This window comes from Elephas maximus, chromosome 7 (genome assembly GCF_024166365.1).
Source record: "Elephas maximus indicus isolate mEleMax1 chromosome 7, mEleMax1 primary haplotype, whole genome shotgun sequence".
NCBI lineage: Eukaryota > Metazoa > Chordata > Mammalia > Proboscidea > Elephantidae > Elephas > Elephas maximus.
Window position 1 is genome coordinate 120,847,428 of NC_064825.1, and position 72,089 is coordinate 120,919,516.

Genomic DNA, 72,089 nt, shown 5'->3' on the forward strand with positions numbered 1-72,089 from the left:
GGTATTTCTGTTATAGCACACTAAGAAACTATGATAGTACATGTTATAAAGTCAAGAAAATATATAAACCCAAATTACTAATATAAAGATAGGTGAATCGGTTATCCATGTGTATGTATGTGTGTATATACCAACTTGAAAGTCTTTCTGAAACAAGCAGTACGTAGATAAAACCTTTCTTCCAGTATTATACACACAAATCTCTGCCTATATAATCATATAATGGATATTTATTACACATAACTGGCCTCTTTTATGATACTTCCAAGCATTGTGTAGGAATAGTCATATTTTCTAAAAACCCACAAATATAGGAATTTCCAAGCCAGTTTGATGGCTTATAGGACAATCGTTAATTTTTTACATTGTTCTGTTACCAGTACCAGGAGCTGTTTCAAATGCTTTATGTTTGTTCACTCATTTAATCTTCAACTATAACTTAAAGTGAAGAGATTGGGATTAATTTTGGACAAGAAAAATATCTCTTCCACTGAGATGGGAGAGAAAGATTTTAGGATGGGCGTGGAGGCAGGAAAGGAGCTCTGGTGGAGCAGTGGTTAAGTGCTCGGCTGCTAACAAGAGGTCAGTGGTCTGAACCTATCCAATCTCTCCAAGCGAGAAAGATGTGGCACTCTGCTTCTGCGAAGATTATAGGCTTGGAAACCCTATGGGGCAGTTTTACTCTGTCTTATAGTGTCGCTGTGAGTTGGAATTGACTCGACAGCAGTGGGCTTGGTTTTGGTATTTGGTGGATGTAGGTCTATGTGCATGGGTGTATGGGTGAGTACTCAGGGTTAGGAAAAGGAGCAGGAAGTGGACAGGTTATTTTTGAATATGTATTTCCTTGAAGAAATGGAATGATAAGTGGCCTTTTGGAGGTGAATGAAAGGGAAGAGGTGTGCTGGAAAGATGCCAAGAAAAAAGAAGTGGAGTCCTGTGGAAAATGGTAGGGTTTTAATGATTTCTGATGCTAGTGAAGGAAAAAAACTTGTTGCCATCAAGTCAATTCGGACTCATAGCGACCCTTATAGGACAGAGTAGAACTTCCCCATGGTGTTTCCAAGGAGCAGCTGATGGATTCGAACTGCCAACCTTTCAGTTAGTAGCCATAGCTCTTAACCACTGCACCACCAGTTTCCAGTGAAGAAAGAGTTGACTCAGATTACATAAAAGGATTGCCGGGCATTGCTTAGGGTAACATGCAGATTAAATCCACCGTGTTGGCGTGGTATTCATCCACTTGTATGAGTCCAGCAGCCTGAGAGTAGAAGCAGAAAAGATGAAATGATTTTTCTAGGCTAAAAAACTCAAGCTAAACCCATTCCATTGTTGCTGTTGACTTGATTCCAGCTCAAAGTGACCCTATAGGACAGAATAGAACTTCCCCACGGGTTTCCAAAAAGCAGCTGGTGAATTCGAGTGGCTGGAGGATTCAAACTGCTGACCTTTCGGTTAGTAGCCAAACTTCTTCACCACTGTGCCACCAAGCCTCCTTTTCTAGGCTAGAGCAGCAACAAAGATAAGGGGCAAAATAAGTATATAGGAATGGAAGCCTTTAAACTGACACTGTGGGGTCAAGGAAAGAGAGGGAAGGAAGTGAAACAAATCAGGGACCAGTTGGATGCAGGAGAGAGTGAGAGATGAAAGTGCTTCATGAGGTCAAAGAATAGCAATGGTAATAAACAAGGGAAATGCTTTTAGTAACGAGGAGACTGCAGTCAGAAATTAGATTGCTAGGAGCTAGGATTTCAGAGTTGGCTCCATTCTGAATGTGTGGTTATTGGCTTCAACTCCAAGTCAACAGAGTAGGAGCCGGTAAAGAACTGGAGATTTCAGATCTCACAGGATGTGGCAGGAAAGTCTGTGAGCCAGCTGCCAAAGGCATCAATGAATGGGGAGGAATCTGGCAGAGAGTAAGAGGAAAGGGTAAATCAAGGCATAGTATGGCACTCAAAGAAGGCAGGAATTTTCTATGCATGTGGACAAGTAAAAACTTTAGAAACATGGACTAGGGGCCAAAAGAATGTTGATTCTTTTCTGTACTCACAGTGTTACAATGGACTTCCAGATGGTGGCAGAGAAAGGTACACGCAATACATTCTTTAAATATTTACAGTTCAAGGAAACATTTAGATATCTTACCAGTTTAAGATGATACACACTGGCTTCATTGGTTCCTAAAGCGCTTTCTGGTTCCAAACCAAAAAAACCAAACCCATTGCTGTTGAGTCGATTCCAACTCATAGCGAACTGCTCCCTAGGGTTTCCAAGGAGCAGCTGGTGGATTTTTTGGTTAGCAGCCGTAGCTCTTAACCACTGCAACACCAGGGCTCCCTGCTTCCAGAGACCTACGATTTTATGAGGAATTGTTCTCAACCTTGGGACTTTGGTGAGTGCTCTTTCCAAGGGCGTGCAAGGAAAAACTAAAACAAAAAACTGTGAGTTAACAAAAACAAATTATTTTGAACCAGGGTCCTAATTAATTGAAAGGCTAAGTAAACAACAAAGCTTTAGTTTTAAAACAATTCTGCTTACCTGAAGTTTCTTTGTAGACCTGTATACACACCACCTTCTACAGAAGCTGAAGGTGGCAATCAGGGCCTTCTGTAGCCAGCACCTTAGGCTTATTCACATGGAACTTGAACTGATTCAGGTTGTAGTTCTTTAGCATAAAGATCCAAGAAGCTATGGGTTCCTATTGAATAGACCGAACATTCTGCCCATTGGCATGCTTTGTCGCCAAGAGAAAAACTGGGAATGTATTCCGTATTGGGCAGTTTCTGCGATTATAAGAAATCTCCCATCAAAAGCTTCTGTTTTATACATTAGCATCATAGCTGATTGGTTAATCCAAAGGAAGCAAGGCTATGGAGTTGACAGAAACGGCTCAGCCATGGCACTGTTTAAACAATATCCTTACAGCAAACAAGATTCTTGGGGAATTTGAGGTCACTGCAAAATGCTTTGCCTAACATCATCAAAAATGTACAAATTAGGAGACAGCAAGAATGCCTTGGGGAAGTCTGGAAAGCATGAGAACTGTGCTTCAGACCCCTGGCTCTCTGTGTTGTACGAAGTGCAGGGGCCAAATGGATAGGGAGTGTTTGTAAATGTAAGAAGGGAAAACAGCTCTTGAACAAAAGTTGGCAGGAACTGGGAGAGGAAAAGAGGTAAAAATGGTTTGTCAAAGTGTGTTCCTCACACCATCTATGTCAAGATTAATTGGGCTTGCTCATTAAAAATATGGGAACTTTCCAGATCACTCCAATCAGGGTCTCCCAGAGTGCCTGCGAATCTGTATTTTGTAAAAAGCTACCTAAAAAGAGTTTGATCTACATTAACGTTTTGAAGACATTGAGATAGAGAAAAGGGAAAATGAAGGTTATCAAATTTTTACCCACTTTCTGAAACTGTGTGGAGCAACTTCACAAATTTTAATCATTTATAAAAAGAGAAATGGTAACTCTGGGGGGCACAAATAATTTGTGCTTTACTACTAACACAAGGCACCTGAGAAGAGAAGCCTGGCCAGCTGCTTCTGTAAGGTCACAGGCTTGAAAACACCATGGGGCAATTCTACTCTGCACATAAGGGGTTGCCATGAGTCGGAATCAACTCAACACCAACCAGCAACAACCAAAACAATGGTTGGTGGTTTGTACTCACCCATCAGCATTCCAGGAGAAAAGTCCTGGTGATGTGTTTCTATAAAGATTACAACCAAGAAACCCTATGGAGCAGTTCAACTCTGTCACATGGGGTTGCCATGAGTCCAAATCAACTCGACAGCAGTTTGTTTGTATGAAATGAGAAAGGCAGTAATTATTTTTACATGTGTAAGGAAGATGACCCCACATGTCTGTAAGTTTGTCTTACTGTGGGGGCTTTCATGTTGCATGATCCTGGAAGCTATGTCACGGGTACTCAAATACCAGCAGGGTCACCCATGGTGAACGGGTTTCAGCTGAGCTTCCAGACTAAGGCAAACTAGGAAGAAGGACCGAGGAGTCTACTTCGGAAAAGGATTAGCAAAGGAAAGCCTTGTGAGTATCAGCAGAACATGTTCTGATATATTGAGCCCCTCAGGTTAGAAGGCACTCAAAATACGACTGGGGAAGAGCTGCCTCCTCAAAGTAGAGTTGACCTTAATGACATGGATGGAGTAAAGCTTTCGGGACCTTCATTTGCTGGTGTGGTCTGATGCAAAATGAGAAGACATAGCTGCAAAGATTTCATTTTACTTGGATCCACAATCGACACCCATGGAAACAGCAGTGAAGAAATCAAAAGATGCATTGCATTGGGCAAATCTGCTGCAAAAGACCTCTTTAAAGTGTTGAAAAGCAAAGATGTCGCCTTGAAGACTAAGGTGCGCCTGACGCAAGCCACAGTGTTTTCAGTTTTTTTCATACACATGCAAAAGCTAGACGATAAATAAGGAAGACCAAAGAAGAATTGACGCCTTTGACTTGTGGTGTTGGCGAAGAATATTGAATATGCCATGTAATGCCGAAATAATGAACAAATCTGTCTTGGAAGAAGCACAACCAGAATGCTCCTTAGAAGCAAAGATGCTGAGATTACGTCTCACATACTTTGGACATGTTATCAGGAGGATCAATCCCTGGAGAAGGACATCATGCTTGGTAAAGTAGAGGGTCAGCAAAAAAGAGGAAGGCCCTCCATGAGGTGGATTGACACAGTGGCTGCAACAGTGGGCTCAAGCATAATAATGATTGTGAGGATGGCGCAGGACTGGGCAGTGTTTCATTCTGTTGTACATAGGGTTGCCATGAGTCAGAACTGACTTGACGGCACCTAACAACAACAAGGAAGATGATAAAGAGCCCCGGTGGTGCAAATGGTTAATTGCTTGACTGCTAACAAAATGTTGGTGGTTCAAATCCACCCAGCAGCTCTGCAGGAGAAAGACCGGGCAATCTGCTTCTGTAAAGATTACAACCAAGAAAGCTTTATGGGGCAGTTCCACTCTGTCACATTGGGTGCCTATGTGTTGAAACCGACTCTTTGGCACACAACAACACCACCACCAACAACCAGGAGGATGATGATGAGAGAGCTGAATGTCTTCTCCAAAGGTCATAAAACTAGCCAACAGCAATGCCTAGATCCGAAGCCAAGGACCAGGCTCTTTTAATGACACCATGATTCCTTAGCGAATGATTCTCTATGCTTGGTCAATGGATATCATCTTATAAACTTACTTCATTCACTTTAGATAATGTATCAAAAAGTCACCAATGAGCATTTAGCACCAACTGCGTATGCCCTGGTTGCCCAGTGCTTAAGCGTTTGGCTGCTAACCAAAAGGTCGACAGTTTGAATCCACTAGCCACTTCTTGGAAACCTTATGGGGCGGTTCTACTGTGCCCTATAGGATTGCTATGAGTCAGAATAACTCCATGGCAATGGGTGGTATGGTGATGATAATGTGTGTGCTAGGAGCCCTGGTGACCCTGTGGTTAAGTGCTTGGCTGCTAACCAAAAGGTCAGCTGTTCAAAACCACCAGCCACTCCATGGGAGAAAAATGTGGCAGTCTGCTTATGTAAATATTACAGTCTTGGAAACCCTATGCGGCAGTACTGCTTTGTCCTATAGGGTCGCTATGAGTCGGGATTGACTTGACAGCAATGAGTTTGGGTTTTGGGTATGTTTTAGCAACCCTGTTTTGTAAACCAAAAATGGTTCGCAAGGTCTTATCAAATACACTTTTAAAAATTTGTGATTTCATATGATTAATTTGATGAGAAAGTTTTAATATTAAATTGCATATAGATATCCAATTTAATTCACCCTTCTTTCTAAAAATGTTGGTCTATTTCCTATCAGTTAATGCATATTTTTTATATAGTTGAGATCACACTCTATAAATAGTTGAGGTCAATCAATTTAGTATCCTACCTGAGTATTGCATAATTTCTCAGGTCATTAAAATTCTTTATAAAGATAGTTTGTAGTGGTTGTGTAATTGAGTTGTCCATCTTAAAAAGAATTTTATTACATAACACTTGGACTCTCCTTGAAGTTGCAGACATATAAAATAGGGGGACATAATTGCTAGTGTATGGTTCCTAGATGTACCCATTTCTACCTCCATAGTGCTGTGTGGATGGTCACTTTTCTTTCTAATGGCTTATTCTACCAAGTACGCTCTTCCTTCTCTAAGCAGAATTCCTCTCATGGCTCAGGCCGTTTTGCAATTTGGAGATTTTTGGATCTGTTATATGCAATTTGTCTGCATGGTGCAATGAATTACTTAATATGGCCTTTCTAGTCATGGTCAGTGTGACTCACGCACAGTGATTGAGTGGGCTTATGCAAATAAAGTATATGGAATCTTTGATCATTGTTGGGCTTTTTTGTCAACTTAGTTAGGCCATGATTCCCAGTGTAGTATGGTTGTTCTCCGTTTTACTGTTGTAAATACTAACCTCTACATGTTAATGAGACAGGATTGGTGTAGGGTATCTTAAGTCACAGCTTTGTAGGAGGGCATAACTCAAGTCCCACCCTTACTCAAGTTATGTCCTTCCCTGGAGTGTGGCCAAGGCATATATATGGGTGCCCTGGCATAGCTCTCTTTCTCTGCATCTGTACCTAGTATCTGGTTCATTACTGTCTGACCTCCGGTTCTTGTGACTTGAGATAGAGACCTGCCATCTGCTCTGCTAATTCTGGGATTTGCCAGCCTCCACAGCCTTGTGAGCCGGTGGCCTATCATCTGACCCGATTCTCCTGCTTCTGCAGCTTTGTGAGCCAGCAGCCTATGGTCTGATCAGCCGATTTGGGTTTGTATACCCCTGCAGCCACACAGGTTGGGAGAACCCTACACCTCACCCATAGATTTGGGACTTCCCAGCCTTCACAACCTCATGTGCCATGTCCTTGACACAGTTCTTGAGTTCTGTGAGACACTGCAGTGAATTACAGAACCCAAAGATGGAAGGGAGAGTACTGAGGGAAGAAGGAGTAGTTGATGTTGGAGATGATGGAGTGCTACAGCAATTTGGAAAATTTGGATGTTTGAGACATCTTTGACCTCCCCCTCATAGGAACCAGCTTTGTGCTAATCCTTACAAAATAAATTATTTATTTAATCAGCCTTTTCTAGACATGTAGAAACAGAGGCAATAATAGTTTAAAAAGAGAAAAGGGATATAAATAAGCCAGATGGTAGAGTATAACAAGAGATCTTACCATTGAGGCCATGAAAAAACAAGCATTCTTAATTGCTCTTGAATCAGCTCTGACTCATGGTGACCTTACCGTGTATAACAGAACAAAATGTTGTCCAACCCTGTGACATCCTTATGATTATTGGTATGTTTGAGTCCATTGTTGAGGCTATTGTGTCAATCCACCTCATTGAGGGCTTGCCTCATTTTTTCTGGCCCTTTACTTTACCAAACATGTTGTGTTCTCTAGCAATTGATTTTTTCTGATGATGTGTTCAAAGTAAGCAAGAAGACATCTCACCATCCTCTCTTCTAAGGAACTTTCTGGTTGTGTTTCTTCTAAGACTGATCTGTTCATTTTTCTGGAAGTCCATGATGTATTCTTCAACAGCATCACAGTAGGATCCCTCAAAATTTCAGTGACTTAACACAATAAAACTTTGCATTTTCTCCATATCACAGAGCAATATTAGGTGCCAGGGGGACTCTGTCCCACACATTGCTATTAGGACCCAGACTCAATCTTGTGACTCTACTCTCCTCTAAGACTTCGGAGTTCTCTTTTATAGCTCATGGATGGGGAAAAGGAGCAAGGGCCAGCTATGGAAATGGTGCCATCAGTATAATAAAATCCAGTGACCAGAGCTCAGGCACATGGTCACAATGAGATTAAACACTAGGGTCTAGCTCTGTTCCAAAGAAGAAAGGGAGAATACAGATATTGGTGAGCAACTGCAGAACCTGCTACAAAGAGGTAAAATAGTCCACTATGATAAGGGAGCAAGCTGGAAAACACACAAGGAAGCTTGAAAAAGGAGAAAATGAACATTTTCCAAAACCTAAAATCAGAAAGGCGTTGGTGCATGGATGGAGAGCCAAACACAGGAAAATATGTATTATCTACAACAGACTGATATAGTGCTGGAAGATGAGCCCCCCAGGTTGGAAGGCACTCAAAAGATGACTGGGAAAGACCTGCCTCCTCAAAGTAGAGTCGACCTTAATGACCTGGATGGAGTAAAGCTTTTGGGACCTTCATTTGCTGATGTGGCATGACTCAAAATGGAAAGAAACAGCTGCAAACATCCATTCATAATCGGAACCTGGAAGGTACGAAGTATGAATCTAGGAAAATTGGAAATCATCAAAACTGAAATGGAACACATAAACATCGGTATCCTAGGCATTAGTGAGCTGAAATGGACAGATTTTGGCCATTTTGAATCTGACAATCACATTGTCTTCTATGCTGGGAATGACAACTCGAAGAGAAATGGTGTGTGTTGCATTCATTGTCAAAAAGAACCTTTCAAGATCTATCCTGAAGTACAACGCTATCAGTGATAGGATAATATCCATACGCCTACAAGGAAGACCAGTTAATACGACTATTATTTAAATTTACGCACCAACTACTATGGCCAAAGATGAAGAAACAGAAGATTTTTATCAGCTGCTGCAGTCTGAAATTGATCGCACATGCAATCAAGATGCATTGAAAATAACTGGTGATTGGAATGCGAAAGTCAGAAAGAAAGAAGAAGGATCACTAGTTGGAAAATATGGCCTTGGTGATAGAAACAATGCCGGAGATCGCATGATAGAATTTTGCGAGACGAACGACTTCTTCATCGCAAATACCTTCTTTCACCAACATAAACGGTGACTACACACATGGATCTCGCCAGATGGAAGACACAGAAATCAAATTGACTACATCTGTGGAAAGAGACGATGGAAAAGCTCAATATCATCAGTCAGAACAAGGCCAGGCACCGACTGTGGAATAGACCATCAATTGCTCCTATGCAAGTTCAAGCTGAAACTGAAGAAAATCAGAGCAAGCCCACGAGAGCCAAAATATGACCTTGAGCATATCCCACCTGAATTTAGAGACCATCTGAAGAATAGATTTGACGCATTGAACACTAGTGACCTCAGACCAGACAAGTTGTGGAATGACATCAAGGACATCATCCATGAAGAAAGCAAGAGGTCACTGAAAAGACAGGAAAGAAAGAAAAGGCCAAGATGGATGTCAGAGGAGACTCTGAAATTGCTCTTGAGTGTCGAGCAGCTAAAGCAAAAGGAAGAACTGATGAAGTAAAAGAACTGAACAGAAGATTTCAGAGGGCCTCTTGAGAAGACAAAGTAAAGTATTATAATGACATGTGCAAAGAGCTGGAGATGGAAAACCAAAAGGGAAGAACACACTCGGCATTTCTCAAGCTGAAAGAACTGAAGAAAAAATTCAAGCCTCGAATTGCAATAATGAAGGATTCCGTGGGGAAAATATTAAACAATGCAGGAAGCATCAAAAGAAGATGGAAGGAGTACACAGAGTCATTATACCAAAAAGAATTAGTTGGTATTCAACCATTTCAAGAGGTGGCATATGATCAGGAACCGATGGTACTGAAGGAAGAAGTCCAAGCTGCTCTGAAGGCATTGGCGAAAAACAAGGCTCCAGGAATTGATGGAATATCAATTGAGATGTTTCAACAAACAGATGCAGCGCTGGAGGTGCTCACTGGTCTACGCCAAGAAATATGGAAGACAGCTTCCTGGCCAACTGAGGGGAAGAGATCCATATTTATGCCTATTCCCAAGAAAGGTGATCCAACCGAATGTTGAAATTATAGAACAATATCATTAATATCACACGCGAGGACAATTTTGCTGAAGATCATTCAGAAACGGCTGCAGCAGTATATCAACAGGGAACTGCCAGAACTTCAGGAGAGGATGTGGAACCAGAGATATCTTTGCTGATGTCAGATGGATCCTGGCTGAAAGTAGAGAATACCAGAAGGATGTTTACCTGTGTTTTATTGACTATGCAAAGGCATTCGGCTGTGTGGATCATAACAAACTATGGATAAAACTGCGAAGAATGGGAATTCTAGAACACTTCATTGTGCTCATGAGGAACCTTTACATATATCAGGAGGCAGTTGTTCGGACAGAACAAGGGGATACTGATTGGTTTAAAGTCAGGAAAGGTGTGTGTCAGGGTTGTAGTCTTTCGCCATGCCTATTTAATCTCTATGCTGAACAAATAATACGAGAAGCTGGACTATATGAAGAAGAACAGGGCATCAGGATTGGAGGAAGACTCAATAACAACCTACGTTATGCAGATGACACAACCTTGCTTGCTGAAAGTGAAAAGGATTTGAAGCACTTACTAATGAAGATCAAAGATTACGGCCTTCAGTATGGATTGCACCTCAACATAAAGAAAACAAAACTCCTCACAACTGGACCAATGAGCAACATCATGATAAACGGAGAAAAGTTTGAAGTTGTCAAGGATTTCATTTTACTTGGATCCACAATCAAAAGCCACGGAAGCAGCAGTCAAGAAACCAAAAGATGTATTGCATTGGGCAAATCTGCTGCAAAGGACCTCTTTAAAGTTTTGAAGAGCAAAGATGTCACCCTGAAGATTAAGGTGCGCCTGACCCAAGCCAAGGTATTTTCAATTGCATCATATGCATGTGAAATCTGGACAATGAATAAGGAAGACCGAAGAAGAGTTGGTGCCTTTGAATTGTGGTGTTGGAGAGAATATTGAATATACCATGGACTGCCAAAAGAAGGAACAAATCTGTCTTGGAGGAAGGGCGGCCAGAATGCTCCTTAGAGGCAAGGATGGTGAGACTGCGTCTTACATACTTTGGACATGTTGTCAGGGGGATGAGTCCCTGGAGAAGGACATCATGCCTGGCAGAGTACAGGGTCAGTGGAAAAGAGGAAGGCCCTCAACGAGGTGGATTGACACAGTGGCTGCAGCAGCGAGCTCAAGCATAACAACGATTGTAAGGACGGCTCAGGACCGGGCAGTGTTTCGTTCTGCTGTGCATAGGGTCGCTATGAGTCAGAACCGACTCGACAGCACTTAACAGCAACAACAACATGGACCTGCAATTGGAAGACATTGAGAATGCAACTACCAGAAATTCAAAGATGTCCCCAAGTTGCTTGTCGATAGGTTTTGAATAATAACGGCTGATATTTATTGAGCATTTAACAATGTGGCAGGCACTATCCTAACTGGTTCACATATTTCATTTATGTTAAATGAGGTAAGCATTACAATTATCCACACTTTATAGAAGAGGAGACTGCGATACAGGGAGGTTAAGGACGGCTCAGGACCAGACAGTGTTTCGTTCTGTTGTGCATAGGGTCGCTATGAGTCGGGACTGACTCGATGGCACCTAACGACAACGTAACAACTATCCCCCATTAAGGTTGAGAAGAATTTGTGATAAACAATTGCCCCCAGTAGACCAAATGTACTGTCTACGAAGGTAAAATCACGGAATCATAGCTTTTAATCTTTAAAGTTATCCAGGTTATGGCTTATCTAAGTCAGCTCCAACTCATGGTGACCTTATGTATAATAGAAAGAAATGTTGCCTGGCCCTGCACCATCTTCCTGATCATTAGTAGCTTTGAGCCCATTGTTTTGGCTGTTGTGTCAGACCATCTCATTAACAGTTTCTCTCATTTGTGATGATCCCCTACTTTACCAAATATGATGACCTTTTCTAACAATTGGCCTTTCCTGAGGGCAAGCCAAATTATGCAAGCTGAAATCTCACCATCCTCGCTTCTAAGGAGCGCTCTGGTTGTATTTCTTCTAAGACTGAATTGTTTGTTCTTCTAGCAGTCCACGGTATATTCAATATTCTTCACCAACACCACAGATTGAATGCATCGTTTCTTCTTCTGTCTTCTGTTTTCATTGCCTGGCTTTTGCGTGCCTGTGAGGTAATTGAAAAAACCCTGGCTTGGATCAGGCACACCTTAGTCATCGAAGTGATATCTTTGTTTTTAAATCTTTAAAGAGACCTTTTTCAGCAGATTTACCCACTGCAATATGTCGTTTGATTTCTTGACCTCTGCTTCCATGAATGTTGATTATTGATCCAAGTAGAACGAAATCATCGACAACTTCAATTTCTTCTTCTTATGTACGGTATAATCTAGTAGAGTCTGGGATAATTATTAAGGGGATATAAGGGTGTAACCACAGAGACAAGCATAAGGGGAAAGGAAGGGGTTGTCTTTCAAACTTCTTGGTTTATGGTGTTTTTTTTTTAATCATTCTTTTTATTATGCTTTAGGTGAAGGTTTACAGAGCAAATCAGTTTCTCACTAAACAATTAATACACATATTGTTTTGTGACATTAATTGTCAACACCACAACGTGTCAACACTCTCCTCTTCTCTAACTTGTTTTCCCCATTGCCAGCTTTCCTGTCCCCTCCTGCCTACTGCTCCTTGCCACTGGGCTGGTGTGCCCATTAAGTCTCATTTTCTTTTATGGGCCTGTCTAATCTTTGGCTGAAGACTGAACCTCAGGAGTGACGTCAATACCGAGTTAAAAGGTTGTTCGGGGCCATACTCTTGGGGTTTCTCCAATCTCTTTCAGACTAGTAAGTCTGGTCTTTTTCTGTGAGTTAGAATTGTTCTACATTTTTCTCCAGCTCTGTCCAGGGCCCTCTATTTTGCTGTGGTTTTTTGACTAAGTTGTTAACCCATGACCATGATTTCTGAATGTCACAAAAACCAAGAGTGACAATTATACCAAAGGCTCCCCTAGTGGTATGTGATAAATTTCTTCCTGGAGGCAAGGCTTCCTACTCACTGTGTCTGCATCACTCTCCTCAGCAGAGGGCTGGGCAGACACAAGAGTTGCCTGCCTGAGAAGCTCCTTCCTCCAGGAAGTTTTACTGGCACAGGGACATCACTCTGCAGGCTGTTTTGTGAGACTGAATGACCATGTGTTGCCTTTTGCACAATATGTACACAATGCAGGTGTTCTTTGGAACACTCCTTGATATATTGTGTCCAACGTATTTGTAAGTGAGGAGGAGAGGCGGTGGGGAGGGCAGTGTGTCCCCTTGCTTCCTGCCTGTGCCAGCCACATATACATATTTACCTTCCAGCTTGGTGCTCAATACATGGAATTAACTAAATGATTATTTGTTAATCAGGAAAACTGATACACTCGGTTTTCCCTGCAAAGGGTATTGTAGCCATATGTATAAGGACCATAACAATGTTCATATTCCCCTTTTGGCTCAGCATTTCAATGTCTGGAAATCTATTTATAAGAAATAAATCAGATGAAGAAAACAGTATTCACACTCAGAACATTTTGCTATTGTTGGTTACTGTCTATTGATCTATTCCAACTCATGACAACACCATGTGTTAGGGTACAACTGCTCCATAGTTTTTCCTTGGCTATATTCTTTACGGTGCAGATCGCCAGGCCTTTTCTTTCTTAGTACCGATGGGCAAGTTCAAATGGCTAACCTTTAGGTTATTAGCATAACGCTAGCCATTTAGAGTGCTACTGATTGCGTTGCACCGCTATATCTCCCTTGAGGAGGGAACCTGCTGCGAGGAGTGTAGTTACCTGATAGCTTCCAACTGCTGCACATTTGGGATGGACCAAGTTCACACTGTCCCCATGCTGTTCTTAGCAATGACTGAACATGGAACAGGTACTGGAATGGGACCACCTCTGTCTGAGGCAGGGTGCCTCTTGCAGGCAATCTTTCCTCTGGACTCCCCATCAGTTTGTACAACCAGAAGTACAACCAGAACGTTCCTTAGAAGCAAGGATGGCGAGACTTCATCTCACATACTTTGGCCATGTTATCAGGAAGGATCAGTTCCTGGAGAAGAACATCATTGATGGTAATGAAGAGGGTCATCGAAAAAGAGGAAGACACTCAACAAGATGGAATGACACAGTGGCTGCAACAATGAGCTCAGGCAGAGCAGCCATTGTGAGTATGACGTAGTGTTTCACTTTGTTGTACATAGGGTCGCTATGAGTTGGAACTGACTTGATGGCACCTAACAACAACAACAATAACCCTGTCAGCCTGGCTAAGACTTTCTCTTACCTGCAGCACAGGCTGAAAGGTCTTCCTAACCAATTTTCCTTCCTCCTCTCTCTCCTTTCACAGGTGTAAGACATGCTTTACCAGCTTCCTTCTGCTCCCTCTTCCCTTTTTTCTTCATAGGAATTTCTCCCAGTAAATATCTAGTGCTTATAATCCCATCTTGGTGTCTGCCCAAACTGACACAGTGCTAGGAACAATTGAAATGAGAAAAACATTTTTTTGTTGTTTATTGCTTTTCCCATCTGAAGGTTTTATAGCCATTAACATCATATGCTTGGTAAAGTAGAGGGTCAGCAAAAAAGAGGAAGACCCTCAATGAGATGGATTGACATAGTGGCTCCAACAATGGGCTCAATCATAGCAATGCTCGTGAGGATGGCCCATGAATGTGCAGTGTTTCATTCTATTGTACATAGAGTTCTATGAATCAGAACCTACTCGATGGCACCTAACAACAAAAGCAACAACAACATGACATTGTGGACAGGTGGGGAAGTGTTTATGGCATAGGTCTGAGGATAGAGAAAAGCATATCAACTGATTGTTTTTCTTTAATTTCAACAACATGAAAATGTGGACAAAATTCCCACGTCATAGATGATGTTTTATTTTTTACTTTAGACCACAGTATTTTTTTCCTAATAAATGAGAATATGACCTTTAAGCTTTAACAACCCACAACTCTCTGCACATAAAAATATTAATTGCATTATTTTATATGATTTTAAAAAGTCTAGAACTGACCCAAAATTTATGAAAAAGATGTGTAGTAATGAGATAAGACAGAATATACTAGCATAAAAAAAATAAAACCATTAGTTAAAAGCATGAGTTTAGAGTCAGGCAATTATGGACTTAGATTCAAGGGAATCGCCTTCTGCAATGCACATAAATGTGACGAATTTTAAACGATATGTATAAAACGATAGACCCATGCCGAGTAATATAACTCCCAGAGGGTCACCGCAATATCCAACTCTTGTTGTTCGCTGCCGCAGAGTTGATTACAACTCATGGTGACCTTAAATACAACAGAGCAAAATGTTGCCTGGTCCTGCGTCATCTTCACAATTGCCAGCATGTTCAAGTCCATCATTGTGGCTATTTTGCCAATCCATCCCACTGAGGGTCTCCCATGCCCTCATTGGCCCTCTACTTCACCAAACATGATATTTCCTCTAGTGACCGATCTCACCTGATGATATGTCCAAAGCGAGCAAGTTGGACAATGCTCTACTGTGACCTATATGTGATCTGTAGGACTTTCTTCCAAGTCTGTCTTAGTCTGGAAGCTTGACTGGAAGCTGTTCACCATGGATGACCTTGCTGGTATTTGAAATGCTGTCAGCATGGCTTCCAGTAGCAGAGCAATATGCTAGCAGCTACAGTATAAAAACCTGACAGACGGGTAGTGAGACCTCTTTACTAAAGTTGCTAATTCTTGATTTCTTTATTTTTATTCATTTCTCTTTTAATTCAAGTGTGCCTTCAAGTCACTTTTTCATTTAGAGTTGATAGGCAATGTACTTTCAAAATGTATACACTGCCCAGCATTCATTAGCTGAAGTTATTTTCTTTTATTACAAACCATCTCTGGTGTCCTCTAGACAGCCTAGACAGCACGGTACATGGGGAAGTGGTGAAGGGGTGGTTTGCTGTCTGCCTACTGGACTGCTTATGGTGAGGTTTCCCGGGGTGTCCAATTTAGACCTTCATCTAAGAGAGATGAAAAGTTCTTAAAGGATGTCTTAACCCTTTCTGATGCCTGAGTCCCCTACATATGTGTGGATGGTTGATGTTAATCTGGTACAAAATCCTTCTGGGTCATATTAATACACCATAAACTTGGAACTCTATAACTTGGGTCCAGCCTGTTAACCATTTCTTGCCTTCCTCACACAAACAAACAGAATTGCCATGTTCCAAGTGAAAGAAATCAAACAGTGCGGGGCTCTTTGGGTCATGATGAATAATCCCACTGCTCACTGGCAAGTCCACAGGTTTTTATCACTTACAGTAATCAGGATGAGACAAATGGAGTAGGATTTATCAAATGGAGTAAGTTCTCCCAAAAGACTCTTGTCTAAGGGTGAAATGTTTGGTCACTTCTATGCACAGCCCTCAATGGGTAAGAGAAGAAATAGGAACTTGGGCCTGGGTTTATATAGATAAATGGGACAGTTGTAGTGCTGAACTGCATGGAAGCAAGAGGAAGGAAGGGGAAGGGGAAGGTGCCTTTGTTTAGATACAAATAGCCTAACAATCCCAGGACCAGGAAGATGCCTTTTTTCAGGAGCAAACAGCTCCTGTCACCAGCTTCCCCACTAACTACAAGATTGTGTAGGCTTAAGTAGTTATGGATAGTCATGGAGACAGACAAAGTTACTGTGAGCTCAGAACAGGGAGGAAGACTTCTCTGTCAAGAAGAAACTGGGAGAGAGAGGTGAGACCCAATTCCCAGCCTCCTTATCAGAGAATGCTCTGAGCCCAAGGCTTAGGTAGCCTGGAAACCACCACCATCAAGTTGATTCCAACTCATAGCAACCCCATAGAGTTCCCAAGGTGTATTTCTCTATGGAACCAGACTACCACATCTTTCTCCCATGGAGTCGCTGGTGGTTTTGAACTACCGACCTTTTGGCTAGCAGTCGATCACTTTAACCACTGGGACAACAGGGCTCCTTAGGTAGCCTGGATGGGAATCCTAAAGGCAGGCCACCCTCCCAGTAAGAATCACTACATCATCCTAGTGCAATGCAATAAAAATATCATCAAGTTAGAAAAAGATGTGTCAATAAATGAACATAGTTTATAAATTTCACAGAAGGTATTTATTCGTTGCTATGTCCCAAAGGCATAGAACAATGCCTGGCACATTCTAAGTGATCGATTAATATTTATTATTGTTGTTGAAATGAGGAAAACTGTGGAGAATTTAACAGATTCACATCGGTGCTGCCAGCATGGAGAAACCTAAATCTGGAAATCTAAGTCAAGAGTTATGAGGATGTGAGCCCTTTTGGAACTTGCCATTTCTAGATTTGGGAATTCTCCTCAAGGAAATAAGTTTAAGAAAAAGACTAAAGAAGGAAGAAATGAAAAGGAAAGAAGGAGGGGAGAGAGGAAGGAATGAAGGGAAGCAAGGAGGAAGAAAGGGAGAGATGAAGGAAGGAAAGAGAAAAATGAAGAAAAGGGAAAAAAATGAAAGAATATAAACCTCAGTGTTGACCAACAAGTGAAGTAAATGGTACTATATCAGTGTGATTAAATATTTTGCCACCATCAAAGTGAAAAAGTTACAGAAATTTTAAGGTGTTTCTGTGAAATAACATGGAAAGTCAATTGGAACACAAGTTTCCATTATAACTACAAAAGTGAAATCTATATGCTTAATTAGAGTGGAATTCTAGGGAGTAAGATACACTCTATTATGTCTCTACACCAGTGGTTCTCAAAGGATGTCTCTGGACCAGCAGTATCAGGATCTCTTGGGAACTTGTGAGAAATGCAAATTCTTGGGCCCTACTCCATATCAACTGAAGCAGAAAATCTGGCGATGGGGCCCAGCAATCTGGTTTTAAGAAGCCTGCAGATGATTTTGATGCAGGCTCAAGTCTGAGAACCACAACTCTAAACTGGTAGTTCTCAGCAAGAGGCTATTTTGCCTCCAGGGGACATTTGCGAATGTGTGGAGATATTTTTGGTTGTCAATTCTGGGAGGGAGGATGCAACTGGCATCTAGTGGGTAGAGGCCAGGGATGCTGCTCGTGAAAGTATGTTGCATAAATCCTGGAAATGTGGGGCACTAAACAACGTGGAGGCCACTGAAGGAATGCCGAGTCTGCTTCCTACTAAGGCACCAAATGGACGTCTATGAGCTCCTTGAGGCTAGTGACCGTGGCTGTTCTGTTCGCTATGCATTTCTGCTTCCCCAGAACCCAAATAGCTCTCACTCCTTTACCAGTGGTTACAATTTGCTCTTTTTCTCCATCCACCCACCTGCTCCTCCAGCCACATGCCCAGCCGCACCCCCCAACGTTAACTATGTTCAGGTGCAGCATCACAGCGGCACACAGTTCCACTGGTTCCAGGTACAGGGAAGGATGATATGGTTCAGATTGTGATTCAGTCTTTGTACAGCTTTGTTGCTCTTGTCTGTGTGAGAATAGACGGGGAGGCCAAGTTTGAGAAGAGCCTGGAGATGGTGATAGGCGACATGGGAGGCAAGGCCCTGTTCCCGGTACTCAGGCACGGTACCTCCCATCCTCATCTCGCCAGTCTGATCCACCAAGGACCAGGACACAGGGGTCCCTTTGGGCCCCAAAAGACAATACGTGGGGAAGGTCTGGATACAGCGCTCAATAAATCTCTGGCTGTCCTCATTGCCACCGAAGAGCCAAACTTTATTCACTAAGGCAGCGTGGGTGACATCCAACGATGAGGGCTTAAACAGCTCTTGGTTGCTGTGGAGAGGCCAAGAGAAAAGGAAAGCTCATGAGTATGAATTTTATAAGGAGCCCTGGTAGTGCACTCAGCTGCTAACCAAAAGATTGGTGGTTCAAATTCACTCAACAGCGATTCAGGAAAAAGGCTTGGTGATCTGCTTACGTAAAGATTACAGGCAAGAAAACCCTCTGAGGCAGTTCTCCTCTGTCACATGGGGTCGTTTGAGTCAGAATCGACCCAGCAGCAAACAAGAACGAGAGCAAGCAGAATGTTTTATGCTCCCTATGTGACAAAAGGTTTCTGCTTGACTATTAACCTAAAGGCCAACAATTCAAGCCCTCTCTGAGGCGCCACAGAAGAAAGGATTGGCAACCTGGTTTCATAAAGATTAAAGTCAAGAAAATCCGATGGAGTACAGTTCTACTCTGTAAGACATGGGGTCACCATGAGTTGGAATCCACTTGACGGCAACAGGTTTTATGAAGTTTTACAATTGCTCTTACCGCTATTGTCTTGAGAGACAGAGCAGGCAGAGGAAATAGCAAGTGCAAAGTCCTGGAGTATGGATGAGCGTGTGGTAACAGAAAAGCAGAAAGAAGGCTCGTGTTGTTGGAGGGAATGAGCAGGAAGGACAAGACAGGTTGAAGAGGTAGACAGAGGCCTGATTTGATAGCCTTGAAGCAGAAAGCAGGGAAAGAAGTTGGGGGCTCCTTTAGTAGTGAGAGGTACGTGTAGTGCAGAGTAACTTTTATCACACTCACATGGCCTTGGTTCTGCCACTCACGGGTGATAAGTTCTTTGCATCCAGCAGAGAAGGAACCAGTTTCCTCAGTGTCTCAGGCGCCATATAGAGGATGCACTGTGTGTGCTGGACCTCGAACCGTTTAGTGGCTGCAAGACTTTGTATCGCCTCATTCAGGCTGGGCTGTGAACCTAGACAGGATTATAAGGAGAGATGTAATTGCTCAAGTACATTCTAGGGAGAAGCTCTCCAGTGGAGTAGGAAGTGTCTAGGATTTAAATTCAGAAAAACATGGTTTTGGGGTTGGTGCTGCTGCTGTATGGCTTTAGTATTATGTATTAAGCATTTGTGTCATTTTCCTTGTTTTATACAAGTGGCAACATGCCCAGGGGTTGATTTAGCCACGGTCATGCCATTAATGGCAGCACCAAGACCAGAACCAAGTGTTCCAGTCTGCATAACCATGCAGTTTTGGTAATTAAAAGAGGTGAGTTATAAAGAAAAAGTAGCCAACATCTATGAGCACTTATTCTATTCTCAAAACGGCAAATTGTTGCAGTAATAATCCATAATTTGTCCAAACCTCCTGCTATCCATTTCCTGGGATAGAACCCTAATGCAATGAGGCTTACTGTGGTCACGTGACTTCCTTTCACCAACGGGAGAAAAGTAAATTGGATGTTTGGAGAGGCTTAAAAGTGCTTGCCTGTTGGAGCTTGCCCTCTTTTTCTGCTCTCAGTTACTCTGAAATTCATACCATACAAGTAGGCCTACACTAGCAAACCCTGGTGGCGTAGTGGTTGAGTGCTACAGCTGCTAACCAAAGGGTCGGTGGTTCGAACCCACCAGGTGCTCCTTGGGAACTCTGTGGGGCAGCTCTACTCTGTCCTATAGGGCCAGTATGAATCAGAATAGGCTCCACAACAGTGGGTGGCGGGTACACTAGGATACCTGAGAACCTACATATACTAGCCTACATGGGGCTTTATCACCCTGTCACCACAGCCAACAGCTGGCACTAACTGACAGCCAGAACAATCATTCAAACATGTGAGTGAGGTCACATTATAGCAACCAGCCCATACTCCACCCACCACCTGACCACAACTGCATGAGTAAACCAAGGAATACCAGCCAAAGCCCAGCCTAATCGCTGATTTGCAGAAATTTAAGAATCAGCAATTGTTGATTTAACTTTTGGGGTGGTTTTTCTATGCTGCAAAAGCTAACTGATATATTCAGGTATTGTGCTAAGCTCTTCCTATTCAAGATTTCACTTCACTGAAGTTTTCTTAAAACCAAACAATAGATTAGCTTAACTAGTAAAGAATGTCTGCCTTGTGCTTTTTTTTTTTTAATTTTCATTGTGTGTTAAGTGAGAGTTTACAAACCAAGTCAGTCTCTCATACAAAAACTTATGTACACCTTGTTATGTTCTCCTAGTTTCTCTCCCACTAATGAAACAGCACACTTCTCCCCTCCACTCTCTGTTTTCGTGTCCATTTGGCCAGCTTCTGACTCCCTCTGTCCTCTCATCTCCTCTCCAGACAGGAGCTGCCCACATAGTCTCATATGTCTACTTGATCCAAGAAGCTCACACTTCACCAGTATCATTTTCTATCCCATAGTCTGATCCAATCCCTGTCTGAAGAGTTGGCTAAAGGAATGGTTCCTCTCTTGGGCTAACAGAAGGTCTGTGGACCATGAAATCTGGGGTCCTTCTAGTCTCAGTCAGACCATTAAGTCTGGTCTTTTTACAAGAATTTGAGGTCTGCAGCCCACTACTCTCCTGCTCCCTCAGGGGTTCTCTGTCTTGTTCCCTGTCAGGGCAGCCATCAGTTGTAGCCAGGCACCATCTACTTCTGGTCTCCGGCTGATGTAGTCTCTGATTCATGTGGACATTTCTGCCTCTTGGACTCATAATTACCTTGTGTCTTTGGTGTTCTTTCTCCTTTGCTCCAGGTGGGTTGAGACCCATTGACCCGTCTTAGATGGCTGCTTGCTAGCATTTAAGACCCCAGATGCCACTCTCCAAAGCGAGATGCAGAACGTTTCCTTAATAGATTTTATTATGCAACTTGATTTCAATGTCCCCTGAAACCATGGTCCCCAAACTCCTGCCCCTGCTACATTGGCCTTCAAACTGTTCAGTTTATTCAGGAAACTTCTTTGCTTTTGGTTTAGTCCAGTTGTGCTGACCTCTTCTGTATTATGTGTTGTCTTTCCCTTTCCCTTAAATACTTCTTATCTACTATCTAATTAGTGAAAACCACTCTCCCTCACTCCCTTCCCACACTAAAAAAAACCATCAAATAATATTTTCTTCTCTGTTTAAACTATTTTTTGAGTTTTTGTAATAGTGGTCTCATACAATATTTGCCCTTTTGCAACTGACGAATTTCACTCAGCATAATGCCTTCTAGGTTCCCCATGCTGTAAAATGTTTCACAGATTCATCATTGTTCTTTATTGATGCATAGTATTCCATTGAGTGAATATGCCATAATTTATTTACCCATTTGTCCACTGATGGGCACCTTGGGTGATTCCATCTTTTTTCTATTGTAAACAGTGCTGCAATGAACATGAGTGTGCATATATCTGTTCGTGTAAAGGCTCTTGTTTCTCTAGGATATATTCCAAGGGGTGGGATTGTTGAATTGTAGGGTATTTCTAATTCTAGCTTTTTAAGGAAGCACCAAATTGTTTTCCAAAGTGGTTGTACCATTTTACATTCCCACCAGCAGCATATAAGTTTTCCAATCTTTCCACAACCTCTCCAACATTTATTATTTTGTGTTTTTTGGATTATTGCCAACCTTGTTGGAGTGAGATGGAATCTCATTGTAGTTTTGATTTGCATTTCTCTTTTTTTTTTTTTTAATGGCTAATGCTCGTGAGCATTCCCTCCTGTATCTGTTAGCTACCTGAACGTTCTCTTTAGTGAAGTGCCTGTTCATATCCTTCGCCCATTTTTTAATTTGATTATTTGTCTTTTTCCACTTGAGTTTTTGCTGTATCCTGTAGATTTTAGAGATCAGATGCTGATGGCAAATGTCATAGCGAAAAACTTTTTCCCTGTCTGTAGGTTTTGTAGGTAATCTTTTTACTCTTTTGGTGAAGTCTTTGGATGACCAGGGGTGTTTGATTTTTAGGGGCTCGCAGTCATCTAGTTTCTGTTCTGCATTGTTAGCAATGTTTTCTATAGTGTTTATGCCATGTATTAGGGCTCCTAGCACTGTCCCCATTTTTTCTTCCATGATATTAACCTTTTTAGATTTTGTATTTAGGTCTCTGATCCATTGTTAGTTTTTACACATGGTGTGAGGTATGGGTCTTGTTTCATTTTTTTGCAGATGGCTATTCAGTTATGCCAGCCCCTTTTCTTAAAGAGACTGTCTTTTCCCCATTTAACTGACTTTGTCAAATATCAGCTGCTTATATATGGATGGATCTATGTCTGGATTCTCAATTCTGTTTCATTGGTCTCTGTATCTGTTGTTGTACTAATACGAGGCTGTTTTGACTACTGCAGCAGTATAATAGGTTCTAAAATCAGGTAGAGTGAGGCCTCCCAGTTTGTTCTTCTTTGTCTGTAATTGTTTACTTATCTGGGGCCTCTTTCCCTTCCATAAAAAGTTCGTGATTTGTTTCTCCATCTCATTAAAAAATGTCGTTGGAATTTGGATCAGACTTGCATTGTGTCTATAGATCGCTTTTGGTAGAATGAGCATTTTTAGAATGTTAAGTCTTCCCATCGACGAGCAAGGTGTGTTTTTCCACTTATGTAGGTCTCTTTTGGTTTTTTGCAGTAGTGTCTTGTAGTTTTCATTGTACAGGTCTTTAATGTCTCTGGTAAGATTTATTCCTAAGTATTTTATCTTCTTGGGGGTTACTGTAAATGGTATCGATTCGGTGATTTGCTCCTCGATGTTCTTTTTGTTGGTGTAGAAAATCCAAGAGATTTTCAAATGTTTATACCGTATCTTGATTCTCTGCTGAGCTCTCCTATTGGTTTCAGTAGTTTTCTTGAGGATTATTTAGGGTTTTCTGTCTGTATGATCATGCCATCTGCACATAGAGATACTTTTACTTCTTTCCTACCAATCTGGATGCCCTTTATTTCTTTATCTAGCCTAATTGCTCTGGCTAGGACCTCCAGCAAAATGTTGAATAAAAGTTGTGAGAAAGGGCATCCTTGTCTGATTCCTGATCTCGAGGGGAATGCTTTCAGACTCTCTTCATTTAGGATGATGTTGGCTGTTGGCTTTGTATAAATGCCCTTTATTATGTTGAGGAATTTTCCTTCTATTCCTATTTTGCTGAGACTTTTTACCATGAATGGGTGTTGAACTTTGTCAAATGCCTTTTCTGCATCAATTGATATAATCATGTGGTGCTTCTCTTTTATTTATAGCATGGATCACATTAATTGTTCTTCTAATGTTGAATCATCCCTACATATGAATCTAGCTTGGCCACGGAGAGTTATTTTTTTTTTTTTGATATGTTGTTGAATTCTATTGGCTAGAATTTTGTTGATGATTTTTGCTTCTAAGTTCATGAGCCTTCTTTTTTCCCAATGCCTTCAGAGCAGCTTGGACTTCTTCCTTCAGTACCATTGGTTCCTGATCACATGCATTAGCATTCTGCTTGTACTTCTCCTAAGACAGATTTGTTTGTTCGTTTGGCAGTCCATCGTATACTCAATATTCTTCGCCAACACCACAATTCAAAGGCGTCAACTCTTCTAGAGTCTTCCTTATTCATTTTCCAGCTTTCACATGCATATGATGCAATTGAAAATACCATGGCTTGAGTCAGGTGCACCTTAGCCTTCAAGGTGATATCTTTGCTCTTCAACACTTTATAGAGGTCCTTTGCAGCAGATTTACCCAATGCAATGTGAATCTTGATTTCTTGACTGCTGCTTCCATGGCCGTTGATTGTGGATCCAAGTAAAATGAAATCCTTGACAACTTCAATCTTTTCTCCATTTATCATGATGTTGCTCACTGGTCCAGTTGTGAGGTTTTTGTTTTCTTTATTTTGAGATGCAATCCGTAATGAAGGCTATGGTCTTTGATCTTCATTAGTAAGTGCTTCAAGTCCTCTTCACTTTCAGCAAGCAAGGTTGTGTCATTTGCATAATACAGGTTGTTAATGAGTTTTCCTCCAATCCTGATGCCCCGTTCTTCTTCATATAGTCCAGTTGCTCCTATTATTTGCTCAGCATGCAGATTGAATAGGTAAGGTGAAAGAATACAACCCTGATATACACCTTTCCTGACTTTCAACTGATCAGTATCTCCTTGTTCTGTCCAAACAACTGCCTCTTAATCTATGTAAAGATTCCTCATGAGCATAATTAAGGGTTCTGGAATTCCCATTCTTCTCAATGGTATCCATAATTTGTTACTATCCACACAGTTGAATGCCTTTGCATAGCCAATAAAACACAGCTAAACATCTTTCTGGCATTCTCTGCTTTCAGCCAGGATCCATCTAACATCAGCAATGATATCCCTGGTTCCGTGTCCTCTTCTGAAACTGGCCTGAATTTCTGGCAGTTCCCTGTTGATACACTGCTGCAGCCATTTTTCAATGATCGTCAGCAAAATTTTGCTTGCATGTGATATCAATGATATCGTTCTATAATTTCCACATTCGGCTGGATCACCTTTCTTGGGAATAGGCATAAATATGGATTTCTTCCCGTCAGTTGGCCAGGAAGCTGTCTTCCATATTTCTTGGCATAGACAAGTGAGCACCTCCAGCGCTGCATCTGTTTGTTGAAACATCTCAATTGATATTCCATCAATTCCTGGAGCCTTGTTTTTCACCAGTGTCTTCAGAGGAGCTTGAACTTCTTCCTTCAGTACCATCGGTTCTTGATCATATGCCACCTCTTAAAAATGGTTCAACATTGACTAATTCTTCTTGGTATAATGACTCTGTGTATTCCTCCCATCTTCTTTGGACGCTTCCTGTGTCGTTTAATATTTCCCCCATAGAATCCTTCACTATTACAACTTAAGGCTTGAATTTTTCCTTCAATTCTTTCGGCTTGAGAAACGCCGAGCATGCTCTTCCCTTTTGGTTTTCCATCTCCAACTCTTTGCACAAGTCAGTATAATACTTTACTTTGTCTTCTCGAGCTGCCCTTTGAAATCTTCTGTTCAGTTCTTTTACTTCATCAATTCTCCCTTTTCGTTTAGCTGCTCGAAGTTTGAGAGCAAGTTTCAGAGTCTTCTATGACATCCATCTTGGTCTTTTCTTTCTTTCCTGTCTTTTCAATGACCTCTTGCTTTCTTCATGGATGATGTCCTTGATGTCATTCCACAACTTGTCTGGTCTTTGGTCACTAGCGTTCAATGTGTCATTTGTATTTTTCAGAGGGTCTCTAAATTCAGGTGGGGTATACTCAAGGTCATATTTTGGCTCTCGTGGACTTGCTCTGATTTCCTTCAGTTTCAGATTGAACTTGCATGTGAGCAATTGATGGTCTGTTCCACAGTCGACACCTGGCCTTGTTCTGACTGATGAGATTGAGCTTTTGCATCGTCTCTTTCCACAGATGTAGTCAATTTGATTTCTGTGTGTTTCATCTGGCAAAGGCCATGTGTATAGTCACCATTTATGTTGGTGAAAGAAGGTATTTGCAATGAAGAAGTCATTGTGACTTGTGAAATTCTATCATTCGATCTCTGGCATTGTTTCTATCACCAAGGCCATATTTTCCAACTACTGGTCCTTCATCTTTGTTTCTAACTTTTGCATTCCAATCACCAGTAATTATCAATGCATCTTGATTGCATGTTCAACCAATTTCAGACTGCAGCAACTGATAAAAATCTTCTATTTCTTCATCTTTGGCCCTAGTGTTTGGTGCATTAATTTAAATAATAGCCATATTAGCTTGTCTTCCTTGTAGGCGTGTGGATATTATCCTATCTCTGACAGCATCGTACTTTAGGATGGATCTTGAAATGTTCTTTTTGACAATGAATGCAACACCATTCCTCTTCAAGCTGTCATCCCCAGTATAGTAGACTATAGGATTGTCTGATTCAAAATGGCCAATACCAGACCACTTCAGCTCACTAATGCCTAGGATATGATGTTTATGCGTTCCATTTCATTTCTGAAGATTTCCAATTTTCGTAGATTCATACTTTGTACATTTCAGGTTCCAATTATTAATGGATGTTTGCAGCTATTTCTTCTCATTTTGAGTCTTCCCACATCAGCAAATGAAGATCCCAAAAGCTTTACTCTAACAACGTCATTAAGGTCGGCTCTGCATTGAGGGGAAACCCTGGTAGCATAGTGGTTAAGTGCTACGGCTGCTAACCAAAGGGTTGACAGTTCGAATCTGCCAGGTGCTCCTTGGAAACTCTGTGGGGCAGTTCTACTCTGTCCTATATGGTCACTATGAGTCAGAATTGACTCATCAGCACTGGGTTTGGGTGGGTTCTATGTTGAGGAGGCAACTGTTCCCCAGTCATCAATTGAGTGCCTTCCAACCTGGAGGGCTCATCTTCCAGCACTATATCAGACAATCTTCCACTACTATTCCTAAGGGTTTCACTGGCTAATGTTTTTCAGAAGTAGACTGCCGTGTCCTTCTTCCTAGTCTGTCTTAGTCTGGAAGTTCAGCTGAAACCTGTCCTCCATAGGTGACCCTGCTGGTATCTGAATACTGTTGGCATAGCTTCCAGCATCACATCACACGCAAGCTCCCACAATAGGACAAACTGACAGACACGTGGGGGCATTGGTGAAAAACAAGCATTGAAATTATGGTAGAACTCTGCAGTGAAGCCATCTGGGCCTGGGCTTTTTATTTTGTTGGGTGTTTTTTGATTATCTTTTCAATCTCTTCTTTTGTTATGGGTCTATTTAGTTGTTCTACCTCTGTTTGTGTTAGTTTAGGTAGGCAGTGTTTTTCTAGGAACTCACTCATTTCTTCTAGGTTTGCAAATTTGTTAGAGCACAATTTTTTGTGGTAATATGATATGATTCTTTTAATTTCAGTTGGGTCCATTGTAATATCACCCATCTCATTTCTTATTGGCTCTATTTGCTTCCTGTCGTACTTTTTTTTTTCTGTTTGGCTGATGGTTTATCAATTTTGTTAATTTTTTTCAAAGAACCAGCTTTTGGTCTTGTAACTCTCTCAAATTGTTTTTCTATTTTCTATTTCTTTTGATTCTGCTCTAATTTTTATTATTTGCTTTCTTCTGGTGCCTTAGGGTTTCTTTTGTTGCTCTCTGTTCAAGTTGTAGGGATAATTCTTTGATTTTGGCCCTTTCTTCTTTATGGATGTGTGCATTTTTTGATATAAGTTGACCTCTGAGCACTGCTTTCACTATATCCCAAAGGTTCTGATAGGAAGTGTTTTCATTCTCATTGGATTCTATGAATTCCTTTCTGCCACCCTTGATGTCTTCTATAATCCAGTCTTTTTGAGCAGAGTATTGTTCAGTCTCCAAATGATTGATTTCTTTTCCCTGCTTTTTCTGTTATTGATTTCTACACTTATGGCTTTATGGTCAGATAAGATGCTTTGTAAGATTTCAATGTTTTGGATTCTGCTAAGACTTGCTTTATGACCTAATATGTCGTCTATTCTAGAGAATGTGCCATGTGCACTAGAAAAGAAAGTATACTTGGTTACCGTTGAGTGCAGAGTTCTGTATATGTCTATGAGGTCAAGTTGGTTGATTGTGTCATTTAGATCTTCTGTGTCTTTATTGAGCTTCTTTCAGCGAAAGTGGTATGTTGAAGGCTAATAATTGTGCAACTGTCTATCTCACTTTTCAATGCTGTTAGTGTCTGTTTTTTGTATCTTGCAGCCCTGTCATTGGGTGCATAAATATTAAATATGGTTATATCTTTCTGGCATATTGTCCCTTTAATCATTATATAGTGTCCTTCCTTATCCTTTGTGGTGGACATAACTTTAAAGACTATTTTGTCAAAAATTAATATCCCCTCTCCTGCCCTTTTTTGGTTGTTGTTTCCTTTATATATATTTTCCCCATTCTTTGAGTTTTAGTTTGTTTGTGTCTCTAAGTCTGAAGTGTGTCTCTTGTAGGCAGCATATAGACGGGTGGTGTTTTTTGACTCCATTCTGCCACTCTCTGTCTCTTTATTGGTGCCTTGAGTCCATTTACGTTCAGCATAATTATGGATAGGTATGAGTTTATTTCTGTCATTTTGATGTCGTTTTTGTGTGTTGTTGACAGATTCTTTTTCCTGCTTAATTTTTTCTGCTGAGTAGTTTATCTTTATATGTCTCCTTTTCTTCTTATTCCTTGTTGTTGATTTTGTTTCTACTGAGTCTATATTTATTTCTTGTATTTTATCTTGATGAGTAGGATAGTTATTCTCTTTTGTGGTTACCTTAATACTTACCCCTATTTTTCTAAGTTTAAACCTAACTTTTATTTCTTTATACTACCTTGCCTTCCTCTCCACATGAAACATCTATGACTACATTTCTTAGTCCCTCTTTATTGTTTCAATGCTGACTTTTTTACATAATAACATCGCGATTTCCTGGTTTTGAGCTTTTTTTATCTTGATTTATTTTTGTGATTTCTCTGTGTGGGTTGACATCTGATTGCTCTGTCCAGTGTTTTACTCTTGGGTTGATACCTAATGTTATTGATTTTCCAACTAAAGAACTCCCTTTAGTATTTCTTGTAGTTTTGGTTTGGTTTTTACAAATTCCCTGAACTTGTGCTTATCTGGAAATGTCTTAATTTCACCTTCGTATATAAGAGTCAGTTATTCTTGGACCCCTGTCATGGGTGGCTGGGTGACCTGAGTGGAGCCACCAGTCCTTATGCCCCTGATGTGGGTAGGTGAGGACCCCGTTTAATAGGCAAAGCTGCGTCAAATATCAAACACCTACCTCTCCACCGCACAACTGAAATGGTTAGTTTGCCAACTAGGGCCTATTGTCCTGAAATAGGTCCACACAGGTCCATGCAGGGGCGAAAGTTATTCAAAGTCCACAGACCATTTATGCGTGGACAGGAGCTGCTTCTGTCCTTAGCTCCCGCGGTTAGTGGAGCTGGCAAATTATCTTTTACCCTAGTTGTGAATTTATTCCTTCTCCAAGTTAGGGAGACTGGCTCAGGATGTGCAATAGGGTCTATCTCAGGCCCAGGGAAATCACCAGCCACTGAAGCCAGCTTTGGGGCTGAGGGAGTGAAGAAATATATGCCATGTACATAGCTTTTGCCAAGAGCACCATTCCTTTCTATTTCTGGAGGTGTGACTAGACTGTGCAACTGGCTGTCTATCCCTGAGGAAACCGCGGCCAAACACTACTACCAGCCCACCGCAGCCGCTCCCGGGAATGATGCCTGAGGTGTCCCGGCGATTCAGGTCCAGTAACTCCTCTCCGTTTCTGAACTATCTCTTCCTCCCCCTGCTGTTCAGTTCATTTTCTAAATTTGCCTTCGATGTTCAGGGCTCCTAGCTTGTCATAAATACACCGTTTCACTTGTTTTTTGGGTCTTTGCTGTAAGAGGGCTTGCCGGAAGAGTCTATCTATTCCAGCATCTTGGTCTTGCTTCCCCCCTGAGCTTATTCTTATTGGCTCTCCTTTGTAGGTGACTTTTTGTTTATCCCTAGCTGCTCTTCACATTCTCTCTTTATCTTTGGTTTTCACAAATTTGATTATGATATGTCTTGGAGACTTTTTTTAAAATCTACCTTATGTGGAGTTCGATGAGCATCTTGATATCTTCTCATCTTTCATATGCGGGAAGTTCTCCAACAACAAATCTTCAACAATTCTCTCTGTATTTTCTGTTAACCCTCCCTGTTCTGTTACTCCAATCACTCCTAGGTTATTTCTCTTGGTAGAGTCCCACATGATTCTTAAGATTTCTTCATTTTTTTTAATTCCTTTATCTGATTTTTCTTCAAATATATTGGTGTCAAGTGCTTTGTCTTCAAGCTGACCAATTTTGCCTTCCACTTGTTCCATTCTGCTCCTCTGACTTTCTATTGAGTTGTCTACTTCTGTAATTTTATTGTTAATTTTCTGGATTTCTGATTGCTGTCTCTCTATAGATTCTTGCAGCTTATTAAATTTTTCATTATGTTCTTGAATAAAGTTTTTAATTTTTTCAACTGCTTCATCTGTGTGTTCCTTGGCAAGTTCTCGGTACTGCCTAATCTCCTTCCTGATCTCGTTCCTGCTGTCCTGAAGAGTTCTGTATATTAATCTTTTGTATTCTGCATCTGGTAATTCTAGGAAAGTACCTTCATCCAGAAGATCCCTTGATTCTTTTTTATGAGAGCTTGTTGAGGGGATCATGGTCTGCTTCTTTATGTGATTTGATATTGAGCATTGTCTCCGAGCCATCTATAAGTTATTGTATTAGTTTATTTTATGTTTGCTGACTGTATCTTAGCTTCTTGCTCTGTTTTGTTTTGATATGCCCAAATGCATTGCTTGACTGAGTTAGCTGGATTATTTTTGCCTTTGTAGCTCTAACATCCTGTCACCAGATGGCTAGAGCTGTTATCAGGTATATCGGCCTAAAAAAAAAAAAATCGGCCTAGGAGTCCACTTACTTTTCTTGTATGAATTCAGCTCAGGTGTCCAGTTAGTTGGTCATCAAGTGTGTGGTACACACTCTCTCCTACAGTCTTAGAGGGGCAGGAGTGATGGATGTAGGTACCAGTATCTGGTTGTAGCAGGCATCATGCTCCAAACAAGGAAGGGGATTGACAACTATCCCCCTAGTGTTTGTGAGGAAAGCACATCCCTGTTGCCTAGAGCGCACAGGTGGGTGGGTTTTGCAGATGGACCATGGGCACCCAATGCATTTGACTGAAAGGTACCAGTTATCCTTGGACCCCTGTCATGGGTGGCTGGGTGACCTGAGTTGAGTCACCAGCCCTTAGGCCCCTGATGTGGGTAGGTGAGGACCCCGTTTAATAAGCAAAGCAGTGTCAAACATCAAACACCCACCTCTCCACTGCACAGCTGAAATGGTTGCAGTCTGCCAACAGGGGCCTATTCTCCTGAAATAGGCCCACACAGCTTCATGGAGGGGGGAAAGTTATTCAAAATCAACAGAATATTCATGCCAAATGGGAGCTGCTTCTGTCTCTCAGCTACCCAGGGTAGTGGAGCTGGTAGATTATCTTTTTCTCTGTTGTGAATTTGCTCCTTCTCCAAGGCCAGGAGAATGGCTCAGGGAGCACAGCAGAGCCTATCTCAGGCCCAAGGAAATCAACAGTCACTGAAGCCAACTTGAGGGCTAGGGGCATGGTAAAATATACACAAGTAATTAGCTTTTGCCAAGAGCGCCCTTCTTCTCTGGTTCAGGAGGTGTGAGTGGGCTATGGGGCTGGCTATTTCTCCCTGAGGAAGCTGCAGCCAAACGGAACCAACAGCCCACTGCAGCCTGAAGGTTCCTGGTGATTCGGTTTTGGCAACTGCTATCTGCTTCTGAACCGTCTCTTCCTCCCCCTGTCACGCGGCATGTTTTCTAACTTTGCCTTTGATATTCAGGGCTCCTAGCATGTTGTAAATATAATCATTCCATGTGGTTTACAGGTCTTTCTTGTGAGAGGGTTCACCAAAAGCGCCTGACCTACTCTGCCATCTTAGGTCCACGCCCTGCATTGTGGTCTTTTGAGATCTATCTCTACGGGACCAAATTGACGACAGAAACTTGGAAGATTAGATAGGAAACTTAGGGGGCAGTAAGTTTATGTTAATGGGGGAGCAGCAACTTGGAATAGGAGGGTGAGAATGGTTGCACAACACAAAGAAGGTAATCAATGTCACTGAATTGATTCATGTAGAAATTATTGAATTGGTGTATATTCCACTGTGTACATCCTGAATAATAACAACAAAATAAAATAAATTATTAAAGGAAAAATTTACTTTCATCTTTTTAGTGCCCCTATTTTTTTTTTATGTTTTAGATAAGAAGCCCTGGTGATGCAATGGTTAAGTACTTGGCTCCTAACCAAAAGTTTGGCGGTTCTCCCACTCAGCAGCATCACAGGAAAAAGACCTGGTGATCTGTTCCTTTAAGGATTACAACCTAGGGACTGTATGAGATAGTTCTACTCTGTCACATGGGGCCACTATGAGTTGGAATCAACTCAATGCCACACAACAACAACCCAACGTGTTTTAGGTACTACCATTATCCTCATTTTTTTATATGAAGTACATGAGCCTCAGAGAGGGTAAATCACTTGGCTAAGATCACATGGAAACCTGGTGGTATAGTGGTTAAGTGCTATGGCTTCCAACCTAAAGGTCAGCAGTTCAAATCCAGGCAGCAAGTTTCAATCACACAGAAAGGAACAGACCTAGGCAGTCTGACTCCAGAGGGCATGTTCATAACCACAACAGTTGTCCTTGGTGACTGGAAGAGTGCTCTATGGTACAATGACCTGTGCTTGTTATTCCAAGAACAGAAGTCCAGATGCAAACTCTGCCCTCACAACTAATCAGCCCCAGGGATCCTAAATATCCTTGCAAAATATATCATAAGTCATTGGCACCAAAAAATTATATTATGGTTCCTTATATGAAACCTGGAGTCCCTGGGTGGTACAAATGGTTAATATTCTCAGCTGTTAACTGAAATTTTGGAGGTTTGAGCCCACCCAGAGGTGCCTCAGAAGAAAGACGTGACAATCTACTTCCAAAAAATCAGCCACTGAAAATCTCATGGAGCATAGTTGTACTCCGACATACATGGAGTTACCTTGAAATGGAGTCTACTTTGTAGCAACTGGTATGTGAAATCTATTCTTTACTAGCTTTGAGGGTTTTTTTTCTTCTTCTTCTTCTTTCTTTTATACATATAGTTGCAGCTGAGTTTAAAAAAAGAAAAGACAGCAGACTGAGAGTCTGGAACTTGTAAGAAGGAGGTACCAATCATAGGGGGGCCTTGCTCAGCATAAACAAGTGAGTCAGCACACATCCCAGGCCTCTTACTCTGGATCTGCAAATGTTGTTTCCAGTTGATGACTTCTGGTGGGTCGAGGAATTTCAGGCAGTTCTTGGGATCCTTGGAGTAGATTTGGTAAGTATTGGTGTAGTGATCAAGATCATCTGTCATCTCCTGTTTGTATTGGAAAGGGGGATAATCAAATTCATTCTATTTTATTATTGCGATGCTAGTTTTTGGAATTTCAGTACACTGTGACAATTTTCCAGTACTAAAATATTGGTATTTTTAGGAGTGCATTGCCATTATTTCTGAATCACTTAAATCATGAGCTCAAGATCAGGGGTTCCGCATCAATTGGTCCCAACCTATCTAGAGCAAAGCAGAATGAAAAATGCCAAAGACACAAGGAAAATATTAGTCCAAGAGAAAACAAATGGGCCACATAAACCAGAGACTCCATCAGCCTGAGAGCAGAAGAGCTGAATGGTGCCTGGCTGCCACCCATGACTGCACTGACAGGGAACAAAACAGAGAGTCCCTGACAGAGCTGGAGAAAAACGGGGTGCAGAACTCAAATTCTAGTGAAAAGAGCAAGCTTAATGGTCTGAATGAGACTGGAGGAACCACAGAATACATGGTTCCTGGACTCTCTGTTAACCTAGAACTAAAACCATTCCCGAAGCCAACTCTTCAGACAAAAAATAGACTGGAGTATAAGACATGAAATGATACTCGTGAAGAGTGTGCTACTTAGTTCAGGTAGATACAGGAGACAAAATGAACAGCTCCTGTCCGGAGGCAAGATGAAAAGTCAGAAAGGGATAAGAGCTGGTTGAATGAACAAGGGAAATCCAGGGTGGAAAGGAGGAATGCGTGGTCACATGATAGGAATAACAACTAGGGTTACATAAAGTGTGTGTATAAATATTTGTATGAGAATCTAACATGAGCTGTAACTTTCACCAAAAGCACAATTAAAAAAAAAAATGTAAAGAAGAAGAGAAAAAAAGGTCAGAGATTCAAGTGTTAAATTTATCACAGATCTTGGGGGACATCTAACTCAATCTGCCTAGCATAGTTTATAAAGAAAATATTCTACATCCTCTTTTGGTGAATAGCATCTTGGACCTTAAAAGCATTTGAGTGGCTATTTAAGATATTCCACTGGTCCCACTGCATCTGGAGTAAGGGAGAATGAAGAAAACCAAAGACAAACCAGAAAGATTCATCCATAGGACTAATGGACCAAAACTACCACAGCCTCCACCAGACTAAAAAAAAACTTGTTTCTGTTGAGTCGATTCTGACTCGAGCTAGCCTATAGGACAGAGTAAAAGTGCCCCATAGGGTTTCCAAGGAGAGCTTGGTGGATTCGATCTGCCAACCTTTTGGTTAGCAGCCATAGCTTATAACCACTACACCACTAAGATTTCCCCCAGATTGAGTCCAGCACAATTACATGGTGCCCAGCTAGCACCACTGACTGTTCTAACAGGGATAACAATAAAAAAAATTAGAGCTGGAGAAAAATGTAGGACAAAATTCTAGCTTCCAGAAAAGGACCGGACTTACTGGCTTGACAGTTTTGCCCCCGGACACCCTTTTAACTCAGTACTGAAGTCACTCCTGAGGTTCACTCTTCAGCCAAAGATTAGACAGGCCCATAAAGCAAAACTGGACTAAATAGACACACCAGTCCAGGGCAAAGGTCAAGAACTCCAGAGGGGACAGGAAATCTGGTAATGGGGAACCGAAGGTTGAGAAGGGGAGAGCCTTGACACAGTGTGGGGCTGGCAACCAATGTCACAAAACGGTATGTGTACTATTTAATGAGAAATTGATTTGCTCTGTAAACCTTCATCTAAAGCACAATAAAAAAAATTTATGATGGATAATTGCAGCAGAATACTGTTTCTCTACACATATAATACATTAAAATTTCAAAAAAATGCGTAACCATTTAGAAAACACTCTGCTATACCTCCATAATCCTTTACAGGAAGATGATAAAAGCAACCGACAATGAAGACTTCTGTTGCAAGAGTGAATTTTACTACAGTACAAAGTCTTGCAGCACGTACAAAGGATGAACGTGACAGTGTTAAATGTGATGCAGATAAACACGGATTAAAATCTCTGTCTATACAGAACGCAACCAAAGCAAATGAGGACCAATTAGAAAAGCTTCCTTAAAAAATACCATAAATTATCACCCCAGAAAAACAGACCAACAACTTACTCAGAAAGATCCTCTTAAATCAGTGAATAACCGATGGGATTATTTGGAGGAAGTAGCCCGCGGAAAATACAATCCCAATTAGTATAGAATCAGTGTAGTTGGAAAATGTTGGGCAAAAAATAGATCGACAAGTCAGCAATGATATCGTGGATACATTTTCCATAAGATCAATAGAAAATAAAAGATCAAATACTATTGTTTCCTTCCAAGTTTTCTTATTAATGTAAAGTTCTTCATTTTACACGTTATTTAATTTAGAGATTTTTAAATTGCATTTTGCTTGTAGCAGAAGCATCCCATTACTATCTTTATAAATTTCTATTTTCACTTGATGTTTTAAAATAAGCTTAAGAATTTTTGTCTTTGAAATGTATTAACAATTTAGCTTTACTACTTTTAAAAAACCTTTACCCAAAACGTACATGAAAATTCTAGCAGTGTAATTTTGCTTTTTTGTTGTTCCCCTAGCTCACTGCGAAGACTCACACCTTCCTGTCTGCTCTCTCTACTGTCTCTGGTTAGAATGCCCTTTTCCTTCTCAGTCAGACAAAAATATATTTACTTACAAAGTCCAGTTCAGATGAAATCTCCACCAAGATGTGTCTCGAACCCTCTCCCATCACCTCTACACATCTAGCTTTAATCAGCTTTTGCCTGGACTAGTTCTTTTTTTTTTTTTCTTTTGAAATTTTTATTGTACTTTAGATGAAGGTTTACAGAACAAACTAGTTTCTCATTAAACTGTTAGTACACACATCATTCTATGACATTGGTTAACAGCCCCACGACATGTCAACACTCTCCCATCTCAACCATGGGTTCCCTATTACCAGCTTTCCTATTCCGTCATGCCTTCAAGTGCCTGCCCCAGGACTAGTACACCCTTTTAGTCTTGTTTTGTTCCATGGGCCTGTTCAACCTTTGGCTGAAGGGTAAACCTCGGCAGTGACCTCCTTACTGAGCTAAAAGGGTGTCGGAGGCCATACTCTCAGGGTTTCTCCAGTCTCTGTCAGACCAGCAAGTCTGGTCTTTCTTTGAGAGTAAGAATTTTGTTCTACTTTTTTCTCCAGCTCTGTCTGGGACCCTCTATTGGTATCCCTCTCAGAGCAGTCAGTGGTGGTAGCCAGGCACCATCTGCTTGCACTGGACTCAGTCTGGGGGAGGCCATGGTCCATTAGTCCTTTGGACTAATCTTTGCCTTGTATGGACTAGTCCTTTATCTTGTACGTCTTCTGTTCTTGCATATCTCACATCGTGTTTTAAGTTATTTGTTTATCTTCTCTTCTACTGTATGAACTTCTTGATGGCAGGAACTTGTTCCCCATCACCATGGTTCATATCTGTACCCTCAGGGACTGCCATATTGCCAGTCACATGAGAGGCACTCAACAAATAGAAACATTAAAGCATACTCATTCTACATCTGGCGACTTACCTGTTCCTGAGGGCGGACAACCACTGTATTAAAATCTGGCCACTTGTCCACTAAGGCCTTTAACTTGAATGGGTTTCCCTGGTTCATATGGAAGACGGTCCCATAAACCTGCCGCATCCCAAGAAAGTAGGAGAGTTGGCATGTTAGGATGGGATAACAAGGTGCCTTGTGTTTGATCAGAACAATGATTATTTCTATAAAACCATGAAAGTGTGTGGTAGAAAGGGCCAAACAGGGCATCTAGACAAAATAATCATTCTGTTCTATGTTTTTACCCCAAATGAAAAGAACTTTTTCCTCCATCAAATTGTAAGAATTATACATAGAGTGAAAAAGTCATACCAATAAAAACAAAGATTTAAAAAACACCGCTCTCTATTGATATTCTAATATGATGTTTTTCAGGACTTTATTCATACTCATGGAGATATGCAATTTTACAAAAGCAAAATTACCTGATATATACTGTTTTGCAACTTGAACACACAGTGTGCCCAATGAACACACTGTGGGCACATTTCCATGTTAATATATGCAAACATTTTCAATTATTTTCTAGAGGCTGAATTAAAAAAAAAAATTTTCATCGAGTTTATTCGGACTCATAGTGACCCTATAGGGTAAAGTAGAAATTCCCCATAAAGTTTCAAAGGAGTGGCTGGTGGATTCGAACTGTTGACCTTTTGGTTAGCAGCCATAGCTCTTAACTACTGCTCCACCAGGGCTTTATAGGATCCCATTATACGGATGCGGAAACCCTGGCGTCATAGTGGTTAAGTGCTACAGCTGCTAACCAAAGGGTCGACAGTTCGAATCTGCCAGGCGCTCCTTGGAAACTCTATGGGGCAGTTCTACTCTGTACTATAGGGTTGCTATGAGTCAGGAGCGACTGGACAGCACTGGGTTTGGTTAGGTTTTGTTTATATGGATGCATCACAGTTTGTTTATTCATTTGCCTATTGATGGTCATTTCAGTTGTTTCCAAAATTTCAGTTTAAAACAAATTATTCCTCAAAGAACATGCTTGCACAAAATCCATTGCACGGGTACCTAATATTTTCTTAGAAAATCTAGAGGGGTAATTGCTGTTCCAAATGTAATGAGCATATTTAAAACGTTTTAACTTGTACTTCCACATTACCATCTGGAAAGGTTAAATGAACTCCCATCAGCAAATGGAGGCTAAAACCTAGTGCTCAAGAGAATAGGTTTTGGGGTCTTACAGGTTGGATCCATTCTTAGATCCTCACCCTGCAATATAGGACATGCTGTTTAATCTTTTCAAGTATCAGTTTAAGCTTCTCTAATCTCAAGAGGAGCATCAAGATGGGAGAGAGAATGAGAGAGTGCCTGTGGATACTGAAGGTTCTTATGGTCTTGGGTTGTGGAATGCAGCAGTGGATAGCAACATGGACCTCATGACAGGTGTGAACACAAAGCCTCAGCAGATGCCAGCCTGAAAGTATCCCAATGACCAAAGACCAAGTAAGATCATGTGCATTTCAATGGCTGCCACAATAGACATATGGTGACCAAGAACTACTCCTGTATCCATCCCTTCTGTCACCCCCCATCCCACATGAATTGTTGATGGTACAGAAGAGAGAAAGAGAAAGGAGAAAACCTTATAAACTTACTGAGTTTATCTGAATTTACGATATTTCCAGCCACTGAGCTCAGAACATAGTGATTCAGGTATCACTGATGTTTGTTAGCAGCTGTCGAGTTGTCCCCTGACTCATGGTGACCCTGTGTTTTACAGAGTAAAGCTGCTCCATCGGGTTGCCTTGGCTGTAATCTTTACAGGGACTGTTCAACAGGCTTTTCTTCTGAGGAGCTGCTGGGTGGGTTCAAACTCTCAACCTTTAGGCTAACACCCGATTATAAACTACCCAGACTCCTCTGTGATTCAGGTGTCTACTATAAATTGAGGCTACCAGAGTTGTCACATGTGATAAAATCTATTCAATATCCAATACTTAGATGAATGAATGGACTGTTACTCAACCATTCCAAAAGTAAGTATTAAGTAACGGTCAGTTGTAGGTTATACCTCCATTAAAAATACCCAGCAACAAACCAACCAACCCATTGTCGTCAAGTTGATTCCAAATCATACAAACCTAGAGGACAGAGTAGAACTGCCACATAGAGTTTTCAAAGAGCACCTGGTGGCTTTGAACTGCTGACCTTTTGGTTAGTAGTCATAGATCTGAACTACTACACCACCAGGTTTTCCTAAAAGTGCCTAGTGTACAAATATTCTAGATTTCCTTTAGGGGCAAATGTATATCTTTAGTATGCAAATAAAGGAGAGGGATGCTATTTTCTCATGCAAATTGAGGAGCCAAGGGAGCTACCTTACCTCACTACGGAGGTGGTTCTCAAAAAGACCCTGCCAATACTATTTCCACACTACTACTACACCTGGATCTGAAGCTGGTTGGCTTTGGAGATGGTTGTGAGAAGCCATCTATTTTCATTTGCTGAACAAACTTCAAATGAACTGGTCCTCAGTTTCAGTTCCGCCTGAGTGTTAAAACACACACATACATGCACACACACACACACACACACACACACACACATGCATGAATTCACTCCCTTTGCAAACATATCATTGCAATGGAAAGACCCATAGTTAAAAATTCTTTTTAAGACTCCTTAATAGATCTAGTTTGTAAATCACAATATTTTGAGGCTAGATAAAATACAATTTGACCTATGACCACGTTCAAGGAACACTCGTGACAGTCGATCTCTCACTTGGCAAAAATTCTTTTGCTGAGGAAATTAAACATTAATGTATAATCTCAGTAAGCTTTGGAGGACTTTGGATAAATTTCCAGTGTTGTTAAGAAATGTTCCTTAGGAAAAGGAACAAGGGAATATTTTTTGAATCAGCCAAGAGCAAAAAGCTGTGTTTGGTCCCAGATATACCCATGCTTACAACATATCATTGCAGTTCACTATTTGGGTGGGTATTGGGCAGGTTATGTAACTGAGCTTCCCTTTTTTCATCTGTGACGCGGAAGTAATAGAAAATATCTTGTAAAGAAAAAAAAAAAATCCCAAACCCTTTGCCCTTGAGTTGATTCCAGTTTATAACGACCTTCTAGGACAGAGTAGAACTGCCCCAAAGGGGCAGTAAACTTTATGGAAGCACACTGCCACATTTTTCTCCCTCAGAGTTGCTGGTGTATTGGAACCACTGACCTTTCGGTTAGCAGCCAGGCACTTAACCACTGCACCACCAGGGCTCTTTATTTTTTGTAGAAAGATTACGATAATTAAGTGAGAAGGAACATGGGTAATGCCTGGCACAGAACAAGTGTTCAATAAATGTTAGTATGTTTTCCTCCTCCTTCAGAGGAAGTTGCCATTTCTTGCTCCTTTAGAATGGCCCAGGCTCACCTTTAAAGATTCAGGAAGGCTCTTCCTCAAGGAATTCTCCAGCTTTTGCAGCATCTGGGCTCCTTGCAATGGAAACATGGTAGAGGACACTTCAGCCTGGAGAGCAGACCAAGAAACAAGGAGGAATGAGAAGAGCCAGAGGAAGCTGAGAAACAAGAGTAGCAAATTCTACGCTAATGGCCAGAGTCTCTTCACTGCTGATGCCTTCACTAAAGTCCACACCAGCTCCAAGTAAGGATAAGACTGGCAGAGCACACAGGGGCCTTTTTCCAAATTTCCCTTTCTTACATTTTAATTATTTCCACCCATTAGTTTCACTTTCAGCCTAAGAAGCATATTTTTAAAATATGTGTAGAATCTTTTGAAATGAAGTTGTTTTTCAGTGATTCTCCCGATTCCGCCAGGAACAAGCTATGTAACCTTGGGAAGGAGTCCCTGGGTGGTGCAAACAAGTAACTTGTTCTACCGCTAAACAAAGGTTGCAAGTTCGAGTCTATCCAGAGGCATCACAGAAGGCCTGGTGATCTACTTCTGAAAACTGAGCCACTGAAAACCCTACGGAGCACAGTTCTATTGTGACATGCCTGGGGTCGCCATATGAGTCAGAGTCGACTTGACGACAACTGGTTGATTGGTTGGCTGGAATCTTGGGAAAGTTATTCAGCCTCTTTGTCTAAGTTAACTCACATGTGGGTGGGATAATAGCAGTGTCTAACTCAGAGGTTTTGTGAGGCTTCAATGAGTGAATACATGCAAAGTGTTTAGAAGAATACCTGCCATGTAGTAAGCACTGAACAGTTATTTTATTACTACTACACTCTTCTTCCTTCTTTTTCACTTCCTCTTCCTCTTAATGTCTTCAGTGGCAGACAACCACACTGGGATTCATAGTGGTTCATTGGCTTGCCCTTCTTCTCCATTGAAGGACTGGGATGTATCTTTACATCTGGAGTTGTGCCATGAGATGGTCCTGGAATCCGTGTGGCCTCCTCCTCCTCCATTTTCCTTTGTTCCTCTGTATTCACACCTTCTTCTTCCTCACTTCTATAGGGTTGCTATGAGTCAAAATCAATTGGACAGCAATGGGTATTTTGTTTATTTTCTATGGTGGCACAGTGGTTTAAATGCTTGGCTGCTAACTGAAAGGTCAGAGGTGTGAACCCACCAGGTGCTCCAAAGGAGAAAGATGCAGCAGTCTGCTTCTGTAAAGATTTACATCCTTGGAAACCCTATGGGGCAGCTCTGCTCTGTCCTATAGTGTTGCTTTGAGTCGGAATTTGACTCAACAGCAATGGGTTGTTTCCAGTGGAATCTTGCTGTCAAGAGCCAGAGGTCAAGTTTATATCATAAACTCTGTGTTAATTAATTACTCCCCCAACTCATTAAAAAAGGCTCTGATATGTACTTTGCACTCCAGAAATGCATGTAGTACATCATAATTTATATTAAACACACACACACACACACACACACACGGGGAAAGTCAGGTAATAAGAAACGGTAGGAAAACAATATGAAAGGAGTCTGACGTTTAGATTACAACTAATAGTGTTTTATGCTTTGGTGAGAAGAGGGTTAAAATTTGAATCTGACCTTTTTGGAAGTCTAAGCAAAGAATGAAATATGATCAGAATAATTTCCATCAGATAAAAACTAAGAGCAGTCGATTCTAGTGATGAAGAGCCTGGACTTGACCTCAGGCAGACCTGAAATCAAATCCTACCTTTTCCACTTCTTAGCTGTGTGATCTTCAGCAAGTTTATTTAATCTCTCCAAGATTTTCTTTACATGCAGTATAACATAGAGACTGGAGTCAGACTGAGCTCATATCACAACTAGGCACTTAGTAACTCTTTGACCTTGTTCAGGTTACTTAGACTAAATGTACTTCAGTTTCCACATTTATTAAATGGGGATGAGAATAATACTATCTATTGCAAAGAGTTAAATGACACAATGCATCCTAACCCTTAACAGAATGTCTGGCAAAAAGTAGTACTCAATATGTACTATTATAAGTAATGTTATTATTTGTGGGATATCATTTGCAGTGGTGACCACCTGAATTCTCCCCATCCTGATTTGTTAAAAATTAAGCAGACTTCTGTGAATCAGTTAGAAAACTGAGCAACTATCCATCCATCTGTCCATTCATCCACTTATCCACCCAGTTATCTATTCTTTTATTCAATAAATATTTTGAGTTCTTCCTCTGAGAAACTTCCTGAGCTAGGAGTTTTGGGCATATGATAGATAACGCATTAAAGATATGGACCCCGTCCTCTAAGAATTCACAATAAGAGAAATGATACCTGGCTAAAACTAACAATGATATCTGCTGGAAACAACTAAGTCACACATAGGACATGGTGACAGTACATGATGTTTTAAAGCAGCCATTTTCATGTAGGACATTTTGACACGGTCTAAAATATAAACAATTAACATTTTCTTATTAACAAGTCCTATTCCAAACTGGTGTTCTCAGTCTATCACTGAGCCTCACTGGACCTTCGACTTTATCTTTAATCCTCACCCCTGGATCTGTGATATGTACTGCAGTGATTATTAACCAATTGCTGCTGAGTTGATTCAACTCGTGATGACCCCATGTGTGTCAGACACCAAAATCGGTGTCTGATTTTTTGGAAGTAGAACACCAGGCCTTTCTTCTGAGGTACCTCTGGGTGAGTTGGAACCTCCAACCTTTTGGTTAGCAGCCGTGTGTGTAAATGTTTGCACCAGCAGGGGCTCCATAGAAATTACTAGGTAATATAAAACAACAGTTTTACATATTTGAGTTATTGCATCAATTGTGATCACCAAAACAACTAGCTCATAATATTGCAACTACACAAAAAGGCGAAAAAGTGGCTATGTCGCAGTGCTTTCTTTAGAAGCTGTGATATTTGGAGGAGGAAGAAGTTACTTCTAAGTGGAGACACTGGGGAAGTGTTTGGAGAGGATATTGCATTAAAACTGGCCATTGAAGAGAAGGCGGTATGAAAGGCTACCCTCCAGGCCAGAAGTATGTGACTTTTTTAAATTGACTTTACTTTTTAGAGCAGTTTTAAGTTTCAGAATACCTGTGCAGAAAGTACAGAAAGTTACTATGAATCCCCTCTCCTCTACACACAGTTTCTCCTATTAGCATCTTGCATTTCTGTGCTACATTTGTTACCTGCGGTAGAGCCAGTATGGATGCAAGTTATTAACTAAAGCCCGTAAATATATTAACCATAACCCAAAGCCAGTGCCTATAGGCTTTAGTTAATAACATTGGAAGATATATTCTTAAAAAAATCAAGATGGACCTTAGAGAAATGAAAAATACAGTATCTAAGGTGAAAAATACACTGGATGTGATTACCAGGAGATTAGCCATGGCAGAAGAAAAAATTAGTGAACTTAATGACATAGCAATCACAGCTATCCATAATGACACCCAGAGAAAAAAGAAATCAGAAGACTCAATATTATTAAGGTATCACTCTGCCCAGAATTGATCCATAGATTTTATCACAAAATGCCCCAGGTTTTATTTGTTGAAACTGGCAAGCTAATTCTAAAATTTACATGTTTTCAAGACATACGATTAAGCTACAGTAATCAAGACAAAGGTGTATTGGCATGTTGTCGTTAGCTGCCATGGAGTCAGCCCTGGCTCATGGCAGCCCCACGTATACCACAGGATCAGACCATTGTGATCCATAGCGTTTCCTTGGCTATTTTTTCAGAAGTAGATCATCGGGCCTTTCTTCCTGGTCTCTTTCAGTCTGGAAGCTCCACTGAAACCTGTTCAGGATCGTAGCAACACACAAGCTCCACTGACAAATGGGTGGTGACTATGCTTGCGGTACATTGACAGGGAATCAAACTTCGGTCTCTTACGTGGAAGACACATGGATTAATGGAATGGAATAGTTTGAGAAATGGACCGTTCATTTACAGTCAATTGATTTTCAGCAAAGATACCGAGGCAATTCAGTGGGGGAAAGAAGAGTCTTTTCAACAAACGGTGCCGATTTTTATTTTTCAACAGTCAGATGGTCTCTTGACAGATTCGAGTGGCCGTAAACATCTGATTGCAGATGTTAGAAGGTCAGTCGCTGTGTTTGGAGACTGAGATTCTCCAGAAAATCTGACACACTCACTGTGAGCTGCCAGAACTGGTCAATGAGCAACATCTTTGCGATTGAACTTCAGAATTTGACCTTTCCAGAAGTGGGGATTTATCCAAAGAAAACAAAAGAAATTTAGGCAGAATTTGAAAAAGCCACACAAACATAAAAAAGGACTGAACAAAATCTCAGTGTCCAGCGAAAGGAAAGGTAATATCAAATATCAGAATGGTGTAACTCTAAGGCAGTGATATAAAACCACTATGTATAGATAAGAGAGAGTATGAAAATAAAATGAGAAAATGTAGGATATAAACCAATTCATATACGTCATAAGCATAAATTTAGAATAGAATGTGGGAAAATAAGAAATAAATAGGTGGTGGTGGTAGCATTATAGGTACAATCTTTAGGGTCAATTTGTTTTTTTTAATATGCTTTCAATGGACAGTAAACCTGGTCTCCATTCTTGTCTTAATTTACTGGCATATTTCTTCTCTGACTGGAAGTCTGACAACTTCCTTATTAATCCTGCCGGGAAAAAGCTGCCCATCTTAGAACGTAACCAACAACCAAAAACCCATTGCTGTTGAGTGGATTCCAACTCATAAAGACCCCATAGGACAGAGAACTGCTGGATTTCAACTGTTGACCTTTTGGTTAGCAGCTGGGCTCGTAGCCACTGTGCCACCAGGGCTCTAGAACTTAACCAGATGGATTAAATAAGGTAATACTTGCATAGTGTCTCCACACAGCAAGTGGTAAATAAATGTTACTTGGAACTTTCTTGAAGACACAGTCTGGCATTTATCCACCTGCTTCGAGAAAGTACCCAAATCCTTCCACATTCATTTATTAGTTGGAACAAAAAAACTTCCAATTTTTTTTTATACTATGTCCAAAAAGTAGGTGTCCATGCTTGTTTTTTAAAATTGAAGATATTCCTTTGCCCTGGGCTTTATCTGCCAGGATATTCAGCACAGAACTTGATCAGAACATTTTGATTTGTCTCATTTCAGTGGAGGAGGTGTCACAAAGCAAGGATCACCCTTTTTTGAGATGGGTCCTCACCTGGAAAGCTGCCTTCACCCCAGTCTTCACAGATGTCCTCAGAAACAAATGAAGAGCAGAGCAGCAGACCTCTGGAAGGTGAAACTTAATGCAGTCGGCTGACCAGTCTCGCAGAGCACGTTTTGGTGTATCTTCTCTGGGAATTGCTGAGCTGAGGTTTGTAGTGTAGACCTTGCTCTAAGCTGACAAAAAATGATGAACGTCAGCTCTAGTGGAATGCAACCCTCCCCTCTGCATGCCTCGTTCAGGGAGCTGCTCTGAAACTTTGCGAGCTGGCTGTGTGCCTCCTGAGCTTTTCTTTCCAAAATACCAGGCTGCCCTTTGGTCCAACAGCAATAAAATCCAAACCTGTTGCTGTCAAGTCAGTTCCAACACATGTTGACCCTATAGGACAGAGTGACACTGCCCATAATCTTTTTGGAAGCAGACTGTCACATCTTTCTCCTGGGGTACAGCTGATGGGTTCAAACCATCGATCTTTCATTTAGAAGCCAAGCGCTTAACCACTGCACCATCAGGGCTCCTTCTTGCCCCAACAGGCCATGTTATTAGTCTACAAACCCAAGCTGTATGAAACCCACAGCCCAAAGAAGGACAGTGATATCATCGAAAAATAAAAAAGGAAATCCATTGCCGTTGAGTTAATCCCGACTCACAGATACCCCATGTGACAGAGCAGAACTTCCTCATAGTGTTCCCAAGGCTGTAATCTTTTGTGTGTGTGTGTGTGTGTGTGTGTGCTTTTAAATGAAGTTTGACAGAGCAAATTAGTTTCTCACTAAACAATACACATATTGTCTTGTGACATTGGTTGCCAACACCACAATGTGGCAACAGTCTCCCCTTCTCAAGCTTAGGTTCCCCATTACCAGGTTTATTGTCCCCTCTTGCCTTTTCATCCTTGCCTCTGGGCTAGAGTGCTCATTAAATCTCGTTTTGTTATATAGGCCTGTCAGAGTAGTTGGTGGTGGGCACCATCTAGTTGTGCTGGACTCAGTCTGGTGGAGGCTGTGGGAGTTGTGGTTCATTAGTCCTGTGGCCTTTCTTTCCCTGTGTCTTTGGTTTTCTTCACTCTCGCATGCTGCAGTTGGGGTGAGACCAGTGGAACATCTTAGATGGCCACTCACAAGCATTTAAGACCCCCGATGCTACTCACTAAAGTCGAATGTAGAACATTTTCTTTATAAACTATGTCAGTTGAGCTAGGTGTACCCCAAGACGATGGTCCCCAGCCCTCAGCCCAGTAATTTGGTCCGTCAGGGAGTTTGGATGTGTCTATGAAGCTTCTATGACCTTGCCTTGGTCAAGTGGTACTGACTTCCCCAGTATTATGTACTGTCTTACCCTTCACCAAAGTTACCACTTACCTACTGTCTAGTTAGTGTTTTTCCCTCCCTAGCCCTCCCCTCCCATGTAACCATCAAAGATTGTTTCTTTCTGTGTGTAAACCTTTTCATGAGCTTTTCTAATAGTGGTCTCATATAATATTTGTTCTTTTGTGATTGACTTATTTCACTCAGCATAATGCCCTCCAGATTCATACATGTTGTAAGATGTTTCACAGATTCTTCATTGTTCTTTATTGTTGTATAGCATTCCACTGTGTGTATGTACCATAGTTTGTTTATCCATTCATCTGTTGATTGACACTGAGGTTGCTTTTCTGCTCTTGTGAATAAAGTTGCCAAAGCTGTAATATTTATGAAAGCAGACTGCCATATCTGTCTCCCTCAGAGCAGCTAGTGGTTTCAAAATACCAACTGTTCTCTTAGCAGCTGAGCACTTAACCACTGCCCCACCAGGGCCCCTTACACTCATTACATAGACAATATCCTCCTCTTCCCCTTGCTTGTTCTCAAGTGCCTGCAATAGAAGCAAGATGGTGGGAGAGGTCTGGGTGAGATCTGATTTGGAGAATCTGGTCTTCTTTCTTATATATACACAGAATAGCAAATAGCTTACATGGAGTGACTAATGCTGTTAGGATCCTCCTCCATTAGTGCAAACTGCACCCCATCCCCTGGGCATTCTGAGGTTGCAGTTAAACATTACAACACTGATTCAATCTAGACACTTCTAAGTCTTACTTTTATAGATGAGGAAAGTGAGCCTCAGAGCGACTGAATAAGATTGGATTTTAACCCAAAACCTTTCTACTCCAAAACCCCCACTACCCAGACCAATACTTGCTCTATCCACCTCAGACATGAAAGGATGGCTAGTATAAACAATCCTTTGCATTCCAACTCCCGTGAGATATAAAAACAGAGGGAAGTTTGCCACTCTCCAGGACCTGGCCCTTGTCACCCCTGAACTTGCTTATGGGGTTTCTTAATAATTCCATTGCCGGGGGAGTAAGAAAGGTTGTAATCAGAAGTTCAGGGACATGGACAGCTAGTGTCCAGCCATTCAGTTAATGGACCACCACATCAGAATTTGCACATATTTTTCTATGTCCTCTCCAGGAGTCTTGTCCCTCCTGGAACATTGATTTTTAATCTTATCTCCAGGAGCTTAAGTCTTTATCATCCTATATTACGCTTTCTCCAAGGCCAATGGTTATTGAAGCTATTCTGATACTGTTATGAATTAAAGGCTCTTCTGTACCAACAAAACATGTCTTCGAATCCTAACCCCTATACCTGTGAATGTAATCCCCATTGGGAATAGGGTTTTCTCTGTTATGTAAAAAAGGCCTTTTAAATACAAGGTGTGTTTTAAGCATATCTCATGGATTGAGTTGTGTCCCCCAAAAAGATGCATCTCAATTTGGCTAGGCCATGTTTCCCAGTAATGTGTGTTGTCCATCATTTTGTCATCTGATGTGACTTTCCTATGTGTTGGAAATGCTACCTCTATGATGTTAATGAGGTGGGATAGGCAGGAATTATGTTAATGACACAGGACTCAATCTACAAGATTGAATTGTGTCTTGAGCCAATCTCTTTGGAGATATAAAAGAGAGAAACTAGCAGAGAGAGACCAGGGAACATCATACCACTAAGGAAGCATCACCGGGAACAGAGCTCGTCCTTTGGACTTGAGTTTCCTGTGCAGAGAAGCCCGTAGATGAGGGGAAGATTGAGACAAGGACTTTCCTCAGAGCCAACAGAGAAAGAAAGCCTTCTCCTGGAGCAAGAACCCTGAATTTGGACTTGTAGCCTACTCAACTGTGAGAGAATAAATTTCTCTTTGTTAAAGCCATCCACTTGTGGTATTTCTGCTATAGCAGCCTTAGATAACTGAGACACAAAATGAGCAGATTAGGCACAGAAGCAAGCAAGCACAAATGGGAGAAAGATAAATGCCATGTGGAGATTTTCAAGGAACATCAAGAATAATGCTATGGAAGGTGAGACAAGAATTTTCCCCCAGAGTGGATAAAGAGAGCCATCCCGTGGAGCTTGTCCCCTGAATTCGGACTTGTAGTCTCCTGATGAAGATGAAGAAATTGAAGATTTTTACCAACTTCTGCAGCCTGTAATTGAGCAAGCACGCAATCCAGATGCACTGGTAATCACTGGTGATTTAAATGAGAAAGTTGGAAACAAAGAAGAAGGGTCAGTATTTGGAAAGTATCCCCTTGATGATAGAATGATGCTGGAGATCACAACAGAGAATTTTCCAAGATGAGCAATCTATTCATTGGACATATCCTTTTTCAACAATAAACAGCAACTATACACCTTTTTTTTTTTTACACAGTGTTATGGTTTGAATTGTGTCCACGCACAATGTGTGTCAACTTGGCTAGATCATGATTCCCGGTATTGTGTGGATGTCCGCCATTTTGTGATCTGATGTGATTATCCTATGTGTTGTAAATCCTAAGCTCTATGACGTTAATGAGGCAGGATTAGAGGCAATCTTGTTAAGGAGGTGGGACTCAAGTAGATAGGAGAGGGAGCCCGTACCATCAAGAAAGAAGAGCCAGGAGTGGAATGTGACTTTTGGACCTGGAGTCCCTGCACTGAGAAGCTCCTAGGTCAGTGGAAAATTGATGGAAAGGACCTTCCCCCAGAGCTGATAGACAGAGAAAGCCTTTCTCTGGAGATGGTGCCCTGATTTCAGACTTCTAGCCTCCTAGAGTGTAAGAGAATAAACTTCCAATTGTTAAAGCCATCCACTTGTGGTATTTCTGTTATAGCAATACTAGGTAACTAAGATAGAATTTGGTACTGGGAGCATGGTGTGCTGCTCTAAAAGATACCTAAATTGTGGAAGCAGTTTTGAAAACTTGAATGGGTAGAGGCTGGAAGAGTTTAAAATGCCTAGTAGTAAAAGCCTGGATTGCTTTGAAGAGATTGTTTTCGGAATTATGAATATGAAAGACAATTCTGGTGAGGTCACAGAAGAAAGTTAGGAGAGCTGTAGCACCAGAGATGATGCAGACCACAAGGAGTAGAAGCAGAGATATGGCAGCAGCAGAACCAGGAGACCAGTGCAAAGATGGACTCATGGAGCAAGAGAGCTGACTGCCTTCTGGCTGAGGCTTACTGGCAGAGCGGGGTGCCTCCAGGCACTTGTCAGTAGAGCTAAAGAGTTTTGGAACACTTGCCTGAGCAGGGCAGAATCTGGGCCAGTGGAAGAGAATCAAGCAGCCAAGGGGCCAAAGGGCCGTAGTCAGGCACCATCTAGTTGTGCTGGACTCAGTCTGGTGGAGAATGTAGTACTTGTGGTTCATCAGTCATTTGGACTAATCTTTCCCTTGTGTCTTTAGTTTTCTTCATTCTTCCTTGCTCCAGATGGGGTGAGACCAGTGGACTATCTTGGATGGCCACTCAGAAACTTGTAAAACCCCAGACGCTACTCACCAAAGTAGAATGTAGAACATTCTCCTTATAAAATATGTTATGCCAATTGAGCTGATGTTCCCCGAGACCATGGTCCCGAGAGCCCTCAGCCCAGTACTTGGGTCCCTCAGGGAGTTTCGAATTGTCTATAGAGCTTCCATGACCATGCCTTGGACAAGTTGTGCTGGCTTCCCCAGTATTGTGTACTGTCTTACCCTTCAGCAAAGTTCCCACTTATCTATCGTCTATTTAGTGTTTTTCCATCCTCACCTGTCCTCTTCCCTCCCTCATAAAGGCCAAAGATGTTTTCTTTTTGTGTGTAAACCTTTCCATTAGTTTTTATACTACTGGTCTCATACAAAATTTGTCCTTTTGTAATTGGCTTATTTCGCTCAGCATAATGCCCTCCAGATTGATCTGTGTTGTGGAATGCTTCACAGATTCATTAATGTTCTTTATCATTCTGTAGTATTCCATTGTGTGTATGTACTGTAGTTTGTTTATCCATTCATCTGTTGATGGGCATCTAGGTTGTTTCCATCTTTTCGCTATTGTGAAGAATGCTGCAATGAACATGGGTGTGCATATGTCTATTCATGCGACAGCTCTTATTTCTCTGGGATATATTCCTAGGATTGGGATTACTGTAGCATATGATATTTCTATTTCTAGCTTTCTAACGAAGTGCCGCATTGTTTTCCAAAACAGTTGTGCTATTTTACATCCCCACCAGCAGTGCATAAGAATTCCACTCCCACCACAGCCTCTCCGATATTTGTTATTTTCTGGTTTTTTGATTCATGACAGTAATGCTGGGATGAGATGGTATCTCATTGTGGTTTTGATCTGCATTTCTCTAACGGCTAGTGATCACAAGCATTTCCTCATGTGTCTGTTAGCCGCTGGAATGCTTCTTTGGTTGTGTGCCTGTTCATTTCCTTTGCCCATTTTTTAACAGGATTATTTGTCTTTTTGTTGTAGAGGTGTTGGATTTTCCTGTAGATTTTAGAGATTAGAACTTGGTTGGATTTGGCATAGCCAAAAATTTTTTCCCAGTCTGTAAGTTCTCTTTTTACTCTTTTGGTGAGCGTGTTTCATTTATACAAGATCCCAGTTATCTAGCTTATCTTCTGGTTCGTGTGTTGTTAGTTATGGTTTATATCCTGTGAATGCCATGTATTAGGGCCTCTAGCGTTGATCCCATTGATTCTTCTATGATATTTATAATTTTTGCTTTTATATTTAGGTCTTTGATCCACTTTGAATTAGTTTTTGTGTATGGTTTGAGGTATGGGTCTTGTTTCATTTTTTTTGTAGGTGGACATCCCGTTTTGTCAGCACCATTTGTTAAAAAGACATTTTTCCCCATTTGGTGGAGTTTGGGCCTTTGTCAAAGATCAGGTGACTATAGGTGGATGGATTTACATCTGGGTTCTCAATTCTGCTCCATTGGTAAAAGTTTCTGTTGTTTTACCAGTACAAGGCTGTTTCGACTACTGTAGCTGTGTACTACATTCTGAGTGTGAGTCCTCCTACTTTCTTCTTCAATAGTGCTTTACTTATCTGGGGCCTCTTCCCTTTCTGTGTACAGTTAATGACTAGTTTTTTCATCATTTTTAAAGAATCTGTTGGAATTTGGATCAGAATTGCATTGTATTTGTAGATTGCTTTGGATAGAATTAACATTTTCACAATTTTGACTCTACCTATCCATGAGCATGGTATTTTTTCCATTTATGTAGATCTCTTTTGGTTTCTTGCAGTAGTATTTTGTAGTTTTCTTTGTATAGGTCTTTTACATCACTGACTAGATTTATTCCTAAATGTTATGGATTGAATTATGTCCCCCCCAAAAAGTGTGTATCAGTGTGTCTGGGCCATGATTCCCAGTATTGTGTGATTTTCCTATATGTTGTAAGTCCTGCCTGTATGATGTTAGTGAGGGAGGATGGGCTGCAGTTGTGTTAGTGAAACAGGACTCAATCTACAAGATTGGATTGTGTCTTGAGGCAATCTCTTGAGATATAAAAGAGAGAAACGAGCAGAGAGACAGGGGGACCTGATACCACCGAGAAAGCAGTGCCAGGAGCAGAGCGCGTCCTTTGCACCAAGGGCCCCTCTGTGGAGAATCTCCTAGTCTGGAGTAAGATTGAAGAGAAGGCCAACAGAGAGAGAAAGCCTTCCTCTGGAGCTGACACCCTGAATTTGGACTTTTAGCCTGTTTTACTTTGAAGAAATAAATTTCTCTTTGTTAAAGCCATCCACTTGTTGTATTTCTGTTATAGCAGCACTAGATGACTAAGACCCTAAGTATTTTATTTTTTTAGGGGTTCTTATAAATGGTATTTTTTCCTTGATTTCCTTGTTGTCATTCCCTTTATAGGTGTATAGGAAGGAATCCAACCAATTTTTGTATGTTTATATCTTGCAACTCTGCTGAATATTTCTATTAGTTCCAGTAGTTTTCTCATAGAGTCTTTTGGATTTTCTATGTATAGTATATATAGGGATGGTTTTACTTCTTCATTACCAATTTGGATGCCCTTTATTTCTTTTTCTGGCCTTATTGCTCTAGGTAGGACTTCCAGCACAATGTTAAATAGGAGTGGTGATAAAAGGGCATCCTTGACTTCTTTGTGTTCTCAGGGTAATGTTTTCAGCCTCTCTCCATTAAGAATAATGTTGGCTGTTGGTTTTGTATAAAACAAAACCGAAACCCATCGCAATCCTAACTCATCACGACCCTATAGGACAGAGTAGAATTGCCCCATAGGGTTTCCAAGGAACAACTGGTGAATTCAAACTGCTGACCTTTTGGTTAGCATCCATAGCTCTTAACCACTATGCCACCACTGGTTTTGTGTGTGTGTGTGTATATATATATATATTATTATGCTGATGATTTTCTCTTCCATACTTATTTTATTTGGAGTTTTTATCAGGAATGGGTGTTGGACTTTGTTGAATGTCTTTTCTGCATCTATTGATATGATCATATGATTCTTTTATTTATGTGGTGGGTTACATTGATTGGTTTTCTAATGTTGAACCATCCTTGCACACCTGGTATGAATTCCACTTGGTAGTGATGTATTTTTTTTTTATATATGATGCTGATTTCTATTGGCTAGAATTTTGTTGAGAATTTTTGCATCTATATTCTTGAGAGATATTGGTCTGTGATTTTCTTTTTTAGTTTTGGTATCAGGGTTATGCTGGCTTCACAGAATGAATTTGGGAGTATCTCTTCCTTTTCTATGTTTTGAAATAGTTTGAGTAATATTGATGTAAACTCTTCTCTGAAGGTTTGGTAGAATTGTCCAGTGAAGCCATCTGGGCCAGGGCTTTTTTTGTTGTTGGGAGTTTTTTTAATTACTTTTTCAATTTCTTCTCTTGTTATGGGTCTGTTCAGATTTTCAACATCAGTTTGTGTTAGTTTGGGTAGGTAGTGTATTTCCAGAAATTTTTCCATTTCCTCTAGGTTTTCAAATTTGTTGGAGTATGGTTTTTCATAGTGCTCTGTTATGATCCTTTTTATTTCAGTTGAGTCTGTTGTAATGTCCCCTATTTCATTTCTTATTTGAGTTATTTGCATGCTCTCCTGTTTTGCTTTTGTGAGTTTGGCCAGTGGTTTGTCAATTTTGTTGATCCTTTCAAAGAAACAACTTTTGGTTTTTTTCATTCTTTCTATTGTTTTTCTAGTCTCTATTTCATTGATTTCTGCTCGGATCTTTATTATTTCCTTTCTTCTGGTGGCTGTGGGATCCTTTTGCTGTTCTCTCTTTGTTCAAATTGTGTAGCCAGTGTTTTGATTTTGTCCCTTTCTTCTTTTTTTGCTGTGTGCATCTATTGCTATAAATTGACCTCTAAGCACTGCCTCTGCTGTGTCCCAAAAGTTTTGGTATGATTGCTTTCATTCTTCTTCGATTTTAGGAATTTTCTGATGCCATGAGATTTACTTCTGTATTTGTTTCTTATGCTATTTCAGTGGCTTTACAGTAATTTTTATTATCTGATACAACTAATCTCTCTCCATTATTCTTTTGCTTAATTTTATTTTCTTACAGATACATGAGCTGTATTGACTTAAACTATTGCAATTGTGTTTGGGTTAATTTTGTTTTAACAATTGTGGGAGGTATCAATATTTTTGTGATGCTAAATTTTTTCACCTAGAAACATGGTATTTATCTCTATTTGCTTGTTTCCTGTTATATGCCGTTTGATAAAATTTCATTGTTTTTCTTGTGTAAGTGATATGACTTTCTCATTAAACTTTTTCTTGGTTATTTTATGCTCTTTGTCACTACTTCTAAGAGAATTATTTTTCCATTTTGTTTTCTGAGTATCAAATATCAATACTGTCCTATAAATTTTTTTTTTTTTTGTGCTTTAAGTGAAAGTTTACAAATCAAGTCAGTCTCTACTTTCCTATGTATTTTTATTGGTAAAGTTGTTCTCGTTGTTGCTGGGTTCCATCAAGTCTATTCCAACTCCTAGCAACTCTATGTACAACAGATCAAAACACTTTCCAGTCTTGCACCATCCTTATAATTGTTGTTATGTTTGAGCCCATTATTGTAGTTAATGTGTCAATCCATCTAGTTGAGGGTCTTATGCTTTTTCACTGACCCTTTACTTTACCAAGCACGATGCCCTTCTCCAGGGACTGATCCCTCTTGGTAACATGTCCAAAGTATATAAGACGAAGTCTCACCATCCTCCCTTCTAAGGGTAAAGTAGAGAGTATTTATTGGTAAGTTGGAAGGCCAGCAAAAGCAGGGGTGAATTGACACAATGGCCACAGCAATAGACACAAGCAGACCAAAGATCATGAAGATGGCCATGGCAGGGCAGTATTTCATTCTGTTACACATAAGCCTTGGAGTAGCATATAACCTTCTCTTATAATTCTTTTATTCCCTTCTCTACCTCCTTTCTCATCCTAAGTACTTATTTTGCTTTCCCTTACCTGGGGTTTATCTTTCCATTGGCTATTTTAAGAGGAGCTTTTTGCACACCATTTTTTGTTCTCCATTTCACCATTTTTAACTTTCATTTTTATTCCTTATTCCTTTTGTTTTCTTTTGGTCATTTTGACACTCTTTTTATAATTTCTTAAATACCTAGGCTATTTTCAGTAACTCTGATAATCAGGCCCCTTAAAGCCTCTACTATTTTGAATTCATTAAGGTTTTGTTTTGGAACATGTTGGGGAATCTGTATTTATAGAAAAGCCTCCTCAAATTTAGGAACATTTCTTTAAAATTAGTCACACTGTTTTATGTCGATATCTGAAATTTTCACTCTTTAACAGTATGATTTCCCACATAATACGCACACTGTGAAAACTTTCAACTCTCACATTTTTTGTTGATATTTTCTCTCAGAAACAGATAAGCATCCTATCTTGCCATCTCATTTTCCCCTGGAATTTTTGGCTTGCCATGATAGGATTTGAAGTCTCTTTCTTCCAAGTCTATGAGAACAATGCTACATCAAATTGCTCAGATTGTTACCCAAAATTCCATTTGCTTTATTCTGTTTTGTAGGTTTCTGGCTTTGAATAAAGATTACTATTCTATTAAGCTGATATTCTCTTGTTTTGGGCAAAGGCAATGTCTCATTCATGTTTCTGTCCACTAGAGTGTCTTGTCCAAGTAAGCACTGTTCAATTTCAATAAAAAATGTTGAAGAAGAAGTTTAAGGGAATGACCTGACTCTCCACCATCCTATTCAGGGGATGACTCATGACAAGGAGTTATACATAAACACACACTGCATATTCTCCAAAGAGCCTCAAAAATTACATGACATTCTGGAAAACTGTGGGGTCATCACCTGGAAACAAATCCTCCAATTCCAAGGTAACAAGAGAAAGGCAATGAGCAACAACAATGGTTCTCAAAGTGAGTCTCCAACCATGGGCATTAACATCACTTGAGAGCTTGTTAGAAATGCAGATTCTCAGGCCTACCGAATCAGAAATTCTCTGGGTGAGGGGGATGCGGAGGACAGCAACAATCTGTGTTGTAGCAAGGGCTTCAGTTGATTCCGATGTAAACCCACGTTTGAGAACCATGAAGCAACTGCACTGATTTATTAATCCCTTGGGAACAGCAGAAGCAGGGAACTTGAATCACTGACAGTCTAGCTTTCTGACTTCTCTTTCCAGGTTGTCAAGACAGGTTGGGTGTGGGGATAAGAAGAGCTGCATTGTTCAAGTCTGTGAAGGTGGAATATATGGACAGACTCCTCCTTGTAAAGAAGATATCCTGAAGCTCCATGTCTCCAACAACAGCAAGCCTGAAAGCTGGGGTGAGACAGGCCACCCAGATAATAAGTATGGGAGGTACAAAAAGTATGTGTTAAACTACCCTGTGGCTTTTCTTTAATAATATTTCTTATACAATTTTGTAATTCACTTACATCGATTTTGCTCATAAGGAATGGATGAATTCATTCATTGGAATGAATAAAATATTCTCCGATGTTGTCAATAATCAAAATGAGCAACCGCAATGGCAAGCATCTAACCAAGGAGATGAGTGCCTATGAGCTCTAGAATGGAATGGTATCCGGAAATGACAAGAGTGGGAATCAATGTTTGTTTGTTTTTCACAGTGAGGATCCCAATTTTAAGTTTTCCCAAATGGACATCTCTTATTCTGGCCTGGTGAATGACTACTAGAAACTGGGTCAGAATGAGAAGAGCCTATGCTACATCTAGCCTTACATACAGAGCCATCCAGCGTACTGTATGCTGGGCCCGGAAAGGAGCCAGGTCACCTGGGCCAAGTGCACCCTACTGGTGAAATGGGGGTGGCCTACACCATGGATGAGTATCGAAGAAGGAGAATCACGAAGCAGCTGCTGGCACATTACCTACAATTTCTGCGCCAGGAGAATAGTCCATTTTATATCTCTGTGGTGAAAGAGAATGAAGTATCCCTAAGCCCCATTACACAGTCTGGTTTCTTTGTGGTCTCATGTGGATGGCACCAGGAGACCCGCCACCCACAGAAATCCAGTCTTGCTGGTTGAAACAATAAAGTCGTTTCACTGTCTAGGGCAAGTCCCTATTAACATAGAAGCAGACATTGCAAAACACCTTTCATTCACAAATGCTTATTAGACATTTATGATGTACCAAGAACTGTGCTAACATGGAGATATGGTGTTAAAAGAGACACAGCTGTGATTCTGAGTTGCTTACAATCTAGGGGAGGCTACTGCAGTCTTTCAATATTGATGATTAAGTGCTGTTGGCAAGGGAAGGGTTAACTGTGAAGTCAGGAGTGGTTCTTACCTCTAGCACTCAGAACTCTTTATGAAACTTGATTGATAGAATCAGCTATATGGAAGATAAATGAGTGTTTAATATAAAGAATTTTGTCAGTAAACTATCCCTGGTCTGACAGTATTGTTTATTGCAAATACATTGGTATTTATGGACTCGCGAGACACAACTACAGTAAAGAATGGAAGTCAGTCATGTAGCCTGTGACTAAAAAAAAAGATATAAAAGGTGAAACACCAGAACAAATGGCTTCCTTAGGCAAAGGGTTTCTAGGTGGCACAAATGGTTTGCGCTCCACTACTAATCTAAAGGATGGCGGTTCAAACTCACCCAGCAGTACTGTGGAAGAAAAGACTAGCAGTCTGCTCCATAAAGATTAATCCGTTACTGTTGAGTTGATTCTGAATCATGGCAAGCCCATGTGTCACAGAGTAGAACAGCTCCGTTGGGTTTTCTTGGCTGTAGTCTTTACAGGAGCAGATCGCTGGGTCTTTCTTCCATAGGGCCACCGGGTGGGTTCAAACCACCAACCTTTAGGCTAGCAGCCGATCTCAAACCACATGCAACAGCCAAGAAAACTCTATGGAACAGTTCTACTCTGTAACACATGGGGTCACCATGAGTCAGAAGCAATTAAGTGACAATAGGTTTTTGTCATTTCCCCTAGGGAAATGTGTTCCATACACATAATAAGCTTTCATCACTGCAGAGCAGAAAAGGGAATCCAGAGACTCAAGTGTGTTGGGCCCAGGGCCGCTCAGTTGTAAATGTGTATATGCCATGGTTTCCTTCTCATACCCTTTGCTAATCATTAGTGAAGCTTTGTGCTGCCTAAGGTGTTTTCTGAGTCTGACTGTTAGCTCATCTCTTTGTTACGGTGCCTCTGCTGTCTTAAGGGTAAGATCAGTTATCAGTTATTAAGACTAGTTATTAGGGGTCTTGGAAGAAATAACTAAGGCGAGGACTAAAGAGTGAGTAGAAGTGAGCCTGACAAAGAAGTAATGGGAAAGCATTCTAGATGAAGGAATGGACACGTGCTAGGCACTATTATAAGCACTTTATAGTTAAAAACTTGTATTAGTAATTGAGAACCCCTGGTCTTTTAAAAACACACTTTAGGAACCACACAGATATAGTAATGGCCCCTTTGGACTCTATTCTGTCTTCCTGCCTCAGGGACTTGGATTACTATGGCTTTTGCAGCTATTGAAAAAGATTTGGGAATTTTCATTCTTTCTGAATGCCTAGATGTGGATGAAAAACAAGTTTTTTTAAGTGTCTAAAACAAGAAATCTTAACAGAATTGGTTTTGGGGGCAAAGTCTACTGGTGAGTTCATCTTTTCCCACCTCCATCTCCTCATAAAATATCAACCTCCACAAAATTTAACATTTCTATTTGGTATGATTTTAATGTCTGTGAATCCACCAAATACAAATCGTGTAAGTTAATGAGTCTTTTCAGAAATTCCAGTTTATCTTAGAAAGTTGTGATTTATCTGTCACTCACACCTTAGTGTGAATCAATTCAATCGGATTGCTAGCCTCCTAACACCTGGCTGATTGTTATCTTGACTGAATGAAATCATGGTCTGAGAAAGAGAGAAAACACATCATTTTGGATTTTGGAGGATGAATAAGTCTTAGATAAAAAAATAAAATAAAACCAGCAGTTTAGGTTTGTATGAAAACTACCATAATCTGGTGCTCAAAATGCAGGAATAATACAGAAGGTGAAAGGAGAAAAAGCAAATAAAATTTGCTTATTTCAAAATGGTTCTTCAGGCAGATCCTGTATCTAGAAAAGAATGTTCACCCAAGGTTTGGCACAGACCACCTTAGCATAGTTCAGCTGGCAGCTTTGCCTTCTCTGATCATCCCTTAGTGCATGACAAACTCCTCTATCTAACCCTGCATGACTCCATTAAGACAGTGATTTTCAAACCTGGCCATGCGTCTGGATTAAAGAAACAACAAGACTACATGAGAAACAGGAAAGAGATTTTAAGAAGATGACAAAAGTGAGTCCAAAATTACCAATAATCAGAATAAAAGAGAATGGATTAATTTTTCTATTAAAATATCTGTCTGTCCTATTGAAATAAAAACAAAGTCCAAGAAGCACTTCTAAAACAAACACGGAAAGGTTAAAAAGGATGTTAAAAGATGTACTAGGCAAATGCCAAACTGAAAGCAAGCTAATGACATCAGTATCAGGCATGCCTTAGTTATCTAGTGCTGCTATAATGGAAATACCACAAGTGGATGGCTTTAAAAAACAGAAATTTATTCTCTTACAGTCTAAAAAGCTAGAAATCCGAATTCAGGGTGCCACCTCCATGGGAAGGCTGTCTGTCTTTGTTGGCTCTAGGGGAAGGTTTTTGCCATTAATTTTCCCCTGGTCTAGGAGTGTCTCAGTGCAGGGACCCTAGGTCCAAAGTATGTGCTCTTCTCCTGGCGCTCCTTTCTTGATGGTATGAAGTCCCTATGTCTCTCTGCTTACTTCTTTCCTTTATATCTCAAAAGACGTTGACTCAAGACACAACTTAATCTTGTAGATTGAGTCCTACTTCATAAACATACCTGCCTCTACTCCTGCCTCATTAAAATCATAGAGGTAGGGAGGCGGAGCCAAGATGGCGGACTAGGCAGACGCTACCTCGGATCCCTCTTACAACAAAGACACGGAAAAACAAGTGAATCGATCACATACATAACAATCTACGAACCCTGAACAACAAACACAGATTTAGAGACGGAGAACGAACTAATACGGGGAAGCAGCGATTGTTTCCAGAGCCTGGAGCCAGCGTACCAGTCAGGTACGGCACAAGCACAGAGACCTGCTCCACCCCCCTGAACTAACCCCGGGAGGGGGACTAGCCGGTTCCACGGGCGGCGTGGGACGCAGCCGTTAGGAGAAGTCCCCGGGAGGCAGTGACTGATCTTGGAGCAGAAAGAGCAGCATCCGAGCCGGGGAACCGTCCCGCAGGGATTTGGACTGCACGCAGGTACGCCATAAACACGGAGAGTTGCTCCACCCCCTGAACTAACCCCGGGAAGGTGACCATCCGGGTCGCGCGGGCGGCGTGGGACGCAGCCGGTAGGAGAAGTCCCCGGGAGGCAGCGACTGGTATTGGAGCGGGGAGAACAGCGTTCCAGCCGGGACACTCGGTCGCGGCACAAGCACGGGGAGCTACTCCACCCATCTGAACTAACCCCGGGAGGGGGCCCACCTGGTTCACGGGGGCGGCACGGCCACGCGGCTGGAGGGACGAGAAGTCCCCGGGAGGCAGCGACTGATTTTGGAGTCGAGAGTGCACCGTCCCAGTAGGGGAGCCTTGACGCTGGGCGTGGGGCTGGAAGCGGAGGATCTGACCGTGACTCCAGCTGGCCAGACCCCCCGGGGGCAATCTCCACACAGACAGCACACATAGGCGACGCGCCCGCGGGAATCTCAGATATAATAGTCATTCCAAGCAAGACAAGCAACTCTGGCTATATTCTGAGGTGCTACTCTCCTATCTCTCTGTTCCCTCCCCCACCCTCCCCAGGCGGCTTCATTAACATCTGAATAGCCTGAGCCAGAGGGAGAACTCTGATAGGGATCTGACTGCAGTTTTTTTTTAGCGGATTTTCTGGAAAAACTAGTTTCCCAGTGATGGCTCGGAGACAACAATCCATATCAAACCACTTAAAGAAGCAGACCGTGACAGCTTCTCCAACTCCCCAAACAAAAGAATCAAAATCTTTCCCAAATGAAGATACAATCTTGGAATTATCAGATACAGAATATAAAAAACTAATTTACAGAATGCTTAATGATATCACAAATGAAATTAGGATATCTGCAGAAAAAGCCAAGGAACACACTGATAAAACTGTTGAAGAACTCAAAAAGATTATTCAAGAACATACTGGAAAAATTAATAAGTTGCAAGAATCCATAGAGAGACAACATGTAGAAATCCAAAAGATTAACAATAAAATAACAGAATTAGACAACACACTAGGAAGTCAGAGGAGCAGACTCGAGCAATTAGAATGCAGACTGGGACATCTGGAGGACCAGGGAATCAACACCAACATAGCTGAAAAAAAATCAGATAAAAGAATTAAAAAAAATGAAGAAACCCTAAGAATTATGTGGGACTCTATCCAGAAGGATAACCTGCGGGTGATTGGAGTCCCAGAACAGGGAGGGGGGACAGAAAACACAGAGAAAATAGTTGAAGAACTTCTGACAGAAAACTTCCCTGACATCATGAAAGACGAAAGGATATCTATCCAAGATGCTCATCGAACCCCATTTAAGATTGATCCAAAAAGAAAAACACCAAGACATATTATCATCAAACTCACCAAAACCAAAGATAAACAGAAAATTTTAAAAGCAGCCAGGGAGAAAAGAAAGGTTTCCTTCAAGGGAGAATCAATAAGAATATGTTCTGACTACTCAGCAGAAACCATGCAGGCAAGAAGGGAATGGGACGACATATACAGAACACTGAAGGAGAAAAACTGCCAACCAAGGATCATATATCCAGCAAAACTCTCTCTGAAATATGAAGGCGAAATTAAGATATTTACAGACAAACACAAGTTTAGAGAATTTGCAAAAACCAAACCAAAGCTACAAGAAATACTAAAGGATATTGTTTGGTCAGAGAACCAATAATATCAGATATCAGCACAACACAAGGTCACAAAACAGAACGTCCTGATATCAACTCAAATAGGGAAATCACAAAAACAAACAAATTAAGATTAATTAAAAAAAAAATACACATAACAGGGAATCATGGAAGTCAATAGGTAAAAGATCACAATAATCAAAAAGAGGGACTAAATACAGGAGGCATTGAACTGCCATATGGAGAGTGATACAAGGCGATATAGAACAATACAAGTTAGGTTTTTACTTAGAAAAATAGGGGTATATAATGAGGTAACCACAAAAAGGTATAACAACTCTATAACTCAAGACAAAAACCAAGAAAAACGTAACGACTCAACTAACATAAAGTCAAACACTATGAAAGTGAGGATCTCACAATTTACTAAGAAAAACGCCTCAGCACAAAAAAGTATGTGGAAAAATGAAATTGTCAACAACACACATAAAAAGGCCTCAAAATGACAGCACTAAAAACTTATTTATCTATAATTACCCTGAATGTAAATGGACTAAATGCACCAATAAAGAGACAGAGAGTCACAGACTGGATAAAGAAACACGATCCATCTATATGCTGCCTACAAGAGACACACCTTAGACTTAGAGACACAAACAAACTAAAACTCAAAGGATGGAAAAAAGTATATCAAGCAAACAATAAGCAAAAAAGAAGAGGAGTAGCAATATTAATTTCTGACAAAATAGACTTTAGACTTAAATCCACCACAAAGGATAAAGAAGGACACTATATAATGATAAAAGGTACAATTGATCAGGAAGACATAACCATATTAAATATTTACGCACCCAATGACAGGGCTGCAAGATATATAAATCAAATTTTAACAGAATTGAAAAGCGAGATAGATACCTCCACAATTATAGTAGGAGACTTCAACACACCCCTTTCGGAGAAGGACAGGACATCCAGTAAGAAGCTCAACAGAGACACGGAAGATCTAATTACAACAATCAACCAACTTGACCTCATTGACTTATACAGAACTCTCCACCCAACTGCTGCAAAATATACTTTTTTTTCTAGCGCACATGGAACATTCTCTAGAATAGACCACATATTAGGTCATAAAACAAACCTTTGCAGAGTCCAAAACATCGAAATATTACAAAGCATCTTCTCAGACCACAAGGCAATAAAACTAGAGATTAATAACAGAAGAACGAGGGAAAAGAAATCAAATACTTGGAAAATGAACAATACCCTCCTGAAAAAAGACTGGGTTATAGAAGACATCAAGGAGGGAATAAGGAAATTCATAGAAAGCAACGAGAATGAAAATACTTCCTATCAAAACCTCTGGGACACAGCAAAAGCAGTGCTCAGAGGTCAATTTATATCAATAAATGCACACATACAAAAAGAAGAAAGAGCCAAAATCAGAGAACTGTCCCTACAACTTGAACAAATAGAAAGTGAGCAACAAAAGAATCCATCAGGCACCAGAAGAAAACAAATAATAAAAATTAGAGCTGAACTAAATGAATTAGAGAACAGAAAAACAATTGAAAGAATTAACAAAGCCAAAAGCTGGTTCTTTGAAAAAATTAACAAAATTGATAAACCATTGGCTAGACTGACTACAGAAATACAGGAAAGGAAACAAATAACCCGAATAAGAAATGAGAAGGACCACATCACAACAGAACCAAATGAAATTAAAAGAATCATTTCAGATTATTATGAAAAATTGTACTCTAACAAATTTGAAAACCTAGACGAAATGGATGAATTCCTTGAAAAACACTACCTACCTAAACTAACACATTCAGAAGCAGAACAACTAAATAGACCCATAACAAAAAAAGAGATTGAAACGGTAATCAAAAAACTCCCAACAAAAAAAAGTCCTGGCCCGGACGGCTTCACTGCAGAGTTCTACCAAATTTTCAGAGAAGAGTTAACACCACTACTACTAAAGGTATTCCAAAGCATAGAAAATGACGGAATACTACCCAACTCATTCTATGAAGCCACCATCTCCCTGATACCAAAACCAGGTAAAGACATTACAAAAAAAGAAAATTATAGACCTATATCCCTCATGAACATTGATGCAAAAATCCTCAACAAAATTCTAGCCAATAGAATCCAACAACACATCAAAAAAATAATTCACCCTGATCAAGTGGGATTTATACCAGGTATGCAAGGCTGGTTTAATATCAGAAAAACCATTAATGTAATCCATCACATAAATAAAATAAAAGACAAAAACCACATGATCTTATCAATTGATGCAGAAAAGGCATTTGACAAAGTCCAACACCCATTTATGATAAAAACTCTTACCAAAATAGGAATTGAAGGAAAATTCCTCAACATAATAAAGGGCATCTATGCAAAGCCAACGGCCAATATCACTCTAAATGGAGAGAACCTGAAAGCATTTCCCTTGAGAACGGGAACCAGACAAGGATGCCCTTTATCACCGCTCTTATTCAACATCGTGTTGGAAGTCTTAGCCAGGGCAATCAGGCTAGACAAAGAAATAAAAGGTATCCGGATTGGCAAGGAAGAAGTAAAGTTATCACTATTTGCAGATGACATGATTATATACACAGAAAACCCTAAGGAATCCTCCAGAAAACTACTGAAACTAATAGAAGAGTTTGGCAGAGTCTCAGGTTATAAAATAAACATACAAAAATCACTTGGATTCCTCTACATCAACAAAAAGAACACCGAAGAGGAAATAACCAAATCAATACCATTCACAGTAGCCCCCAAGAAGATAAGATACTTAGGAAGAAATCTTACCAAGGATGTAAAAGACCTATACAAAGAAAACTACAAAGCTCTACTACAAGAAATTTAAAAGGACATACTTAAGTGGAAAAACATACCTTGCTCATGGATAGGAAGACTTAACATAGTAAAAATGTCTATTCTACCAAAAGCCATCTATACATTTAACGCACTTCCGATCCAAATTCCAATGTCATATTTTAAGGGGATAGAGAAACAAATCACCAATTTCATATGGAAGGGAAAGAAGCCCCGGATAAGCAAAGCACTACTGAAAAAGAAGAAGAAAGTGGGAGGCCTCACCTTACCTGACTTCAGAACCTATTATACAGCCACAGTAGTCAAAACAGCCTGGTATTGGTACAACAACAGACACATAGACCAATGGAACAGAATTGAGAACCCAGACATAGATCCATCCACGTATGAGCAGCTGATATTTGACAAAGGACCAGTGTCAATTAACTGGGGAAAAGACAGCCTTTTTAACAAATGGTGCTGGCATAACTGGATATCCATTTGCAAAAAAATGAAACAGGACCCATACCTCACACCATGCACAAAAACTAACTCCAAGTGGATCAAAGACCTAAACATAAAGACTAAAACGATAAAGATCATGGAAGAAAAAATTGGGACAACCCTAGGAGCCCTAATACAAGGTATAAACAGAATACAAAACATTACCAAAAATGATGAAGAGAAACCCGATAACTGGGAGCTCCTAAAAATCAAACACCTATGCTCATCTAAAGACTTCACCAAAAGAGTAAAAAGACCACCTACAGATTGGGAAAGAATTTTCAGCTATGACATCTCCGACCAGCGCCTGATCTCTAAAATCTACATGATTCTGTCAAAACTCAACCACAAAAAGACAAACAACCCAATCAAGAAGTGGGCAAAGGATATGAACACACATTTCTCTAAAGAAGATATTCAGGCAGCCAACAGATACATGAGAAAATGCTCTCGATCATTAGCCATTAGAGAAATGCAAATTAAAACTACGATGAGATTCCATCTCACACCAGCAAGGCTGGCATTAATCCAAAAAACACAAAATAATAAATGTTGGAGAGGCTGCGGAGAGATTGGAACTCTCATACACTGCTGGTGGGAATGTAAAATGGTACAACCACTTTGGAAATCTATCTGGCGTTATCTTAAACAGTTAGAAATAGAACTACCATACAACCCAGAAATCCCACTCCTCCGAATATACCCTAGAGATACAAGAGCCTTCATACAAACAGATATATGCACACCCATGTTTATTGCAGCTCTGTTTACAATAGCAAAAAGTTGGAAGCAACCAAGGTGTCCATCAACGGATGAATGGGTAAATAAATTGTGGTATATTCACACAATGGAATACTACGCATCGATAAAGAACAGTGACGAATCTCTGAAACATTTCATAACATGGAGGAACCTGGAAGGCATTATGCTGAGCGAAATGAGTCAGAGGCAAAAGGACAAATATTGTATAAGACCACTATTATAAGATCTTGAGAAATAGTAAACCTGAGAAGAACACATACTTTTGTGGTTACGAGGGGGGGAGGGAGGGAGGGTGGGAGAGGGTTTTTTTATTGATTAATCAGTAGATAAGAACTGCTTTAGGTGAAGGGAAAGACAACACTCAATACATGGAAGGTCAGCTCAATTGGACTGGACCAAAAGCAAAGAAGTTTCCGGGATAAAATGAATGCTTCAAAGCTCAGCGGAGCAAGCGCGGGGGTCTGGGGAACATGGTTTGCGGGGACTTCTAAGTCAATTGGCAAAATAATTCTATTATGAAATCATTCTGCATCCCACTTTGAAATGTGGCGTCTGGGGTCTTAAATGCTAACAAGCAGCCATCTAAGATGCAGCAATTGGTCTCAACCCACCTGGAGCAAAGGAAAATGAAGAACACCAAGCCCACATGACAACTAAGAGCCCAAGAGACAGAAAGGGCCACATGAACCAGAGACCTACATCATCCTGAGACCAGAAGAACTAGTTGGTGCCCGGCCACAATCGATGACTGCCCTGACAGGGAGCTCAGCAGAGGACCCCTGAGGGAGCAGGAGAGCAGTGGGATGCAGACCCCAAATTCTCATAAGAAGACCAAACTTAATGGTCTGACTGAGACTGGAGGAATCCCGGCGGTCATGCTCTCCAGACCTTCTGTTGACACAGGACAGGAACCATCCCTGAAGACAACTCATCAGACATGAAAGGGACTGGTCAGCGGGTGGGAGAGAGACGCTGATGAAGAGTGAGCTAATTATATCAGGTGTACACTTGAGATTGTGTTGGCAACTCTTGTCTGGAGGGGGGATGGGAGGATAGAGAGAGAGGGAAGCCGGCAAAATTGTCAAGAAAGGAGAGACTGAAAGGGCTGACTCAAGACGGGGAGAGTAAGTGGGAGTAGGGAGTGAGATGTATGTAAACTTATATGTGACAGACTGATTGGATTTGTAAACGTTCACTTGAAGCTTAATAAAAGTTATTATAAAAAAAAAAAATCATAGAGGTAGGATTTACAACACATAGAGAAATCATATCAGATCACAAAATGGTGGACAATCACACAATACTGGGAATCAAGGCGTAGCCAAGTTGACACACATTTTGGGGGTATACAGTTCAATCCATGACAAGGCAGAATAGAATTTAAGGTGAACAGCATCTGATAACTACAGAATACAGGTCATGATCCTTCCTGAAAACATGATACAATAAGACAACTAAAAAACATTATATATACAGCAAAAATTGACAGACATATAAAAAGATATTGGCATATCTACGATCATAGTGGAAGAATTCAATACACTTCCCTCAGAAAGCAAAAGATCAAGTAGATTAAAAAAATAAATAAAGATAATTGAGATTTACACAGCACCATCGTAACTTCCCCATGTGTGTGTCCGTTTGTCATACTGTGGTAGCTTGCACGTTGCCATGTTGCCGGAAGCTATGCCACCAGTATTCAAATACCAGCAGGGTCAACCACGGTGGACAGGTTTCAGCTGAGCTTCCAGATTAAGACAGGCTAGGAAAAAGGAACGAGCTGTCTACTTCTGAAAAAAATTAGCCAGTGAAAACCTTATGAATAGTAGGGGAACATTGTCTGGTTAAAATGCTTGCAGATGAGACCCTCAGGTTGGAAGACACTCAAAAGACACTGGGGAAGAGCTGCCTCCTCAAAGTAGAGTCAACCTCAATTACGTGGATGGGGTCAAGCTCTCTGAACCTTCATTTGCTGATGCGGTACAACTCAAAATGAGAAGAAATAGCTGCAAACACCCATTAGTAATCAGAACCTAGAATGTATGAAGTAGAAATCTAGGAAAATTGGAAATCATCAAAAAGAAATGGAATGCATAAACATCAATATCCTAGGCAGTAGTGAGCTGAAATGGACTGGTACTGGCCATTTTGAATTGGACAGTCATATGATCTACTATGCCGGGAATGACAAATTGAAGAGGAAAGACATTGCATTCGTCATCAAAAAGAACATTTCAAGATTTTTCCTGAAGTACTACACTGTCAGTTATAGGAAAATATCCATATGCCTAAAAGCACAATCAGTTAACACGACTGGTATTCAAACTTATGCACCAACCACTAAGGCCAAAGATGAAGAAATTGAAGATTTTTACCAACTTCTGAAGTCTGAAATTCATCATACATGCAATCAAGATGCATTGATAGTTACTAGCGATTGGAATGCAAAAGTTGGAAACAAAGAAGATGAATCAGCAGTTGGAAACAAAGAAGATGAATCAGCAGTTGGAAAATATGGTCTTGGTGATAGAAACGATGCTAGAGAGTGCATGATCAAATTTTGCAGGACCAATGACTACTTCATTACAAATACCTTTTTCAACAATATAAAAGGAGACTGTACAAGTGGACCTTGCCAGAAGGAATACATGGGAATCAAATTGACTACATCTGTGGAAAAAGACAGTGGAAAAGTTCAATATCATCAGTGAAAACAAGGCCAGGGGCCAACAGCAGAGCAGATCATCAATTGCTCATATGAAAGTTCACGGTGAAGCTGAAGAAAATTAGAACAAGTCCATGAGAGCCAAAGTATGACCTTGAATATATCCCACCTGAATTTAGAGACTATCTCAAGAATAGATTTGATGCACTGAACAAGAATGATTAAAGTCCAGAAGAGTTGTGGAATGATATCAAGGACCTCATACATGAAGAAACAAGAGGTCATTATAAAGACAGGAAAGAAACAAAAGACCAAAATGGATGTCAGAAGAGGCTCTGAAACTTTCTCTTGAACGTCAAGTAGCTAAAGTGAATGGGAGAAATGATGAAGTAAAAGAGCCGAACAGAAGATTTCAAAGGGCAGCTGGAGAAGACAAAGTAAAGTATTATAATGACATGCACAAAGACCCGGAGCTAGAAAACCAAAAGAGAAGAACACACTGGCATTTCTCAAACTGAAAGAACTGAAGAAAAAATTCAAACCTCGAGTCGTAATATCAAAGGAGTCTACAGGAAAATGTTGAAAGACATAGAAGCATCAAAAGAAGATGAAAAGAATATACAGAGTCATTCTACTAAAAAAAATCTGTCGATGTTCAACCATTTCAGGAGACAGCATATGACCAAGAACCAATGGTAATGAAGGAAGAAGTCCAAGCTGCACTGACGGCAGTGGCAAAAAACAAGGCTCCAGGAATTGACGGAATACCCTTTGAGATGTTTCAACAAACAGATGTGGCACTGGAGGTACTCAGCTGTCTATGCCAAGAGGTTTGGAGGACAGCTGCCTGGCCAACTGACTGAAAGAGATCCGTATTTGTGCCCACTCCCAAGAAAGGTGATCCAACAGAATGTGTAAATTGTAGAAGAATATCATTAATATTATACATAGGTAAAATTAGGCTCAAAATCATTCAAATACTGTTGAGGCAGTACATTGACAGGGAACTGCAAGAAATTCAAGTTGAATTCAGAAGAGGACATAGAACCAGGGACATCATTGCTGATGTCAGATGGATCCTGGCTGAAAGCAGAGAATGCCAGGAAGATGTTTAGCTGTGTTTTATTGGCTATGCAAAGGTATTCAACTGTGTGGATCATAACAAATGATGGATAACGTTGAGAAGAATAGGAATTCCAGAACACTTAGCTATGCTCATAACGAACCTGTACGTAGACGAAGAGGCAGTCATTTGAACAGAACAAGGGGATACTTTGAGGTTTAAAGTCAGGAAACCTATGCATCAGGATGGTATCCTTTCAGCATACCTAGTCTGCATGCTGAGCAAATAATCCGAGAAGCTGGACTATATGAAGACTGGTACAACAGGATTGGAGGAAGATTCATTAACAACTTGCATTATGCCGGTGACACAACTTTGCTTGCTGAAAATGAAGAAGACTGGAAGCACTTATTGAAGAAGATCAAAGGCTACAGCCTCCAGTATGGATTACACCTCAACATAAAGAAAACAAAAATCCTCATACCCGGACCAATAAGCAACATCATGATAAATGGAGAAAAGATTGAAATTGTCGAGGATCTCATTTTACTTAGATCCACAATCAACACCTATGGAATCAGCAGTCACAAAATCAAAAGATACATTTCATTGTGCGTATCCGCTGCAAAAGACCTCTTTAAAGTGTTAAAAAGCCAAGATGTCACTTTGAGGACTAAGGTATGCCTGACCCAACCCATGATATTTTCAATCACCTCATGTGTACATGAAAGCTGAAAATGAATAACGGAGACTAAAAAAGAATTGATGCCTTTGGATTATGGTGTTGGTGAAGAGTATTGAATATACCATGGAATGCCAGAAGAACAAACAAATCTGTCTTGGAAGGAGTAGAGCCAGAACGATCCTTAGAAGTAAGGATGGCAAGACTTTGTCTCACGTACTTTGGACATAGGATCAGGAGGGAGCAGTCCCATCATGCTCGGTAAAGTAGAGGGTTTCCCAAAAAGAGGAAGACCCTCAACAAGATGGATTGACACAGTGGCTACAACAATGGGCTCAAAAGAACAACGATTGTGAGGATGGCGCAGTTTTTCGTTCTGTTGTACATACGGGTCGCTATGAACTGGAACCAACCAGAGGGCACCTAACAACAACAATAACAACATGTATGTATCACCTATTCAAAAGATGTTTTTAAAGGGGCTATTGCCTTCACTAACTAACAACAGCAATAGGAGTCCTTGGGTGATGCAAATGGTTAAGTGCTCTGCTGCTAACTGAAAGGTTTGTGGTAAACCCATCCAGAGGTGCCTCACAAGAAAGACCTGGTAATCTGCTTCTGAAAGGCTACAGCCTTGACAACCCAATGTAGTCAGTTCTATTCTGCACTCATGGGGTTGCCATGAATGAGAATCGACTTGATTACTACTGGTTTGGTTTGGTTTTTATTGTGCCTCCACTAATGGAACCTTATGCATTCACTTATCGATCATGCTCCCTTATTAATTTTTTATGCAATTCATAGTATTTCACCTACGCTTATAATTGAATTCAAACTTCTCTACTATTACACAAAAATAACAAAGCACAGCTATTCTTCCTCTGCTTTGCCCTGCACCCCAATAAGATAAGATCTGTTCAATAGAGTCACTTTCCTATTCTGACCCCTCCTCACACCCAGATGAGTGTAATGTGTGAACAAAAGGCTTCCACTCCTCTACTCCTGGTCTCCCTGAGACCAAGCCTTCGGTGGGTTAGTTCCAGGTATCAGGTATCATTCCCCTTGCAGTGCGTGGCTTCTCTTTCAAGAATCCTTCTTTAAAACTTTTACTACACATTCCCAGAGTCTATCACAGTCCATTTAGATTTAACTATAAAAAAACCAAAACCAGTGGCCATCGAGTCGATTCCAGCTCCTAGCGACCCTATAGGACAGAGTAAAACTGCCTCATATGATTTCCAAGGCTGCAAATCTTTATGGAATCAGACTACCACATCTTTCTCCCCCAGAAGGGCTGGTGGGTTCT

General features: G+C 40.7%; 1 protein-coding gene and 1 pseudogene across 1 annotated transcript; one reads left to right on the forward strand and one right to left on the reverse strand.

The window, feature by feature from the left end:
- Positions 1–18,190: 18,190 nt before the first annotated feature.
- On the reverse strand, positions 18,191–45,632 carry LOC126080870 (glycine N-acyltransferase-like). The gene is made up of 6 exons (XM_049892063.1): positions 45,554–45,632; positions 40,362–40,457; positions 36,948–37,055; positions 33,318–33,444; positions 19,338–19,509; positions 18,191–18,593 (listed from the first exon to the last, which is right to left on the reverse strand). The coding sequence occupies exons 2-6, from the start codon at positions 40,437–40,439 to the stop codon at positions 18,191–18,193; spliced, it is 888 nt and encodes a 295-aa protein (XP_049748020.1). The 5' UTR covers positions 40,440–40,457; positions 45,554–45,632.
- On the forward strand, positions 40,438–57,390 carry LOC126080607 (glycine N-acyltransferase-like protein 1; annotated as a pseudogene).
- The last annotated feature ends 14,699 nt before the right edge of the window (positions 57,391–72,089 follow it).

What these genes read in the sequence shown, in the direction of transcription:
- LOC126080870 (XM_049892063.1), bottom strand. Translation starts at nt 40,439, where the DNA reads ATGTTTCCATTGCAAGGAGCCCAGATGCTGCAAAAGCTGGAGAATTCC. An exon ending in TTGTCCGCCCTCAGGAACAG is followed by an intron (nt 33,445 to 36,947) that starts GTAAGTCGCCAG and finishes CAATACAAACAG; the next exon opens with GAGATGACAGATGATCTTGA. An exon ending in AGTGGCAGAACCAAGGCCAT is followed by an intron (nt 18,594 to 19,337) that starts GTGAGTGTGATA and finishes GCCTCTCCACAG; the next exon opens with CAACCAAGAGCTGTTTAAGC.